Source organism: Dama dama, chromosome 23 (assembly GCF_033118175.1).
Source record: "Dama dama isolate Ldn47 chromosome 23, ASM3311817v1, whole genome shotgun sequence".
Lineage (NCBI taxonomy): Eukaryota > Metazoa > Chordata > Mammalia > Artiodactyla > Cervidae > Dama > Dama dama.
In genome coordinates, this window is record NC_083703.1 from 67,151,424 (window position 1) to 67,223,082 (window position 71,659).

Here is a 71,659-nt window from a genome sequence, read left to right on the forward strand (position 1 = left end):
TCAGCTCCAAGTGTTTCCCAACAGCACCCACACTTCACTGTGTTGCCTGAGCAGTTGGTTACAAATGCAAGTTCCAGCCACCCCGCCCCAAGGGTCTGGTTTTGATTATCTGGGATGGGATCCTCTAGGAAGCTGCCTTTGATCAGTTCTGCTTGTGGTTCTCAGGCAGAGAGGCCTCAGACCACTCTCGACGGAATCTTGAGTCCCAGAAGATGCCCGAAGACATTTTGGGCACTGAGGTTGGTGTGGCTCTCTCTACTGAGACGGCTCTTGAGAAACCCTGTTTGGTCTCCAGTCCTGCCTCTCCCCCTCCTTCTAGAGCCTCATCTTGTGGGAGGACGTGTGCCCCACCCTCATCCCAGGGCCAGGAAAATGCCAGGGCTAAGCTACCAGAGGCCACCGTGGTGAGGCATCCTAGGACAGACAGGCGCTCGCTCTTGGGATAATGACAATCAGGGGAGGTGCCAGCCAGGGTCACTCCGGGCGGGGTGAAAGGCTCGCTTTCTTCTGGAGGCTCTGAGATCAGAGCCTCTTGGGTCTCTTCCCACTGTCTCCTTGCACCACCTGCTGGCTGGGGAAGTGGCTCCCCACCACAGCAAAACCCGATGGCTCTGGACACCAGAGGCTGTGCCTGAAGAGAGGTGGGGCTTGGGGGTGGGGAGGGCAGATGGCAGGGTCTGAGGACCTGTGCTGGGGAGGGGAAGAAGACAGAGATACAGAAGGAAGGGGTCCTCTCTGGGGTTCCTTGAACTTGAGACTGATGCTCATGTGGGTTGGATGAGCCAAGTGACAGAGACGCGGCAGACAGTCCACCTCCCTATCCCTCTTTCGTGCATTAACTGGCCTCCAGCAGGTGATTCTCTTTGCTTGAGGCCAGGGGTGCCAGCGCATAAATTACACGCGATAATTCCCTTGACAGCACACCCTTTATTCCCTTCCCAGACTCACTGCCCCTGCTCCTTTGCCAGTAGTTCCTGGGATCAAAGCCAAAGAAATGTGCTCTTGAACCCTTACATAGGGTCTGTTTCCTTGTGGGCCCCTAAGACAAGAAACCACTCCCCAATCTCCCCAGCCTGGGTTCCATCATGAGGGCAGCTCTACCCATTGTGTTCCAAGAGGAAGCTGGCATACCCCAGAACTCCAGGTGGGCGTCTGGCCCGCCTAAGTCAGAGACCTCTGGAAAGGTCTGTACCATCAGCTCTTTGCACGATGAGGCTCTGGGGTTTGGAGCCAATGCCACGCTCCCCCATGTCCTGCCCTGCCCTGCCCTGCGTTCTCATTATTCTGAATGTGACAGTCGGGCTCCCTGGAGCTACCTGGGGCCAGGAGCAGGCACCGGCTTCTCGTCCTCCAAGCACGGGCCAAACTCAGTAGCCATGTTCTGAGGGATCGTCCTGGGCTCCCCATCTGTTGCTGGCTCCACCCCAACTACCCCCCACGCCTTCGGGAGCCCGGTGTGATTGACGGGAACTCCCAGCTAGAGGGATGCAGGGGGACTCGTGTGGGGCGAGTCCTCCAGAGACATCTGTGAGCCTGTCCCCTCTGAGGAGAAGCTGTCCCGGGCAGGCCGGGGGATCTGAGTCTGCCTGGGGAGTCGCTGCCAGGAGAAGAGGGTGGTGAGGAAACGCTCAGGAGCGGGGTCCAGGGGCCCATGGGGGCTTCTGCCTTCATCAGCCTCGACAGCCTGGCCAGCTTCCTGGGTGGGAGGGGCTGCTTGGAAATTTCTGTTCTGTCCGCGCCTGGGGCCCCAAGGAGGCCAACGGGATTTGGGCGAACGATCTGAACCCAGTGAGTCCTGGAGGGGCAGGTCCCATCTGCCCTTGGAAGTGACTTCCCCATTCAGGCCCTGGTCCTTGGCGGCCACCCCCCTGAGTTCCGGGCACGTGGGGCGGGCCGGGGAACCAGCCGGGCACGGACAGTGGGCCAGCGCCTTCTTCAGGAGCATCTGGATGTCCTCGTGTCTCGCCTGGGCCTCCTCCCACAGGTCGCGGCCCAGGCCCTCCCGGCTCAGCGAGGCCACCTGCAGTCCCATGGCTGTGAGCTTCTCAGCGGGAAACTCGGATGCCAGGCGCTGCAGGTAGCGGTGGAGACGGCGCTGGTCCCCAGGGCTGGTCCTCTGGGCCTTGCCCAGCCTCAGCTGGGCCATCAGGTCCTGACAGTCCATGTGGAACCAGGTCACCTGGGAGACAAGAAAAGAGGGAGGTGAGGGCTCCGTGAAGATAGGGATGTACCCCCTCTGAGCAGAGAGGAGGCTTCAAGAATGAATCTGTCTAGAGAGAATTAATAAAAATGCCCAATCCATGTTAGCCACCCCCACCCCGCACCCCTGCCGGCATGGCTGTGGTTCTCTCTGCTACTGATGATGACAATATTCCTCTTTCTTCCCCAGGGACCCACCAGAAACAATCCCCAGCACCCTTGAGATCTTCAGGCACAGTCTTCCAGACTATGGGACCAGCAAGGACTCACCCCTCTCTAGGGCTCAGATTCCCCCTCTGTAAAGTGGAGGCTATGGCAGATAATCATGAAAATTGGGGAGCTGAAAAATGTGGATTCTCAGACAGTATGAACCCCTTATAAGTGGTGCTGAGGGAGGAGACTGGCTCATACTGATTGAACCACCGACTGTCTGCCAGCCTCTGTGTGTCTCATGTAGGATCTCACTGAACCAGTGGCCCATTTTACAGAGGAGGAAACTGAGGCTCACAGATGTGAAGTCACTTGCCTCGGGTCAGGGAGAAGCTGGGATTTGAACTCAACTGTCCTTCCACAAGAGGGTATCTTGCAAGCACCTCCTTGCACAGGAGAAACCAGCCCAGGCGGGACCACACCCTTGCAGTTCCACAGGGGGGCTGTCAGCCAGACCTGGCCTGGAGGCCCCCTCACTCTGGTCAGGTCTCTGCCCGCTTTGGGGATCTTGCCTGTCCCCACGTCACCCACAAAATGTCTGCAGGCCTCAAAGGAGCCAACACATTTCCAGCAGCTCGTGAAAAACATAATCTTTCTCTCCATTAATTTAGAAGCCGACAGCAAGTCGTTAGGCAGTGGGGACTGGAGAACCATTTTCTCCGAGGAAACCATCCTTCCGCGGATTAAAGGAACTTGTCTGTAGATAAATGGCTTCATATTCGCGGAAGCACATTGAGCTCATGGCTGGGAAAGGGCTCCATAAATCTCCCTTAGCGGTACAATCGTGTTATTATTATTTAGTGCCAAAGCTGCTGCCCGCACGCTCTCCATCTGGGGCTGAGCCCAGCACTGAGCCGTCCGGCTGTCTGTCTGTCTGGGACCAGATATTCCAGGCCAAGCCAGACAGAGGTGGACAGCACCTCAGAAACCATCTTGCCCCATCTTGCTTATTGTGTGGATTAAAATTCAAAGCCAGAGAGGAGAAGGGCCTACCTAGGCTGAACACCGAGAGACAGGCCAGGTGGGAATGAAGGTTAAGGCCATCCCCTCCTGTCTTGTATGACCTCCGACAGACTCAGGCCTCCTGCACGCCCCCCAGCCTTTCTCCCTCCACCAGACTCCTCACTCTTCCTCCATTCACGCAACCAATTACTGAGGCTCCTCTGGGTGCTGACCCTGCCCTGGGCACCCTGATAGAACCAGGACCCACTCAGACCCGGTCCCTGCTGGAGGAGCCCAGCTCACAGTGACAGATAAGGGAGAGGCAAGCAGGTGATGGAGGATAAGCTCAGATTACAAACAGCACCATGAAGTCATCAGCGCAGGATGATGAGAGAGAACGGGGAAGGTGGGGCAGGGGCTGGGGGCTCAGGCAGGGCCTCTGTGAGGAAGGGACATCTGAGCTGAGAGTTACCAGAGGCAAGAAGCCAGCCCGTCAAGAGGAAAAGTTTTCCAGCCTGAGAGAACAGCCAGTGCAAAGGCCTCAGTGCTGGAGCTAGTTTGCTTTCTCCAGAGAAGGTTGATGGGGCTGAAACTGGCTAAATTTAATAAACAAGGGAGAGAAGCTTCCAGATACCCTTAGCCCACGAGGCATTACCCCTCTTCCTCCTGTTGCCCCAACTCTGCAACCGAGAGGTGGGACGAGATCAAGGTTCTCAGCCTGGTTCTCACCCCATGAAGTTGCCTGCAAAGGTCTACATATGGAGGGAAAGACTATGACTTTGATCAGATTTTCAGAAATCCCCAGGCTCCAAAAAGCAATCACAAGCCTAGACAGCATATTAAAGAGCAGAGACATCACTTTGCTGACAAAGGTCTATATAGTCAAAGCTATGGTTTTTCCAGTAGTCATGTATGGATGTGTGAGTTGGACCATAAAGAAGGCTGAATGCTGAAGAATTGATGTTTTTGAACTGTGGTGCTGGAGAAGACTCTTGAGAGTCCCTTGGATAGTAAGGAAATCAAACCAGTCAATCCGAAAGGAAATCAACCCTGAATATTCATTGGAAGGACTAATGCTGAAGCTGAAGCTGAAGCTCCAATACTTTGACCACCTGATGCAAAGAGCTGACTGACTAGAAAAGATCCTGATGCTGAGAAAGATTGAGGGCAGGAGGACAAGGGGGCGTAGAGGATGAGATGGTTGGATGGCATCACCAACTCAATGGACATGAGTTTGAGTAAGCTCTGGGAGATGGTGAAGGACAGGGAAGCCTGGCGTGCTGCAGTCCATGGGGTCGCAAAGAGTGGGACACGACTGAGTGACTGAACGAAAACAACCTGGCCCTAAACCCATCGCTTAAGAAGCAGATGTTTTCCGAGGGTCTTTTGAGAGTTCGTGTCCCTGGGAGGCTCCTGTGTAGTGGGACACACCGGGTTCAGAGGTCAGCTGCACCTGGTTTGGGAGGGTAACTTCATCTTGCAAACCTTGTTTCCCTTTCAGAAAATGCAGTTAATTCTCTTCCCTCCTCACAGGACTATGGAATGAAGAGAGACTAGGGCTGTGTCTGGCCGACTCCCTGCCCCCACCCTTCCTCCCAGGAGTTGGGGGGCAGTGATGGGAAATCTACGCTGGAAGGCTCACCTTCTTGCAGAAGTGGTGCAGATGGAGCAGCGTCTCCAGATCTGTGCGTTGCCGCTCAGCTGCCATGTAGAAGTGGGTCAGCTTCGCCTGGAAGGCCCGCTGGGTGAAGGCGAAGGCTGCCAGCTCCGGGAGCTCGGTCCCGCCTGCCTCCCCAGTCCTGGCAGCCGCTGCCAGCTGGGCCGCCTGCTTGCACAGCTCCAGGCCTCGGCGGTACTGGGCCTGAGCGGGGAGGGGAGGGTGTCCACTCAGCTTCAGCCTCTCTACCAAGATGCGAGACTTCCTGAGCCTCAGTCTCCTCATCTATAAAATGGGAACCCGGGGTTCACTTTGCCCACTGGGACTCTGCTAAGTGTCACCTTCTTCTGGAGAAATTCCCTGACCCCAGAGTCTGGGTTAGAGGCTTCTCATCTGTGTCACCACGGTGTTCCTTTTCTGACTATTTCTCTGTTGCCCCTCCAACCTACCCTCCAAAAAAAAAAAAAAAACTGGCCTGAAAGTTCCCTGAGGGCTAAAACAGAGGCTGAATTGCCCTGGACCCCAGGGCTTAGCACATCGAGGAGGCAGACTCCCCCCGCCTCCCAGGCTGATTCAGTAGGGCTAGAGTAGGACTCCAGAATCTGTATTTTAAGAAATCCATCAGGGATTCTGAGACTGGTCATTTTTGGACTTGGTAGTCAGGAAAGGCTTCCTGGAGGAGACAATTCTAAGCCGAACCCTTTGTGATGCAAGCTGCTTCCCTAACTGTCTCGAGCAACTTTCTAGCACTTTCCCACCTCCGCACGTTTTCCCAGCAATGCCACTCCCACCCTGCTCTGGTCCTCTCCATCTGCTCCCATCCTGTCCCTCAGTCTCAGGAACGCACCACAGCCTGAAGGAAGAAGTCCTCGAACTCTGCGTGGGCTTTCTCCACTGTCTCCAAGCTTCCGTCCCTGGGGGTCAGCACTTGCAGGCACCGGCTTCCTTCCTGCTCCATCCAGTGGCTGACCTGGAGCAGGGAGGGAGGTTTGGACGTGACGGACTGCTGAGGAGATATCCCTTGGCCAGCTTCCTGCTTTCCTGAGAGGCTGAGGTCTTGTCCTCCAGTCATTTGGGGGCCCACTGGCCTGGCCTGAAACCCCGCCCCCCCAATTCTGGAGACATGAGGATTCAATGAGGGACAGATGGGGTAAAATGACTCTCGATCCCACGAGTCCTCTTTGTATTCTGGGGTGTCTTAAAGGGCACATACTCACCCACTTTATCCTCACAAAGCCCCATGCGGCCACTAATTTTATCCCCCATTTAACAGATGAGGAAACCTAGGCACTGAATAGTTAAGTACTTGTCTAGATCACACCACTAGTAAGTGCTGGAGCTGGTACTGGATCCAGGCTGTCTGGCTCCGGGCACCCTGTGCTCCATGACCCCGAGCATGCAGGGATGTGGTGGTTCTAGGCCCCAGCAGTTGGACAGGGTGGTGCCCGGTGTGGGCCCCAGGATCAGACCCCCAGCTGTGCGACAAGGGCAGGTGACATAACGTCTCCCAGACCCCGTTTCCTCATCAGTGAGTAGGCGAAATCCTAATGTCTTCCCTGTGTCACTGGTAAGGGATGAGGTTGAAAAGGCTCCGGCCCAGGGCTTGGGACAAAGTTGGTGTTTAAGAAATGCAGCTTCTGGGGGGGCTTCCCTGGTGGCTCACCGGTAAAGAACCAGCCTGCTGATGCAGGAGACACAGGTTTGATCCCTGGTTGGGGAAGATCCCACGTGCTTCGGAGCAAGTAAGCCTGTGCACCACAACTAATGAGACTGTGCTTTAGAGCCCAGGAGCTGCAACTACTGAGCCCGCAAGCCTAGAACCAGCAACAAGGGAAGCCACCGTCATGAGACGCCTGTGCATCGTAACTAGAGAGTAGCTCCCGCTCGCCGAAACTAGAGAAAAACCCATGCAGCAATGAAGATCTAGCACAGCCAGAAATAAATAAATACACAAAATTCTATGTTATGTCCTCAGTCACCAAGCCCACTCACGGAGTGCATGTCGTGTGCTCCAAGAACCCCCACCTGGCTCTCCAAGAAGTGCCAACCTGGTACCTTTATACCAGAGCAAAGCACCTGGCTGGGGCGGGGCCTGGAGCAGCAGAAGCCCCACCTCCACCCTCAGGTCCCTGGGCCTGCCTCCTTCCCCTCTCTCACCTGGTGGATGGCAGCTTCCAGGCGGCCCAGACGGACACGGAGCTCCAGCCTTCTCAGGAGGTGGTTGGACACAGTGACCAGGATGTGCAGCTGCTCATCCACAAGGCTGTACAGGGCGGTGGCTTCGGCCAGATGGCTCCTGGGAGGCCACGGAGGGTGAGAGCAAACCCAAGAGGTCGATCCCCTGCACTCCTGCCCAGCATAGGCCTGCCTCCCTAGCTCCCTCCAGCTCTGTGGCCCTGGCCTGGGTGCTTCAGCTGCTGACTTGCTGGGTGACCTTGGGCGGGTCCCCACACCTCTCTGGGCCTCAGCCTCGGCCTTCCGTGGGACGGGGAGGACCAGAGCCACAGCAGGAAACCAAATGATCCTCTCTTTCCCTGGGAAGGTAGGAACTGAGCTGGACAGACCTGGGTTCACACCCCAGGCCTGCTACCTTCTAGTAAGAGGAGCTTATGCAAATTCCTCACTCCTTCTGTGTCTCGGTTTCTTCACCTATACCAAGAAGGGATAACAGAACCCACTTCAGGTTGTTGCACCCTCCTCTGCCCTAGTGATCCTTTAGAAGGAAAAGGTAAAAGGGAGGGAAGGAGAGTCCATTTTCCTGGAGGAAGCCTCATCTGACCGCAGCTTCCCACAGGTCACTGCCCTTCCAAGGAATGGGTGAGCGCCCAGGGTGAGTGAACAGGATGGAAAATGCCAGGCTGTCTGGCAAAGGGAGGGAGGAAGTCGGGGGCAGGCAGGAGCTGCGGAACAACCACGCAGAGTGGCTCACGTGGGACCACAGCGCCCCCTGGTGGAGCTGCTGCTGGCCAGCAGTCTGGAGGGGCCTATGGAGAGCCAAGGGGGCCCCGGAGACGGACTAGTGAGGCAGGGGCCTGCTGGGAAAGGCAGTGCCAGCCCCGCCAGGCCATGTGAGGGGCAGGGAGATGACTCCACCTCCAGGACTAGGGCCCGCTGCTGCCCAGCGCTCGCATCTGCATGAATCTGTCTTTGGGCACAGCTCAGGGTGGTGTGCTCAAGATTCTGGGCCAGGTTGCCTGGGTTCACGTCCTGGCTGTGTGACCTTGGGCAAGTCACTTTTCCCCTCTCTGAGCTTCAGGCTCTTCCACTGTAAAATGAGGACGGTACTAGGATCCACTTTGTGGGTGGGAATTAAACACGCTAAGATTCTTGAGGCCCTTAGAACAATGCTGTGTTCATCCTAAGTGCTACTTGGGGTTGGTTAAATAAACAAAACGTTCTTGGAAGCGCATGCAAACTTTGTAATTGTGCTTGTTCTAACAGAGATAAAATTTTTACAAATACTGGCTGATTTAATTACTGACTTGCCCCCACCCCCCATCCCTAAATTTAAGAAAATTGGTACTTTCTAGGAATGTGCACTGTTTGCTCTGTGGTTCTGAGACCTTAACACAACGTGAAGTTCTCTCAGGCCCCTGCCAGAGAAGGCAGGGCAGTTCGGGGATTAGTGCTCACGTGGCCTGGCTCTTATTTCCCTTTGCTCAGCCTCAGCATCCATCAGCCAAATAGGAGGATGCAGACCTCATGTAATCTTATGAGGAAGAGGAGACAAGCTCTTGAAGGCACTCATCCCAGGGTTTAGGTCAGGGATAGTGCTTGGTTGATGATGGTCACCGGAAGTGGGGGAGCCTGTCCTCCAATGCCTGGGCTTAGGAGGGCTGCAGAGAAGGAACTTGCCAAGGTACAAGCCTCAGCTCAGGATATGGGCACTGCAAACACCCCATCCTGGACCTCCTCGGAGCCCACCCTATGCGTCCCCTCAGCAAAGTGGCCCCAGCTCTGAGTCCCAGCCCAGGGAACAGGATGGGGGAGGGGAGGAAAAGCCTGGTGCCCGCACCTGACATCCGGGTTGAAGTTCAGCCTGCTGCCCTCCTGTCGCAGCCTGGCCAGGGTGGCTCCGCCTTCCCGCTGGAGGCCCATCAGGCCTGGGTCCCTCAGCACGGCCTCCATCAGCTCCTTGGACTTGCTCAAACACCTGGAGGCCTCCTGCCAGGGTAGTGAAGTGGCCTGAGGCTCAGTTCCCACTCTCCTTCTATAACCTTCCAGGGCTCCCCACACCCTGATCCTGCCTGACTTCCCCAGTTTGGCATTCAAGATCTTATAGAAAGTCCATCCTTTCTATCTCTAAAACATCTCCGCAAGCCAAGCTTCCTCTCATCACCATGGCAACCTCACTGGTCCAAGCACCATCATGTCTTACTGGGACATCCATCCCAGCGCTCTGCTGATTTCCCCACAGCACCCTGGCTCCCCTGGCAGTCTGTTCTCTGTATGGCAACCAGATAGATCTCAAAGGGCCCATTTGATCATCCCACTGCTACTTAGAATGCTCCAGCAGCTGCCCTTCCCCTTTAGAATCAAATCCCAACCCAGCTTCTCCCTGATACAGCTGTGGACCCAGAAGGTCTCCTCCTTTCCCCTTACTTTGTTTCACACTGGCCTCCTTGCTCAAATATACCAAGCACAGCCCCGCCTCAGGGCCTTTGAACGTGATTGCCTTCCACCCGGAGCACAGTCCCCTTCCTGTTCCCAGGGCTCCATCTCATCCTTCAAGGCTCAGCTTCAATACCCTCCTTCCCCATTATTCTCAATCTTACTTTCACAGCCTTTAGCATCACTTGTAGTGACATGTCTATTTCTGTTTACTTTTTTTTTTTTTTAATGATGACCTCTCACACTGCACCATGAGCCCCATGAAGGCAGGGACAGGATCTGTCCAGGCTGGGTCTCCAGGATGTGACACATAGTAACTATCCAATAAAGATCAGCTGAATGAATGAATGAAAACAAAGCTCCTGCACTGAGCCCTTTGTCCTTGGAATTGGGGGTGTGTTGTGGTTTTCCCACCTCCGACTCCTGGCTCACCTGCACCCCTCCAGGGGGCTCACCCTTCTCGAACTCCTTGATGGAAGCCTTTAGCAGGCAGGAGGCCTGGCGAAGGTCAGCAAGGAAAGGATCCAGCTTCTGCAGGACAGGAGGCCCAGAGTGGGGGTGTCAGCCTGCGAAGAGGGTGCCGCTCCCCTCCGCCCACCAGGAGGACATGCAGGCTGGTGGTTCTCAAACATTAGCTGCATCAGAATCGCCTGGAAAGCCAGTTAAAATCCAGGCTGCAGGACTTCCCTGGTGGGCCAGTGGTTAAGACTTTGCCTTCCAATGCAGGGGATGCAGATCTGTCTGATCCTTGGTTGGGGAGCTAAGATTACACATGCCTCTTGGCCAAAAAAACAAAATGTAAAATAGAAGAAATATTGTAACAAATTCAACAAAGGATTTTAAAATGGTCCACATCAAGAGAATCATTAAAAAAAAAAAACCAAAAACCCAGGCCGTTGAGCCCTCCTCCTGAGTTTCTGGCTTAGTTTCTCTGGGGTGGGTCATGAGAGCATGCATTTCTAACAGGTTCCCAGGTGATACTGATGCTGCTGGTCCAGGGACCACAGTTTGAGAACTACTCATGCTGGAAATGAGAGGGAAAAAGAGAGGACAGGTCTGACCTACTCCCAGGCCACTGGGGATATGGTGGGGGAGGGAACGGTAGGAGGGGTGAGATGGCAGGGTGGAGGACATCCTCTCTGGGTCCCACTTCAGCCTGGCTTTACCACTTACTAGCTGTGAGGCCTTGGGCAAGTTTCTTAACCTCTCTGTGCCTCCACTTCCTCTATAAAATGGGAGCACAGTAGTTCCTGCCTTAGAAGCTTGTGGGTTTATTTGTGCCAGGCACTTAGAATAGCATCCTTAATCATCTTCATTATCAGCTTTATGAAAGTGAAAATGTTAATCACTCAGTCGTGTACAACTCTTTGTGACCCCATGGACTGTAGCCCACCAGGCTCCTCTCTCTTTGGGATTCTCCAGATAAGAATACTGAAGTGGGCTGCCATTCCCTTCTCCAGGGGATCTGCCTGACCCAGGGATTGAACCCAGGTCTCCTGAATTGCAGGCAGATTCTTTCCCATCTGAGCGACCAGGGAAGCCTCTATAGGCTGGGTCTATAGCTAAGATTCTATTTAAAGGGAAGGCATTAAAGCAAAAATATAGTTTAAAAGCCCCTGGAGGAACTGGAGATCTCTGGAGAGGGGAATTGGGGGCCTGTGGGACAAGTAGGGTAAGAGATTTTTCAGTTTATACCCTTCTGTACTAATAGGATTTTGAACATATGGTCTGTTTGAAAATAGACCCAATTAAAAAGAAGAGCGCAAGCCAAAAGCAAATAAGCAAACGGCCACGTGAGACTAGAGACCGGTGGTTCTCAGTGGGGATGGTCTCCCTTGCCAGGGGACACCTGGCGATGTCTGGAGACATTTTTGGTTGTCATTATTTGGAGAATGATATTGTCAGAGTGGGTAGGGTCCAGGGATGGTACTAATCATGTGACAGTGCACAAACAGCTCACCCCCAAAATGAATCATCCAGCTCCAAAGAGGAATAGTGCTGAAGCCGCCCTGGTCTAGAGAAAGCCCAGGGCCGGCTTTCTGCACTGGTCCTCGAGTGGTTATAAGCACCTGTGTGCCACTGCAGAAGTCGTGCCATCCTGTGCGTCCTCCTGTGCTAAGCTGGGCATGAGATGCCCCCTCGCAGGGTTGGGGTGAGGAGGGACTGGGGTCACATCAGAAAGAAGCAGACCCCTGGCGGTTTCCTTACTTCCTGTCTCTTACAGGAGGGAGCACGCCTGCCTCCCCCACCAGACCCCCATCTCCCTGAGATTTGTGCGTCCACAAAGCAGATGCCTGTAAATGTGTTTGCAGGAAACACTCACATCACTCTTAGCATGTGTCAGGCACTCTTTCTTCTAAGCTCTTTATCCTCTTAACTCAAGTCTCACATTAGCCCCCAGAGGGGGCACTTTTCTTAACCCCCATTCTGTCATAGAGCAAAAGGGCTCAGAGAAGTATATAACTTCCCAAGTTCACACAGCAGAGCTGGGGTTGGGAGCCAGGCCGTCTGGCCCCAGAGCCTGAGCTCCTCTTCATCACTCCACTCTGCACCCTCATTATCAGTGTTCGTTGAATGACTGTTTTTGAACCAGATAAGCTCAGGTAGATCCATGGAACGGGATAGAGAATGGAGAAAGAGAAGGGATGAGGGTGTGGGGTGAGGGCTGTGATGATAGACACCTGGAAGAATTGCACCCACTCGCCATGACAGTAGGGGAAAGGGCCTTCCAGGGCTGTAGGGAGCTGGCTGGGGTCCACGTGGTGGCTCAGGGCCTTCAGTGAGGTCAGCACCTCTACCTGCAGACCAAAAAAAAAAAGTCATTCTGACCAGGGAACTCAATGTAGAGACCAATGTCTGAGAAGGTCCTGCCCAGATCCATGTCCCAGCATTTCTCCACCTCCCATGGATAAGGCTGTCCCTGGCTTTAAGAGTTGCTTTCTGGGCAAAGAATTTTCTATGGAAACTCTGATCAGTAAAAATTGAGAGCCAGACCCTGGGTAAGGAAGAGCAAATAATAGCTATTATTTGTTCATACTGCCACTCTCCTAGCCTGTGATCAAGGCAGACATCATTAATCAATCACGGCACTCCTTCCCTCTGAGCTGGGCTCTTTCCAGCACAGTTGTCCAGGCAATCACACAAACCGATTAAAGCTGACCCTTGTCATGCAACTTCTCTGCAATCCTTGTACTGTTTCCTGGAGACCCATGAAGATGTTCTTGGGGATGTTGAGAAAGGTCACCAAATCCTAACGGTACCCACTAAGACATGGAGCAGGGACTAGGTGACTGCTTCTCCCAGGTCGTGAAGCTTGAAGCTTATGGTACAAACAGCTCCAGATACCTAAGCTTGGGGTGGGGAGAATTCTGTGGGGTTCTGGAGCCCATTTTTCATCCCTGGTTTTTCAAGTGTGCTCCACGGACCAGCAGTCCCAGTAGCACTTTAGGAACATGCTAGAATGCAGAATCCCAGGCCCAACCCAGAACCACTTAATCAGTACTTTGGTGATTCTCCAAGAAATTTGTAGGCACCCCTGATGGCTGAGTGGTAAAGAATCTGCCTCCCAATGTAGGGCACACAGGTTCGATCCCTGGGTCGGAAAGATCCCCTGGAGGAGGAAATGGCAACCCACTCCAGTATTCTCGGCTGGAGAATTCCATGGATAGAGAAGCCTGACAGGCTACAGTCCATGGGGTCGCAAAGAATCAGACGCGACTGAGCACGCCTGCACGCCATGGGGGCTGGGCAGGAGACTCGTAGCATCCAGGCCTCGTATCTAATTGACCGGCACTCTGTTATTCCAGGGCCACCATTCTTCACCCCAGCTCAGCTGAAGCCCAACTCCTCAGCACCTCAACCGATGCTGCCTGCCCCTTACCTGGATGTCAGGTAATGCCTCCAGCTGGAGAGCTGCCTCCTTCTCCCCCAGGAAGAGCATGGCACGGATGGAGGCTGGGACCAGCGCCTGTCAGAAAGAACCATTTCAGAGCTGATCTGCCTAGGCCCTCACCGAGCCTCCCCTCTAAGATGTAGGCAAATGGGCCACGGAGACAGGGGTAAGGGTTCCCCATGGCTGGGATCCACATGGAAAGGAGGGCTGGGATCCTTATTTGGAGGATAAGTCAAATGATTCATTGGGAGTCATCGGAAGTCAAGGGAACAGCAGCTTCAAGCTGGGTTGCAAACTTTCTGGGTGCCCTGCCCTCTCTGGGTCTCAGTTTCCCCATCCATAAAGGGAGAAGTAGGAGGAGATGGGGTGGAGGTCAGACCACAAGGTGAGCTTATCCCAAACTTCCATTTATGCTGCTGCCTGTACCGGTGAGTCATGAATCTCTTCCCTGCCCCATTCTCAGTTGGTGAGATTTATGTGAGTTAAACCTAAGCCAATCAGCGTGTCACAGTCCCCTGACCACAGACATTGGCTGATGGATGGATACCTGAGCCAACGGGGGCAAAGAAGTCCCTCAAAAAAGCTTTTACTGGGACTTCTGAGAAAAGAATTGCTCTTTTCTATTGGACTTAAATGACAGACCATATGAAATTAGAGATGGTGGGGACCACACTGCCACAAAAAATGGGACCTGGCTGATAATGGCACTCTCCCAGAGGAATGGAGCCAGAAATGGGGAGAGAAACCAGATCCTGGTGACAATATTTGAGCCCCCAAATCAAGTCATACTTGAAGTTGGATTTAATTTCCAGACTGAGTCACATCAACCGATGAATGACCTTTGTCTTTAAGCATGTTTGGGTTGGGGTTTCTCTCGCTGCACGGCATGTGGGATCTTAGTTCCCCAAACAGGAAACAAACGCAAGCTCCCTACAGTGGAAGTACAGAGTCTTACCCACTGGACCGCCAGGGAAATCCCCTGGGCTGGGGTTTCTATTATCTGCAACTAAGGTTCCCTGCCTGGGGTTCCAGTCCTAGCTCTGAGAACCCCCAGGATCTGTGAATATCCAAAGGCCTCCAGTGCTTCTAAGACTTGGTAGGCTGAGGCTGTCCACTTCCACTCACCTGGGTAGCCTGCAGGGCTCTGACGAGACCAGGATGTGGGGGCTGTTTCCTAGCATCAATCACAACTGCCAGCCCCTTAGTTTTATCTTCAGGCCTGTGGGTGGTAAACAGAATTGGCAGTCTTATTGGATGAATCAGGGCCCTCGAAGGGGAACGACCCAGTGGAAGGTGAGGGAAGCTGGCTGCTAGAAGCCTGGATACTACTGAACTCTTCATCCTGCAAGACAAATTTCCAGTGCCTCCCCAAGCCCTCAACACACACCACTTCCAGGGAGCCCTCCATGATTCTTCTCCAGGCAGAGTTTATTGCTCCCTCTTGAGGGCTCCTACAGTACCTCACACAGCCTTCTCAGACACCCTAACAATCATAAACTATGTGCTACTATCCCAGTTGCAGTAGGTGAGTCACCCAACCTTCATTCACCCCTTTTGTTGGGGCAGAAGGCTCATTTTGTTCAAGAACCTAACTTTCTTCTTATAACCACATCCCTTCCTCCCCCAGGGGCTGGATTCTGATTGGTTGAGGCCAATAGCTGACCCAATTCCCCTGGCCAATGATCAATTTAGATAGGGACCATGTGACATTTTCTGGCCAATGAGATGTGAGGAGATGTTTGTTGGGGACTTCTGGGAAAGGCGTTTTCTCCATTATAATGTTCTTACAAAGAGATATAAGGCAGAGACAAAGACTGATACATTTACTTATCAGATAAGACATTTTGAATTAGAGTTTGTTACTTGCAGCCCAAACACCCTCACCAGTTCACAGTGCACTTTTCGGTGATTACCTTGGGATCTTCCAAACAGGCTCAATTGTCAGAACTTGTTAAAATAACGATGCTTCACCTCCATCCCTCCTCTGTCCCCCAAGAAATGTGTCCAGTGGGTAAGGAGTGGAGCCAGGCAGTCGGTGGTTCCAAGTACTCTGGCCATTTAATCAGACTGAGAAAGTAACCCCCAACTGCCTTCAAGTCTTATAACCACCCAAGTCACAGACCAAAGCCAGAGGTGGCCAGTGTGGGATGTGGAACTGTGGCAGTCACCTGGGCACGTTGTTTTACCTCTCTGGGAGTCAATTTCCCAGCTGTAAATGGGGCTAATGATAGTATAGGCTTCTGGAGGCTGTGGTGAGGACTGATGGATTCATTCTGGTAAAATACTAAGGGACCGTGCAGAAAAACACGGATGTCAATGTCTGCTGTTATCACTGTCCTGAGAGAGGAAACTGAGGTGCTGGGCAGTGACATAGCATACAGTGAGGGGAGGCTCTCGGAGGTGAGGCCAGGGCTCTGACTTCATGTCCTCACCTGCTTCTGGCTATGCCCATAGTGGGAAGGAAGTGCATTTCCACGCCTGCCTCCACTGCCAGCCTGAACACCCATAGAGGTCAAGGCCCAATATAGGAGGATTGGGGTCCCCAGCATGGCCCAGCATGAAACCTGGCTCAGGGCAGGTGCCCAGCATTGGAGGTTCACAACAGGAGTGGAGAGGCAAGCCCAGCATATGAGAACCCCATGCCCAGGTCTAAAGGAAATCCACAGGTGCAATCCTAAAGGAAATCAGTCCTGAATATTCACTAGAAGCACTGATGCTGAAGCTGAAGCTCCAGTGCTCTGGCCACCTGATGCGAAGAGCCATCTCGTCAGAAAAGACCTTGATACTGGGAAAGGTTGAAGGCAGGAGGAGAAGGGGATGACAGAGGATGAGATGGTTGGATGGCATCACCAACTCAATGGACATGAATTTGAGCAAATTCCGGGAGATGGTGAAGGACAGGGAAGCCCAGCGTGCTGCAGTCCATGGGGTCGAAAAGAGTCGGACACGACTGAGCGACTGAAAAACAACAAATGCGCAATTCACACTGCACCTCACTTCCCTTTTTGTGATCATGCTTGATCCTCACAGTCCACTTGGTCATCTCCCTTTTTCAGGGGGCGTTTCAGAGAGGGAAAGTTACCACTCCCAGGTCACACAGCAGGTTGGTTGGGGGTGGGAGTGGTGTCCATCTCCCCTTCAGACCGGGAAAACCACTCCTCTTTGGACAAAGGGTAGAAAAATCTCAGTGGCCAGCAGGTGGCAGTGTTGGCTCCCATGGGGTGGAGTTGGAGGTGGAGGTCCCAAAGGGTCCCATGAGTCCCTCCCCCACCCACCCCAGCCTGGGCGCTACAACTTGGAGGAAAGATGGTGTCTCTTCCCCAGGCAGTCCAACCTGAAGTCTCATGGGAGGTGGAGGGAAGGAGTGGTGGTAGAAATAAACCTGGTCACTCATCACTCACTCGTTCTCTTGCTCTCTCACTTATTCATTCCTTCACCCATTCACCCTTTCCTTCATTTGTTCAACAAATACTTATAATTCAGATCAGTTCAGTTCAGTCTCTCAGTCGTGTCTGACTTTGCGACCCCATGGACTGCAGCATGTCAGGCTTTCCTGTCCATCACCAATTCAATTATCACCTCCTCAGGGAAGCCTTCCCTGATTTCCCAATTGAAACTAACTGCCTCTCGCCCTTCATTTTACAACGGAGGCTCTCAAAGTGTGTTTGCAGCCCACCCATATCAGTATCACCAGGAAAGTTGTTAGAAATACACATTGTCAGGTCTTATGCAGAACGACTGAACCAGAAACTCTGGAGGTGGGGCCCAACCATCTGTTTTAACAGCCCTCCAGATGGTTCTGATGCCTTTTGAGTTTGAGAGCCACTGATCTACGATATCCCTGTTTTCTTCACCACACTAACACTCCTGAGAGCTGCTGGTCCATGGCTGGTTCCTTGCATACCATCCATCTCCCCCGCCAGCCTGGGAACACCCCATTGGCTGTTTTTTCGGTCTGTCCTGCTTTTTTCCCAGCATCTGACTCAGAACCAAGAGGGTGTGATGTCTCTTCACATGGTACCTGGTGCTGGGCTCCGGGCTGAGAGGCCGAGGGGGCATGGGGTGGTCAGGCAGGCCCAGCCCCTTACCTGGGGATGGTGCACAGGTAAGAAAACAGCTTGGTGACCTCCGAGGCAGTGCACCATGGCGCCTCCCAGGGGCCCTTGGTGGTCGACACCAGAAGCAGGGGCCGCCCCGCCCTGTCCCGACCGCCTGGAAGAGAAAGCACACACATGAGCAGTGAGCACTTTGGTGGAGCCCCTTCTATAGGAACCTGCTCTGTGGCCTCTAGGCTTTGCCTGTACTGGTCCCTCTGTCTGGAATGCCCTTCCTCTTCTCCATCTAAACTCCTATTCATCCCTCTAGACCCAGTACAAAAGCTACTTCTTCAGAAAAGTCATCCCCAAAACCATCCTCCATGTGGAGGCAGCCTCACCCTCCTCTGGGCAGCCCTTGCCCTGGGCACCTTGGGCAGAATAGAGCTCACGGAATGAGCTTTGGGGTTCACACGGACAGGAATTGAAGTCCCAGTTCTGCACTAACTTGCTCTGTGTCCTTAGACAAGTCAGTGTGTCTCTGAGCCTCAGTTTCCTCATCTGTTAAATGGGGAGAATACAATACTGAGCAGATGAGGTTATTTCAAAGACTAAATGAAACAGCTCCTGAGAAGGATTTAACATGGGGCAAGGGCCTCATAAACAGCAGTTGTGGTAACAGCCATTATCTCTGTCCTCATCTCAGCCCCCATGTGGTGAGTGTGCATTCCACAGCTGACAGCTCACTATTTATTCTTTTTTTTTTTTTTGACCATACCACACGGCATGCGGGTTCTTCCCTGACCAGGGATTGAACCCATGCCCCCTGCACTGCAGAGTTTGGACCACAAGGGAAGTCCCACTATTTATTCTTGCAGACTTCTAACCGTGAGTTCTTCACAGACTATTTCCTGTTCCAGGAATCCAGACAGTGTGCCCCACGCTCCCCACAAGGGTCAAGAGTCTGAGGTCCAGGGAGTCAGCACAGCCTGTTTACACCATGGGGAAGGAAGAGTATAGCAGGGGAAAGAGGCCCTGGTCACTGGAAACTGGGCCTGTCCTGCACCCTGGGCTCACAGCCCTGACCCCCAGTCACCTCACTCGAGGCCACCCTTCAATGAGCACTGTGGACTCCATGCAGGTATGACCCTCCACAGTGTGGAGTGTGGGAGACCCTTTGGAGCTCATGAAGGCTTCAACAGACTTAACCACCTTCACAAGTGTTGCCTTACACATGGGTGCAACCATCTAGAACACAGAAGGATTGTGAGACTTTGTGAACAATTAATATGGGGACAGGGCTTCCCAGATGGCGCTAGTGGTAAAGAACTCACCTGCCAATGCAGGAAACATAAAAGACGCAGGTTCAGTCCCTAGGTCGGGAAGATCCCTTGGAGGAGGGCATGGCAACCCACTCCAGTGTTCTTGCCTGGAGAATTCCATGGACAGAGGAGCCTGGCGGGCTGCAGTCCACGGGATCTCAAAGAGTCAGACACGACTGAAGCAACTTAGCATGAATATAGGAACAAACAGCCTGAGCTGCAACAAAGATGACCAGGAAGACAGACAAGGCCCCCCAGGAGTTTTAAAATGACAGAGCAGGGACTGCCCTGGTGGTCCAATGGTTACGGATCCGTCTTCCAATGCAGGGGATATGGGCTCGATCCCTGGTTGGGGAACTAAGATCCCACATGCCACGGGCAACTAAGCCCCAGCCTTGCAACTATTAAGCCCACGTGCTGCAACTGGAGAGTAGCCCACACGCCACAACAAAGAACCCACATGCCAGAACTAAGACTCGAGGCAGCCAAGTAAATAAATAAATCTTTTTAAAAAGGAAAACAAAACAAAATGATAGATCGGTGTCCCCCAGGACATGTCTGCAGAAATTTAGATGTCTGTGAAATAAAACAGACTTGCAGGACAGTCAGGTCCCAGAAAGCACTGTGGTTTCTCTTGCTTCGAGAACTCTGCACATGCTGTTCTCTCTGCCTGGAACACCATCCCCACCATTGTACACAAATAACACCTACTCATACTACAGAACTGAGTTTCACATCACTTCCTTCAGGAAGTCTTGCCTGACCTGTCCTCTACCCCAAGCACCCCAAGGGCCTCATCTCTCCTCCCAAAGCTCCCTGTAATGCCACATAGTCACATTTTACACTGAATTATAATAATCTACTGTAATAACCTGTCAAATTTACTCCCAGAATATGCTTCCTGAGAGCAGGCTTCGTTCTCTCCTGAAGCCTCAGTGCTAAGCCCAGGGTCTGACACACAGTAGGTGCTCAATAAATCTTTATTGCAAAGATGAATAAATGTTAAACAAGAGTGATAACACTCTCAGTACTGGATGACGCTGACACCCTAATCAGACCCCCCTTATCAGGTCAGAGCACTCATCCCCCAGAGGCTGTAGTTACGGGCTGTAAATTGGCCCAGAGATGTCCCCTTGTCTGAAGAATTGCCCTCCACTGAACTGGATCATGAGTTCACTTGCATCATCATCCCCGGATCAGCCTGCCGCTGATGACTCACAGATCCAGGTGTACAAAAGGTCAGCTCCTGAACCTTAAGATAGAACCATCTCTGTGATGTAATTCATGCTCCAGAGCTGCCCCGCCCCTGGAAAATCAGGTCACATCCTGGCTTAGCTTCTCCCCTGCCTTGCCCTGCCTCCCTTACTCCCCTTCCCCTGACAGCAACCTTCAGGAAAATAAATCACTACCCCAAGAATCCCTGTCTTAAGCTCTGCTTCTAGGGAACCTGACCTAAGACATCTGCCTTGATGGCCTCACTAGAAGTGAGACAGATGGATGGATGGAGGGAGGGAGGGAGGGAGGGAGGAATGGATAGATGGATGAATGAATATCTAGAAATTGCTTTAACCTCCTTCATTGGAAAGATGAAGAATCTGAGTTCCAGGGAGGCCTGGTCCAGAACACAGGCATCTAGGACCTTCCCTGTCTCCCCCACACCCACCAACATCTGAAGATTCTCAGCCACCCCTATCCCCGCCCGCACAGCTCCCTCCCCTTCACCTCCACTCGCCCTTATAGCCCCTGAGGACCTGGCAGACATGCTATCCTGGAATGGAAGATCTCCACGCTCAGGGCCCCAATCCTGGGCTCAAGTCCTGGGGGGTCCTTGTCCAGAGTGGGGCTTTTTTCTGAAAGGCCTGCAGAAGCTTCTGGGAAGTCAGCCTTTTCCTCGGTCACTGGGTCTGAGTCAGCGTCTAGGCCAGATGTTTTGGTCTGAGTTGTTCCAGCTGTGGATAAACAACAAAGAATATTGCAGAAGATGGATTTTCCCAGGGAAAATATTTTGTCACATTCTGCCTAACGATAAGCGCTTACAATATTGATCTCCTTCTATGTGGCAGGCATTGTGCTAAGCTCCTTACTACTGGTGTTGTCTTTGAACCTCAAAACAACTCGAGGAGGCAGATGAGATCCTCATTGCACAGAGGGGGAGACCTGGCCTTACAGAGGTTAAGTCATTGATCAAGATCACCCAGACAGTATATGGCCAAGCTGGGGTATAGACTCAGGCTGTCTCAGCACAACCACAGAATCTTGCTCAATTACAGGCCCAAAAGACCTTAAGCTTCTTGACACGCCACCCTGTGTTCTAAACCCCTGAGACGGACCCAGCCCAAGCGGATCTCAGCCCTGACATCCTACACCACCTTGTCACCGGATCACATCCAGAGAACAGTTGCCCTGTCCAGCTGAGTATGCGGGCACCTTACCTTTCCCTAAGCACTTGGCTCGGTTGGGTTTGGGTGAGTAGAGTGAACACAAGACTTTCCAGGGTCCGTCATGCTGGAGTGAGGCTTTCTCTGGGGCCCCAGGCGCTTGCCTCTGCCCCTTTAAGAATGAGAATTTGAGCCCAGGAGTGGGCGACCCGGAAGAGGAAGTGTTTCGACCGCGGTTGGTCACAGGCTTGGCAAGTCTTCCATTGCCCTGTTTGGTCATCTCTTCCATCTTGGTTTCGGAGGCTGGAGCAGCAAGAGGAGAAACTGGGCAGAGCCGGGGAGAGGATGCTTGTTTTGGTCCTGGCTTGAGCTGGTCCATGTTCTCTGAGTTTCCCAGAATGCCCTGTGTCGTGGAGGCCGGTGGCTCTTCTGAGGCACCTGTTCCGAGGCCAGACGCACAAAGCAGGGGGTTTACAAAGATGCTGAGGTATGGCTCTCGGGGCTGGTGTTCTGAGTCTTGGGTAGGGACTTTATCATTAGCCTTTCTCCTTGAGCCCCAAACACAGGGTTTCTCCCCCAAGCTTTCAGGCTTCTCACAAGCCCATTTTTCCAAGGAAGGCTCTCCATTGGCCCCTGACAGAGGCAGCATCCTTTGAGAGAAAGGGATTTCCTTGGTTCCAGATAGCTCCTTCGGTACCCCCAAAGGACACCCATTGGGCGTCACCACCTCCTTAGTGGGAGACCCTTCTCTACTCTCTTGGGAGAAGTCCAGAAGAGCCACATACTCTCCCCCCAGGTCCTGGCTGGCCACACTGTCCACCCTGAAGCCCACCTCCCCAGGTCCAGCTTGCTCCACCTTGATGAGGCCTGGGTACTTGTTCCTGTGTGTCCTGCCCTTGCCCAAACTCTGGACAAGCAGCACTTGGCTGTCTGGGCACCTGGCCTGGTGCAGCTCTTGAGAGCTGCTCAAATCCAGTGCCTCTAACTGAAGGGACTCCCAGGCTGGGGAGAGGAGATTCACTGCTGGGGCTCTGTCATCCACAAACTCTGGGCTGGTTATCTTGGTCCAGGGCACAGGGGCCATGCCATCTTCTGAAGCTACCAGGCAGTTATGTAGGGGACTGCCCTCAGAGTCACCGTTGATGGCCTCCAGCCAGGCTTGGCTGAAAAGTATAGGATAGGATGACTCAGGGACTGGCTTCGTGTCCACTGTGCGGAGGTCCACAGAGAGGCACTTGATTGTGAGGCAGACGGACTGCTCCTCCCGGGGCTCGACTTGGAGGTAGAAGTCACCTTGGCGCAGTAAGAGGGGACTGAGGGGTGCCAGGTGGACCACAACCTCATCCCGCAGGCACAGCGGCCAGCCCTCATGCAGGAAGAGGCGGTGTGAGTAGGGGGCCTGCAAAGAGGAGGGGGACAGCATCAGAGAATCAGGTTCTGAAAGCTCCACCCATGGGTTTCTTCCCTCCCTCTCCCAGAAGGAACGTTGAACAGGTCGAGGACTCAGGTGAGGCAAGAAAGGTGCCTAGGACACAGCATCCAAGGAGGCCCCACTCTCGGCATCCTGCAAGTCACGCAGCCCGAGAGGGAGCACCTCCTTAAACATTAGGACCTCCATGCCTCTTGCTCCCCCTAGTCCTGGCCTTGAGCTTGAAAATATCAATACCTCCTCACCTACTGGGCCAAGGGAGAAAAAAGTTCTGAGTGCCAGACACCAGTTAGCAAGAGCCTTTTCCATGAGGATTGTCCTGCTGGCTGCCTTCTCTCCAACCATCAAAACTCCTCTCAACCCAGTTCAAGTTGAACGCTCCACTTGAGGGTCAGGGAGACATGGGTTCCAAGGTCTGAATTGCTAACTTGTGCAAATGACATAATTTCTTTGAGCCTCAGCTTCTCTATTTGCAAATAGGAATAATGATACATATTGGTATAATTAGGACTTTCCCAGGTGGTAAAGAATCCACCTGCCAATGCAGAAGATGCAGGTTCAATTCCTGGGTCAGGAAGATCCCCTGGAGGAGGAAATGGCAACCCACTCAGGCACTCCTGCCTGGAAAAACCCCATGGATGGAGGAGCTTGGCTGGCTGCAATCAAGGGAGTCACAAAGAATCAGACACAACTGAGTGACTGAGCTCAGATACCAATACACACGTTGGTATTATTGGGTTGGTACGTGGATTAAGTGAGATCATAAATACATGTATGTTTTTTAAAAAACAACGCAATGCATAAAATATAGTAAGTAGATGTTCGTGCATGCTCAGTCACTTAGTTGGCCCTGTGCGGGCCCAGTGTTCAACAGTGACCCCAAATGGCATCAACAGAAACAACAGCTCCACCAAACTGAAAACAGGTCTTTCTCTTCCTGACTTTTGGAAAAGAGTCTGATTCCTGCAGATCAAATAAGCCCCAATAATCTCATGTAATTTGGATGAGTGTAGGGGAGAGCTGGAGAGAGTGACACTGAACGTCCTGCAAATCAAGCAGGTGTTTCCTGGAATTAAGAATTGGGGGAATGATGAGATATGACCACACCTGTACCTGCCTTGTTGATAAGCCAGTTCATTTCAGTTACACTGCAGATTTGGCTGTCTCCAAGAAACTTTCTATCCACAAACCACAAGTCTGTGCGTTATTTCACCCTCTTCATATAGTCCTCTGCTGTTTACAGCATCTTTCCCCCTTCCCTCCACTTCTCAGTGAATGAGATGAAACAGTCGAGTGGTGTTTTGCAAAAAGCAAATCACCATAGAAATGACTGGTATGATCATCTTATTTGACTCACAGTAATTCAGGAGTGCAGGCAGTTCGGGAACTATCATTCCCACTTTACAGATGAGAAAACCAAGGCTCAGAGAGATAGTTTAAAAAAAAAAAGCCTCATCATCACACAGCTGAAAAGCAGCCAAAGCAGGACTTGTGCTCACATTTAGAATCAGCCATATGTTTGTCTCCAGTCTCCCTAGACTTCATTGATTGTGGCTGTCTGTCTGGGTGCTGGTGGTTATAAAGGCAGACTTTGAGGCCGGAGCATTCTTATTTCATAGGGAGAAAGGAGACAGTGGTCAAGTAACAGCCAGCAGCTACTGAGCAATTTCTTCATGCCAGGTTCTGTGCTAAGCTGTGTGTATCATCTCAGCAAGGTACATACATCCTGTGTTATTAACATTCCTGCTTTCCTCATAAGGAAACTGAAGTTCAGAGAGGGGACATGGATCCCCCAACTTCACAGTGATGGAGACTGGATTTGAGCCAGGGGCACCTGACCCCTGGGGACATACATTAATTCCATGCCACCACTCCCTGCTCTGAAGTGTCACAAATTCACCTATAATTACAATTAAAGTTGTTTATAATTTAAAACATAAAAAATCTAAATGTTGTGATCCTTGCCCCCAGAAGAAATGGGGAAAAGAACAGTGCAAATGCAGTTTTAATGGCCAAATAAAAGAAGCAGGTAGATGTATAGCTTGTTAGGGAGAAGAAATAAAGATGGGGAGGCATTGTGTGCACGGTCAGTGGCTCAGTCGTGTCCAACTTTTTGCAACCCATGGATGGTAGCCCACAAAGCTCCTCTGCCCATGGGATTTTTCAGGCAAGAATACTGGAGTGGGTTGCCTTTTCCTCCTCCAAGAGAGCTTCCTGACCCAGGGATCGAACCTGCATCTCCTACATTGGCAGGCGGATTCTTTACTACTGAGCCACGAGGGAAGGATGGGGAGGATACAGCTTAAATAATCTCAACACAGATATGTGGAAATTGGCTGCAATGTTTCAGCAAGATTCTTTCTTCTCGTCCAAGAACAGTGAATGTGTGTGGAGCTATTTCTATGTGCTGGGCACTGTGCTAAGCACCTAGAATGAAATGACCTATTTCCTTCCAGTTCCAACCATCTCTTATTCTAGCCTCCTAAGTCTGAACTTTTAGCTGCTGCATTCAATTTTTTCTATCATTGAAATGATGCACATAATTCCTCCATTTATTTCTGCTCCTGATATGCCAGGTACCTGACAGATATGAGCAACTCAGGAAAGGCTAGTAGGACCTAAGATGCTCTTAGCAATTCTTGAGGCTGGAGCAGTTAGGGGTGGGCATTGAATAACAGAAGGGCAGGGCAGAATCAGCAATTCTGTGAAGGATGTGGGTAAGTTCCATGAGTAGGCATCTGAAGCTTTGGTCTCCAAAGGCCTCTCCCCATCCTTTTCTTAAAACCATCTCCACCCTCTGAGCACAGAGGTAGGCATAGGATTCAAGTCTGCAGAGTCCTCATATCCATTTCTCTGGCTGCAAAAATTGGTCCAAGGATAGACACAGGATCCAAGCCTGGCCAATCCTGGTACCGCATTCCCCTTGCCTCAATGATTGGTCCAAGCATGGATGCAAGACTCAAGCCCAGCCAATCAGGATCCTCCCTTGTGATTTTCTATCTGCAACTGATGGGGAAGAGTTAATTTCCCTCTTCAGGGTAGGATTTGATCCTGGTGCTGCCCTGGGCTCCACCCTCGAGGAAACACCTAGCTTGTAAGAATGATTCCTGACAAGCAGTAGCAGAGACAAGAGACAAGGTCCCAAAGGGGTCTGATCAGTGGATCACCTCAGACCCATGTCAGGATCACCTTGTCCTGATCTAAGCAAGGATCTGTCATTTGCAGCCGATGAGTTCTGCCTAAAACACTTTTCTTTCCACTTTGCCTCAGGAGAGGGCTCCCTGAGATCTGGGTTTGAAGGAGTCTCATTGGCTTCCCAGGTGGCTCAGTGGTAAAGAATCCACCTGCCAATGCAGGAGGCGTGAGTTCGATTCCTGGGTCAGGAGGATCCCGTGGAGGAGGAAATGACAACCCACTCCAGTATTCTTGACTGGAGAATCCCATGGATAGAGGAGCCTGACAGGCTACAGTCCATGGGGCCACAAAGCGTCAGACAAGCACTAGTATCTCTATCGTACCCTCAAACATGGCAGACATCATTAACCATTCAGAGAATTCCTTCTTACTGAGCCAACCAGGTGCTCTAGGCAGTCGCTACTAATAGATCAAAGTTGGTATTTGTTCATTCATCATCCAGGGAAGAAAGTGAGAGTTCTGATACCATAAGGGCTTCAAGGAAAGTCTGAGACATTCTCTACTATTTCCACTGAAGATTCCCCACTTCAGTCAAGACAGTTAGACAATGCCCACAGTATCAATTCCTGGGGGCCAGAGAATCCACACAGATGATTTACCCAGGCCTCCCTCCTAGTTATTCAAAGTGCAAATGTGATTGACTCCTAGATGTCAGAGGGTAAAGGCCCAAGTGACCTTCCTGTCCATCTATGGGGCTGAAGTTTTTTGGGGGGCAAGCAATTAATACCTGAAAACCATCCCATGTCCTCAGTTCATGCTCTTCAACAAGATACATACCAGCCCACTTCCTTCTCTGCTCACCTCCAGCCCTTCTGGGAGAGCTTGTACCCTGACCCCATGTCCCTTTCAACTTACACAGGCCGCTTCACGCACTTGTTCACACAGGCGCTTGGCAGGGATCAGGAAATCCAGGAGGAAGTTCAGTCCATCACCCTGGAAGTCAGAATCCAGGAGACGGAACACCTGACCCAGGATGGTAGATGCTGTTGCTTCAAAGGGGGGATAGAGGCCTGCCAGGGCGTGCTGGATGGCTGCGTCCAGGGATGGGGGGTCCTGTGGGGAGCAGGAGAAAAAGATGAAAACTGATAGCAGCAATAAAAATAAGAGTAGTGGCCACTTCCCAGGACCTTCCTGGCCCTGTATGACTAAGGTCCTTGCTAACTCTGACTTCCTCGGCTACCCCTTCCCACTCGCACACCCCCTCCAGCCACACTGCTTTCTTTCCTGTTCTTCAAACTCTAGGCACAATCTCACCTCAGGGCCTTTGCACTGGCTGTTGCCTCTGCCTAGAATGCTCCTCCTTAAGACATCCTCATTCCCTCACCTCCTGCAGCTCTTTGCTTGGTTGTCATCTGCTGGTCCAAGGTAGGGTAGAAGAACAAGGGAAAGCATTCAGGTCAGGGCCAGAAGGAAAGGGGTGGTCAGCAGTCCCAAATCTGGCCACTTAGCTGACCTGCAGGCCTGCAGTTTGAAGGTGAGTCATCAGCAAAGCCCAGCCTGGATCAGGCAAGCCCTAGCCATATGCAGACACACGAGTGATAATAAGTGGTTGCTGTTTTATACTACTTGTTTGGAGTGGTTTGCTACACAGCTATAACTAACTGATATAAGTTGGTATAATTGATACAAGCGCCCATGTTCATTTATCAAGGATGCCTTCCCTAGGTGTTTATTGGGAACAGACCATCAACACATACCCTCCTAAGCCTACTCCTTCCCCACATCCCTACCTTAGTGGTTGGCCCCCTCATCCAATCAGACTCTGAAACCAGAAATCTGCTCATCATCTTGCCCCTTCCTCCTGCCTCTCCTGCCCACAGGCAACTGTCAGCTGCATTCTATAGTCTTCTCATCTCCAACAGCTCACCAACCCACTCCCTCTGTTCTGTTCCCCTGCCTTGCCTTGATCCAGGTCCCCATCACATCTTTTACTGAATCACCTCATCACTGGTTTCCCATCTCTTGTTTCCCTCCCAGCCATTTCTCCAACAGGACCCCAGGGTGATCTTTCTCAAATGCAAACCTGGGGGATTTCCCTGGTGGTCCAGTGGCTAAGACTCTGCACTCCCAATGCAGGGGGCCTGGGTTTGATCCTTGATCAGAGAACTAGATCCTACATGCTGCAACTAACAATCTTGCTTCCCAGGTAGCTCAAACAGTAAAGAATCTGCCTATAATGTGGGAGTCCTGGGTTGGATCCTTGGGTCAGGAAGATCCCCTGGAGAAGGGCATGGCAACCCACTCCAGTATTCTTGCCTGGAGGATTCCATGGACAGAGGGGCCTGGGGGGCTACAGTCCAAGGGGTCGTAAAGAGCTGGACACGTCTGAGCGACCAGCACCACCACCAACGATCTCGCATGCCACAACGATGATCGAAGATCCTATGTGCCACGACTAAGTCCCAGCACAGCCAAATAAATAATTTTTTTTTAATGCAAATCTGGCCTTGCAAGTCTCCTGCTCAAAACCTGCTCACAGGTTTCTCACAGCCTTCAGAAAACAGGCAGCCTGGCCTCCAGCCTCACTATTCTCCGCAGGCTTCTGCCACAAGGACACACACACTCTTCCTCACCTCCAGGCTTCGCACATGCTGTTCCTTCCTCCAGGGATGCCGCCCACCTCCATGCCCACTAAACTAACTCCTTCTCATCTGCAACATCCCAGCCAGTCCATCATCTCTTCCAGACTTTCTCTGACCTCCTGCTCCCATCCCAGCTGGGTCAAGTGTCCCTTTTTCTTGGCTTCCATGGCGAATGCCACGCTCATTTTGTCTCCCTTGGTGGACCCCAGGCTTCCTGAGGACAGGAGTGGTATTCAGAATAATGCTCCCCCCAAATGCCCACATTCTAATTTGTGGAACCTGTCACTAAATCCCCTTACGTTGCAGATGGAATAAAAATTGTTAATCAGCTGGACTTAAAATAGGGAGATTATTCTGGATTATTCAAGTGGGCCCAATCCAGTAACAAGCGTCCTCAAAAGTAGAAGAGAATGCAGAAGAGGCAAAAGTCAGGAGGAAATGTGACTGTGGAAGAAGCATCCAAGAGAGGACATGCTGCTGGCTTTGAAAATGGAGGCAGAGCCAAGGAATGCGGGCGGCTCCTAGAAGCTGGGAAAGGCAAACAGATTCTCGCTGAGAGTCTCCAGAAAAGAATGCAGCCCATCAACACCTTGGTGTGAGCCCAATGAGTTGGACCTGCTGATCTATAGAGCTGCAAGATAACAAATTCATGTTGCTGTAAGCTACTAGACTTGTGGTCATTTATTCCAGCAGCACCAGAACTAACACAGCCAGCACTGGCTCCTATTCGTCTAGGGTCTTCATTCCTGCATAAAATAGGTGCTCAGTAAATGCGGAGGGATGAGTAAAGTGTCCCTCTCTGAATCACAGCTTTTCCACCCATAAAATGGGCAAGTGGGACAAGGCCAGAGGTTCCCAACCAGGTATAGTAATAGGGTCCGTGGGTTGTGATTTTCAGCTCTTAAAAAGACTGATGAAAGCCCTTCTGGTTGCCCCAGATTGGGTGCCCGCTATCACTGAGGGATGTAAAGGAAGATGAGAATAAATAAGACGGCAACATAAAGAGGGCCTATCTAGGGCAGAAAAATCATTTTTCTAAATGAGGTCCCTGGAGATAGGGAAATAAAATAGAGACTTTGAGGAGAAGGAAGAATGCATTTCTCCATCCCAGAAAGATTCCAATGCCAGGAGGCTATAAAACAAGGGATGCTAACCCAGGGCATTTAGACAAGTGTCAGGGTCACTGCTGGGTCCCCAGTACCCACAGAGCTGAAGGCAAGGGAGGCCCTCTACTGCTCTCTGTAGAATGAATGAGTGAATGTCTACAGCCCCCACTCTGAAGGAAAGAGGGTCCTGACATGACAGTAAGCTCAGAGGGGACACACACACCCACACACAGCAGTGCGCAAGCCCAGGAGGGGCTATTTTCACACTAACATGGGGATGGGGTTTGATTTCAAAGAACTAGGAAAAGCTCATCTGGCCTGGTGACCTCTCTCAATGCCTCCCCTGGCCAACACCCAGTAATCCCAATACCACCTCTCCTCCCCGGCCATCTAATACTGAGGCCAGCAGTGGGGACAGGAAGTTGGGGGACCCTGTCTGATATCCATGAACTCACAGATACTCTAAGTTAGGCCACCACCCATCCCTCCCCTCCCCTAGGTCCTAGTCCACTCTGCTGCCCGGAGTAGGCGCTTGCCTTGCTGGGCTCATGGAGTTGGGCTAGATATGTTTTGTTTTGTTTTTGGAAATTTAATCATTTATTGTCACCTTCATGAATGTTAGCATATCTGAATGTGTTTTCGTTTTAATACCTTTTGTACTATCATCATTTACTACTTTTCTTCAAATCCACTCACTTTTTTTTTTTTTTAAATCTCTTGATCACGCTTCAGGATTCTAGTTCCCAGACAAGAGAAGGAACGCACACTCCCTGCCGTGGAAGCGTAAAGGCTTAAACACTGCACCGCCGGAGAAGTCCCTCCGCTTATTACTTCTTAAAAACATACATACCTAATTGCATCTTTTTAAAAAATTCATTTATTTATTATTTTCAGCTGTGCTGGACCTCCGTTGGTTTGTGGCTTCAGTACTTGAGGTGCGCAGGATCAGTAGTGGTGAAGCACGGGCTCAGTGGCTCCGTGGCATGTGGGATCTTCCTGGATCAGGGATTGAACCTGGCCCCATAACTGCATCTTAAATGGAGACTATGTCACCATACTGGTTATGAGACTGTGGCCAGATTGCTTGAATTCAAATTCTAACTCTGTCATTTATTGGTCATTTGACCTGGCAAGTGACTTAATTCTCTTTGCTTCAGTTTCCTCATCTTTAAAGCTGGAGACTGTCATCCTACCTGCCTTAAAGAGTTGAGACAGGTTGAGTCAGAGAGTACACATAGATTCTCTGCCGAAGTCGAGCACTTAGTCAGTGCTTTAAACAACAGCCATCACTGCTTTTTTTGTAGTCAGGTTACAATTATTATTATATCACTACTTTAAATGGAAAAATAAATATAAATTGGCCTAACTAGAATGTAACTCCAAAAATAGACCAAAGATGCATTGGGTAGTTTTTATATTATTTTATTTATTTAAATATATATATATATACTTATTTTTAATGTATTTAAATATGTATTTCTTTATATTTATTCACAAGTATATTTACATGTATTATTATAATAGCTATATATATATATATATCTATCTATCTCATGTAACTGCATCCTCAGTTGCTTCGGTCATGTCCAGCTCTTTGTGACCTATGGACTGTAGCCCGCCAGGCTCCTCTGTCCATGTGATTATCCAGGCAAGACTACTGGAGTGGGTTGCCATGCCCTCCTCCAGGGAATCTTCTCAAACCAGATTGAGACCTCAAGCCCATGTCTCCTGCATTGCAGGTAGATTCTTCACCACTGAGAGAATGGAAAAACCCCTCTGTAAGTGTATATTTATGCAAATAATTTAATATATAACTATAAAATAATTACACATTTATTATATAAAATCTATTTTACTATTCAATTTCCATAAAAATAAACTATTTTTAAAAGAAAGAGTAATGGATTTGCAAAGCAACTCTACTTCAGTAAAATTTAATTTAAAAAAAAAAAGGTAATGGATAAACAGCAAGGTCCTGCTGTAAGCACAGAGACCTACATTCAATGGCCTATGGTAGGACTTCCCTGGTGGTCCAGTGGTTAAGAATCCACCTGCCAATGCAGAAGACATGGGTTCAGTCCCTGGTCCAGGAAGATCCTACATGCCATGAGGCAATTAAGCCCCTGTACCTTAACTACTGAGCCCGCATGCAGCAACTACTGAAGCCCATGTGCCCTAGAACCCATGCTCCACAACAAGAGGGGCCACTACAGTGAGAAAACACAGCCAAACAGTAGCCCCTCCCCTGCTTACACAACTAGAGAAAGGCTGTGCATAGCCACAAAGACCCAGCACAACCAAAAATAAAAACAGTAAATAAACTTCTAAGAAAGCAGTGTTTGCTTTAAAAAATATCCTCTAGTAAATCATAATGGAAAATAACATAAAAGTGTGTATATATGTATAACTGAATCATCCTGCCGTAGAGCAGAAATTAACATAACATTGTAAGTCAACTGTATTTCAAAAAAATATTGAAAACAAACAGTAAACAATGAAAAGAAATACTGCCGTTAAATTCTAGGGACATTTGGTGACCTCCTGAAGGTCAGGACATCTCTCTTTCTTCCCAAAGGAGATCACCACACCCTAGAAAGGTGTTAAAGACATCTTTTCACACAGAGGGAGGCTTACTCCCTGGGTGCTCAGATCAGAGGAGAGTTTGAAAGAGACAGACTCTAACCACACAATACCATGTTACAGTCTGGCACCACTTGTGTCTCAACTACAGCCTGCATCCCAATATCTGGGGGAAAGAAGAAATGATGAGCCTCAGTTCCCCATCTGTAAATAGGAATTCTAGTCCCCTGCCTGTCTTGCTCAGATGACTATTCTGGACATAGAAGGAGATAAAGAATGTAGGAAGTCATAAGAAAAGTAAAAGTTTTGCTGTGGTTGTTATTGTTATTAACTGTTATTTATTTTTACTCATCCTGTCGAACAAAGCTCAAGTCCTGGCCTCTGTGTGAAGACACCTGGTCCCTTCCCGAATCCACAAGGGTCACCCCCACACTAATAACAGTTTCCAGGCACCTGCTGTGAACGACACCCTCTACTCACATTGCTTGGCCACACACAATCATCCTAGGGGCAAAATAGGAACATCCCATTTTGCAGATAAAGAGACTGAGGCTGATCTGGCCCAAGGTCACAGAGAAGGGGAGAAAAAGCCAGGATCCAACCTAGGTCTGGGAGGGTCAAGTCTACCCTCTGCCTCATCCCTGGGGGTCTGCCTTGGGGTCCCCAACAGCCACCAGATTTGGGGGCGCCCTTCCCAGCTGTCTGTCTTGCCCTGTTTCGAGTGGGGCCTAAAGACGCTATTTACCTCTCACCGTTACAGGCTTGTAGCCTGGGACGCCTTGGCTTTCACACATTGGCTCAGCTGGCCGCAGACTCTAACCATATAAGGAGCAGCCAGTAAAAAGGAAGAATGTTCCAAGTTAATATGACTCTGAGCTCTTGGCCAGAGCATTACCTGCTACAGGCCTGAACCCCAGGGGCTCATAAGCTGTCCAAGTATGGGGGGAAGCACACGGTGACGGGGCCCAGGCGGCTGCAGAGAGGAAAGCTGGCCAGTCTCCACTCAAAATCAACCAAGCAGCCCAGCCTGGGACCACAGGAACCCAAACACCGTCGGCCAGACGTGGGCCCCTCAAAATGATTTCCGTGAAACTCAATCAACATGTTTCCATTCCTCCCCTGTGAGCACAGCCCGGCTGCGCCTTTAACTGCTCCTCGACAGAATCTGAGGCAGGAGACAGCCTGAAGCTGAGAAAGAAGAGGGTGTCGCAGCCCAGAGCCCGTCTGCAGCCCCCCAGCCCCCTCCCCTGTGACCCAGTGCCAGAGATGGAAACACCAGTGGGGCTGGCAGGATCGGCCTGCAAGGCTGCCACCTGTACCAGGCTCACAGACCTTCTGGAATGACCCACGGTACCTTGTAGGATGCCAAAGGACAGAGAAGAGTGCCTGTTCCTGGCAGTCCTGTCTGGGCACAAGAGGAACGGGGAGTATGGGTGTTTGTAAATTTCTGATCAATGTCTTTGCAAAGAGCCTCTATTATTATTGTAATCTTAAGTCTTGCCTTTATCAAGTAAAATAAGCAAATAGAAAGTGCGCGGGCTTCCCGGTGGCTCTGATGGTAAAGAATCTGCCCACAGTGAAGGAGATCTGGGTTTGATTCCTCGGTTGGGAAGATCCCCTGGAGAAGGGAATGGCAACCCACTCCAGTATGCTTGCCTGGAGAATTCCATCATGGACAAAGGAGCCCGCTGGGTTGCAAAAAGTTGGAAATGACTGAACGACTAACACAACATAAAGGGCACAGGTTGACGCATTTTTAGCTCTGTACATACCCCTGGAACCACTACCCGAATTGAAAAGTCAAGATTTCCACGCCCCTCCCCGCAAGAAAGAGGCCCCCACCCAGACCACTCTCCCATTCCAGCGGTAAGTATTCTTCTGATTATTGGAATTTTTTTAAAGAAAAATTCCCATGCAGTGTGATCTCCACTGTGTAAAAATGTGTGTAAGCTGAGAGGCCATGAAATAAAGTGTTAACTGTAGTTACCCCTGAGGGCTGTGAGGGGCAGGGGCTTGTAAGTCGCAGTTTTAATTTTCCTTCTCAGTCGCTGGATTTTCCGAACACTCTGTAACCAGCCTGTAGAGATTTTATAATTGGGGGACGGGGATATAAAAGTGTGATTGTGAGTGTGTTTTTAAGTCTGGTTCCCTTTTTAAATAGTCTCACCAGATGTGGCTAGCTGGGCCTTTTGAGAGGTGGGCTGAACTCTTAAAGGTCCAGCTTTATCCATTTGCTCCAACAGGCACAGATTTTAGCATCACCTAGTATCGACACCTCCAAGCTTGGGAAAAGACAGGATGGAGGAAAGCTGAGGTAAGCAGTATCCTCGGGCTACAAGCTTCAACCCCTCCTCTCCTCTGTGGCAGAGATGCCAAGGGAAGATGAGATTCCACCGTTGACTCACTGAGTCATCTTGGCCTCAGTTTCCCCATCTGTAAAATGGGGGCATTGGGCTTATCTATCTCCAAGACCATTCCAAGTGGGGCCTTTCTAGAATTCAAGGTATAATCAGGTCCAGGAAGGACTGGAGCTGGTATGTGGTTCCCCAGTGGGATCAGTTAACCCACAGGTAGTGAGAAAGTTTACAAAGGTCTGTCTCATCCATCTTCCTACTCAGGTCCAGGGAAGGTCTAAACTAGCAGCCACAGATGCAAATGCCTATGGAGGCCTGAGAGCTGACATGGAAGATGGAATCGGTCTATGTGTGAGAAAATAGCCCCTCTAGCCCTTTGGCGAGTGACCCCTTATGGTGGGACTCAGAATCAGGGAAGCAGTAGGGAGCTGTGGCTCCTGGGGCACATGCCCCATTTCATCAGCTCCAGCCCAGTGCTGCCTTTGCCCAGCATTGCCAGGTCCACTGACATTTTAGTAAAACCTCCGAATATTTTAAAGTTTGGCCAAACCAAATATATCTGTGAGCCTGATGCAGCCTCGTGGGTATCAAGCTGCGACCGCCAGACTCAACTACCTGGGACCTTCCCCTTGAACTTCTCCAGGCAGGAAAATCTAACCAGTGTTCTGTTGCTCTGGGTGCCAGGAAGTTATTGCTCACATCCATCTAAAGCTTCTCCTGCTTTGAATCCTTTTTAGTTTTGTGTGGGTGGAAGTATGAGTGAGAATTGGCTCCTTATTAAAAAAAAAAAAAAAACTTTCAGAAACTGGAAAAACAACTCAGATGCAGTGAACTAAAAAGCAAGTGGGAGCCAGCAGACCCACGTTCAAGTCTAGCTTTGTTGTGTATCATCTGTGTGATCTTGAGCAATTTGGTTCACCTCTCTGGGCCTTAGTTCTATGTTTGTTCCTTTCCCTCCTGGCCCTTTTGCCTCTGCCCTGGGGTTCATCTCCCAACCAAACCACACTAAGGTTAATAACAATTATAACTAGACCTTCTTCCTACTGAGCAGGCTTCTGTGGCATGTCTTATGCTAAAAAATTTCCATACATTCTTTTATCTCATCTTCTCAACAATTCTATGAGATGGGTATATTTATTCCCATTTTACAGATTAAGAAACGGAGCCCAAGTCAATGGTAGAGCCAGCATATGAACCTGCCCACATAACTACCAGTTCTTCTACCTCTTCCCCAGGCTCCCTGCCACCTGGCTAGGCTCCCCTTTGGCCACGATGGTCTTTCTAACACAGACCCAACTGTAACCTTCCACTGCTCAACTATCTTGAGAGGCTCCCCATTGCCTGAGCAGCTCAGCCTGGCATTAGTGGCCCATTAATCTCCCCAGAATCCCCTTCCTATGTCTAATACACAATACACCCTAGCTCTGGGCTTCCCAATGACCCATGTATCTCATTCATGAGTTTTTCTTACTGTTAACCTAACCTAGTTTATTATTTCTTTAATATCCATTATTTATAGGGTTGGCCAAAAAGTTTGTTTGGGTTTTCCCAAACATTTTGGCCAGCCCAATACTTCCTATTCATCTTTCTGTCAATTCATTCTCAACTTGAATTTATTTGTATTTATTATCATGTGTTCCTGCTGTTTAAATCACTTCCTAACACTCATTAAGATGAAAAGCTGCAAAATGAGAAATGTTCATCTAAGTGCCATCGAAGTCTCCCCTTCCAGGACCCTTTGTGGGCTCCCCACTTTGGGAAGCACATCCTGAATTCCCACGAGCTCCTCTCCAGACTGGATGAGCTCTTCCTCACCCTTCAAAGACCTGCCGCACCTGCATTTTTTTTTTTTTTGGCCGCTTGTGGAAATCTTAGTTCCTTGACCAACGATTGAACCCAGGGCACTGAAAGCCCTGAGTCCTAACCACTGGACCACCAAAGAACTCCCTCGACCCATAGCTTTAATTTTTTCATGCTACGGGTGCTTCCAGGCAAAGTGATGGACTCCCCTGCCCATCATTCAGCACAGAATTCCCAGGGAGTGCTCTGCCTTCCCCAGTGACCACAAGCCCCTCAGGCAGGGATCAGGGCTGACTCATCTCCAGGCCCTGATCCTTACACAGGGCCTGGCACACAGTAGGTGCTTTGGAGGACCACCTACCATTGCAAAGATAGGTACTTTGCAATGTTGGATGAATTGAATTGGACTCAGTCAGCGTTTTTCAAAGCATGGGATGGGATCACAGGTGGCCCATGAGATGATTTGGGGAGGACATGAACTTAATGTGAAAATCACAGTAAGAAAGTTATTCTAATTCTCTTCCAGTCCTCTTTATGAGACCAAAGAGAAAGCTCAGTGCCAATATACCTGGAACACCTCTCAGACACTTAGTTACTACTTCTTTTAAGAGAAAGAAAATAGTCCTGGGCTTAGAATCATCCACATCCAACTTGATCCAGCCACAATTTTCTAATATATATTCACTTTCATTGCATTTATTTTTACAGTTACTTTCTATTAATGACAATGAATACCGATTTTTCACGGGCATAAGATTTCCTATTTAAATATATTTTTAAACTCACAAAGTAGTTGATTTCAAGAAAATATTAAGTAAACAATAAGTAGTAAATTTTATAATTTCTTTATACCTTATCCAGTAAGTAGTTATGCAAAAATTATTATAATAATATGGAAATTTCAGAAATGTGGGACTAGGTAAACCCTAAGCCCTTGTCATAAGATGCTCTGACCTTGGGCTGCCCAGAACACTAAATAGCCATTAATCAAATCACCCCACAAACATTACAGCTGTGATGGGTGCCACGAAATAGAGATACATAGCATGCTAGAGTGAAAGGCAGAGGAATCAGGAAAGACTTTCTTGAGGAGGTGACATTGGGTGGAGATTCACAAGATGAATAGGAATTCATTTAGAGGAAGGTGTTCCACCTAGCAGGAACATGTGCAAAGGCCCTGTGGCAGAAGAGAGCATGAAACATGAAAACTCGGAACCAAAGTCAGAGAGGCTGGAGTACTCTGACTCCAGAAAAGATGGGCAAGTGGCAACCTTTAATATTTAAAGATAGAGATAAGAGGAAAATCCATCCCTCATTCCCATTCAGGAAAGAATTGTTCACCCTTTGAGAGGAGCCACTCAGTGTCTGAGCTTTGATCTGAGGGGTCTGCAGCTCAGCAGGGCATCTGGATTCTAAAACCAATAACTTGTTAAGTCTGAAGCCAGAAAACATGGCTCTGGGGTGGTCAAGACCACCCAGTGCAGGTTCAGAATTTGGGCTGTCCTACTTGCCACTTCCTGATAGGAGTGACCCTGGGCAGTCACTTAAGTTCCCAGAGCTTTGGGTCTCCATCTGTGGGGTAGAGATACAGCAGGTTTACTGTTAGAGGAGGTGTGAGTTATATGATCTCCCTTATGTAAATTGCCCAGCTCAGAGCCTTGCCCGTGGTGAGATGTGAATATCCATTAACCCATGATGACTATTGTCAAACAGCTCCAAGAGCGACATATGTGTATACCTGCCCTGGGGTGTGTGGATTTAGGAGTCTGGTTTTACAGTATGTCTGTGGTGTATATGCAGGTGATTAAGCTCATATTCTAGCAATCTGAGGGAGCAGGCATACAAGGCTTGGGTTCGAGAGGGCATGTGTGTTCAGCGGTGTGAGAATGTTTGGATGCTCTGTGTGTGTATGTGTGAACCTGTCTGTATAGAAGTCTGCAGGTGCACAAATTCAACTGACACAGATTCAACCTCATCCATCACAGTCAAGGATTAAAGTTGTGGCCTGTCCCCAGAGCCCTTTTCCAAATCCCCACCACTTCTGTGAACCGGCCCGGGGCTCCTGGCTGAAACTGGGCTGAGATTTCTTGAAAACAAGCTTTTCTTTCATTCTGTTTCCAGATATTGGCACAAACACACACACACACACAGCACCCCAACCTTCTCAAGGTGCCAGCTCAGAAAGACATGGCCTGGGGGTATAACCCTCCCTCCTCCCTCTCCCACTCCCCTAGGCCTACCGCCCCACCCAATTCCCATGGGAGCACTTCCTCTTGGACCAATAAGTAGACCTGACTTTGCTTCTCTGAGTTGAACGCAGCAACACCAAAGCAAGTCTGGGTGAACAAGTCCCTCCCCTCCCCTCAGTACCCTAACCCACCTTGCCCGGACTGGGCTGAGAGGGGAATTGAACCCTGTCCCCATCCAAACACTGACAACAATGCACATATGTGACCCTCAGCCTCAGGTCTGAAATGTAACACCACCCCAAGTTTGTCCAAGGTTCAGAGCTAGGTTTCAGCTCTGATCTGTGCAATGGGATGGTGCAGTATCAGAGTTTACCAAACATCCAATCTTAATGCATCCACTTCACACAAGGACAGAAGCAGGCCCAGAGAGGAGGGGGGAAGCCATCGCCAGAGATGGGTTCCTGCACCCTCCACCCCACCCCTGCTGGTGGGGGCAGTTAAGCACAGACCCCTGGCCAGGAACTGAAGGTGGTCTCCACGTTAAAGGAGTCTGCCTTGGACACCCCCTCTAGGGCTGTGCCCATCAACAGGGGACAGAGCAAGGTGGTCCAGGCCTTGGCAGGCGTTACCATGGTGACGGGGTACAAGCGGCGGCGACGGCTGCTCCTCTCCCCGGTGACTCTCAGAGGGTCCGGTCCGCGCGTTGATGCCTCCGTCTGTCGGATGCAGCCTCAGACCCTCCACCTAGCCCTGGAGCGGGCGGAGCGGGCTGGCCCCGGGGCGCCGACCCCGCCTCATCTGCGAGGGGAGCCGGGGATTCGGGCAGAGAGACAGAGGGGGTGCAGGAGAGACGCACGGTAATTGAGACTGGAGACAGACAGAAGGGGAGAGCCGCGGGCGGGCGGAGAGGGCCGGGCCACCACCGAGGGCGGCCGCCGGGGCGGGGCGGGCGGGGCGGGGGCTGCTCCCCGCGTGGGACCCCGCGGCCGACGGCGGCCCCTCGGAGCCGGCGCCTTGCCCCCGCCCCGCCCGCCGCCGCCTGTGATGAGAACCAGACGCCCCCCTCCCGGCCCAGGGCCGCGGGCTGCCAAGGGGAATTTGATCTGGCCCTGTTCCTCACTCCTCCCGCCGAGCTCCTGCCTCCGTCCTCTTGCATCCCGCCCACCCCAGGAAGCGCCCATTGTACAGACTGACAGAACGAGGCTCTGGCACAGTCCTGATGCTGGGTGAAGTGAACTCTTCCTCGTCCACTTGCCAGTTGGGGGGAATTCCAGCAAGTCAGGAAATCTCGTAAATCAGTTTCCTCATCTGTAAGATGGGGATGGTGATGGTGGTAGCGATGATAATGGTGACAATGGTGAGGATAGTACCTGCCTCTTAGATTTGGTGGCAAGAAGTAAGCATATGTCCCAACGCCTTTCCCCTGTGAAGCCCACCCATGCTTCACCAGGACCTCCCAACCCAAGGCTTGGAGGAGATGGCGGTTGTGTGTGAGTACTAGTCTTGTTTCTCTCAAATAGTGACCGGTCGTGTGACTGTGGCCAAACCACTGTTCCCAGCTAAGCTTCAGTTTTGGAGGGAGACTGGGAAACTAGATGATAGCTAGTTATTCTTGTCGGGTGACTCTGGGATCCATCCGCTCCTTTATCAAACATTGTACCATGCTCTGAGCCATAACAGGACAGAGCCCCTGTCCTTGGGTAATGTACAGTCTGGTGCGAAAGATGGGGAAAAACACAAACAAGTAATACCTGAGTGTGTGAACTGCTAAGAAAGAAACAGACAAATGTTAATACTGGGCACAGTAGGGGGATCAGCCTAGAGCTGGTGGTTTAGGAAGGAGAGAAGCCTAGATCTGAAAGAGGGGAAGAAATTAGGTGAAGAGTGGGGATGGAGTGGGAGAATCAGAGTTCCAGGCAAAAGGAACAGCACGTACAAAGGCCCTGAGGTAATATTAAGCTTAAAGAAGTTGGGACTAAGCAAAGAATGGACAAGTATAGTAGTAAGGGTTTAAGTTCAAAGTGCAAGCATCATTCACAGCCCATCTCCCAACCCACATAGGTCAACCAGTCTTTTTGCAGAAAGTACCCAAGCTAGGAGCCATCTCATCTTGCTTGTATAACTTTTACAAGTCCCTTTTCATCCCTGGACCTCTGTTTATTCATTGTTCATTCAGGACTAAGAATCCCCTATTTCTAATAGCTCCAGCCTGGGGGATCTCTTAATGGTATGTATTCAGCAATCAAACCCTCTCCCACCTGCAGGAGCTGGTCTGGATGGTTTTGGTATCATTACTCCAGACTCGAGCTTTGGAGACTTGTTGATATCAGGTGGCAGGATTCTGCTGGAAGTTGAGGGGATCATAGGTTGGAGGTTCTAGAGTTCCAGCTTTGCTGGGAAACAGAATTGACATAACATCTAGTGTTTGGGATTTGCAGGTAACGGAGACTGACTGTGAGTTAGGCAAAAAAAAAAAAAAAAGAAGGATTAGTGGAGTATGGGGTGCTCACAGAATCAGTGAGAAGGCTAGGGGCCATCCTCTGAAACATACAAGGTAAGTGGGATGGTCCTGGCAGGAATGAGTTGTAAACTCTTGATGACCGATGGAATTACATCAAGACAGACAACACACCAAAGTAGAGCTTTCCATGTGTCAGGTGGAAAGTGTTTAAGAATTACGATGTAAATTCTATTATTGTCCTCATTTTACAGGTGAAAAAAACATGAGGTAATGAGAGGTTATGCAGTTTGCTCAAAGTTGGATAGGAGTTAACTGTGGAAACCAAAATTGGACTCAGTTGTGCTCAATTGTGTCCAATTCTTTGTGACCCCATGGACTGTAGACCACCAGGCTCCTCTGTCCATGGGATTTTCCAGGTAATAATACTGGAATAAGTTGCCATTTCCTACTGCAGGGGATCTTCCCGACCCAGGGATCAAACCTGTGTCTCTTGCATCTCCTGCATTGGTAGGTGGATTCTTTACCACTGCCCTACATGGGAAGCCAAAATTGGACAAGGCTGTCCATTTCTAGAAATAATGGTATAAACTACCTCCCTTTTGCTACCACAATGAATCCCAAGCTGTGTATCTCTCCTTGACAGTTTCAAAGACTTAAAAGAGAGATTCTCATTGGGCCACATGCCCAAGGTCCCTCCAACCCCGAACATCTCAGATCAATTGGTCACCCAAAAGAAAATTAAGTTGCATACAAAGGGTGGGAAAGGATCTGAAATGGCATATAAACCACAAGTGTGCTCTTTATAAAGTCCATTGCTTGGCTCCATTGACATCCTTGGCTACTTTATTCCCATCCCATATTCTTCCAAAAATACTTTGTACTTTATGGTTCAATTCCGCATGCAACCAAAAATGTACACACACATACCCATACGGCCTTGGCCTCATGTTCTGTGTGACCTCAAGCAAGTTCACCTTCCTGTGCCTCAGCTTTATCCTCTGTAAGCCAGAGAGGATAATATTTACTTCCTCATAGAGCTATGGTGGGGATTAAATAAGTTAATGAGTGTAAGGTGCTTTGCACTGTGTCTGGTACATGGCAGAATTAATATACAACACTAAAATGGTGTTGTTTATGTTAGGGACCAACGGTTGTGAAATCAGCCTCTAAATACACGGGCTTAAATGCTGCATTGGATTTGGTTCATCTCCCAGGAACTTTCCAGAGGATTTTCCAAGAATTATTCAAGTATTCATTTCCTCTCTTTTTGGTAAATGAATAACTGAATCTTGCTCCAATTGCTCCACTAAATTTGGAGAAATAACAAAATCCATCACCGTTCTTACATACAGTGGAGTAGAGTAAACCAGGAAGGGATATGCAAGTGGGATCTGCTCCGATGTGCTGTGCGGCCTTGCACAGATGGAGACCACAGTATCCACAGCATAAAGCACAGGTTATAATCTCCTCCTCCTGAGACTTTTGTGAGAATCCAATGAGATAATGCATCGAAAGGACTTCACACAGTGCCTGGCATGTAATAGGTCTCCAGCAAATGGCAGCTCTATCTACGGTTCTGAGATTCCCAGGGCCAGGTGCCAGGATAGCTCATCAGGGAACAGTCTTACTTGGAGAAAGAGAAAGTTGCCTAATTTTTTTTAAAGTCATGGGATTCAGAATTTATTTATTCAGTAAATATTTATTTGTTCCTACTATCAGCAGAAGTACTTGGCACACGTGCATACATTCACCCCCTTCCTACCCACCGGAGACATCCTGAATCAATCATGGAACATCCTGCTGAACCTAGAAGCCGCCTCAGAATCCTCTTCAACACAGATCCCAGGTAACTGCTTCCAATCAACATGAGCTGGCATTGGAGATGAAGCTTTTTTACCACCTGTGGTCCCTCATGTATAAGGAAGATTGACATTGGAGAAGACACAGATTCTGGATGCAGAAGGCCTGGGTTTGAATCTTGCCCTCTACATATCTTTATTAAAACGAGCAGGGGACTTACCTGTACAGTGGCTAAGAATCCACCCGACAATGCAGAGGACACGGGTTCGATCCCTGGTCAGAAAGATTCTACATGCCACAGAGCAACTAAGCTCGTGCGCTACAACTACTGAGCCCGTGCTCTAGAGCCTGCAAGCCGCAACTCCTGCATCCCATGCACCCTAGAGCCCCTGCTCCACAACAAGAGAAGCCACCACAATGAGAAGCCCGCACACCGCCACCAAGAGGAGCCCCCACTCGCCACAACTAGAGAAAGCCTAAGGGCAGCAATGAAGACCCAGCACAGCCAGAAAAGTTTTTAATAATCAATTAATTAGAAATTAAGTTTAAAAATTATTTAAAAAATAAAATGAGTATGTATTGAGGCATTGTATCAGCCATGGAGTGTGCCCCTTACATCTCCCTTCAAGCGAGAGCCTGTTGCAGGAAGTTCCATGAGCCCTGGATGACTCAGGACACCGCTTGTGGCCAAGGCCACATGCTTCCTGGACAGCCCCTGGCTAAGCACACTCTGCACAAGGGTTCACCCCTTCTGCCTGATGTGGGACTCTTCTCTAAACAATTTCCATGCCAGAGCTCCCCACTGGGCTGGTTGAGACTCCCTCAGTACTGTGCCACAGACTGAAATTCTTTCTACCCAGTCCTCCTTTCCTCCCCCTTTCCTTTTGCAGTTGTCAGACCTGCGGCACAGTCCTTGTCTCTCCCGGCTCCCTCTTCCCTTTATCCTCACAGGCATCACCCCCAGTGAATCTCTTGCACTTCTAACTCTGTCAGTGGTTTCTGTTTCTCAGAGGCTGCAACTAACACAGCACTGAACTGTAAAAGTCTGGGTTGAAAAGGAGTGGTTTGCTCCCCTTCTCTGGTGGTGCCTGTAGGGGGTGGCACAGAAATGCTTGTGAGGGCTGCGGGCCAAGAGTGACTCAGAACACGGAGGCCGAAGGGCACACAGAACATCACCCCTGGCCTCTCCTGGATGAAATTGACCTGACCCATCAAAGACTCTTGATTGTAAAAGACAGAAGTTCAACTCAACCTGGCTTAAGTGAAAAAAGGGACTTTAGAGTCTTAAAAGTGAGACAGGTGCCAGAGCTCTGTCATCATTCTTCAGGTGGTTTCTCTCCCGTGGCCAGGGAAGGTCTCTGGGAACTTCAGGGTTACATGGTCTCAGCTCAGCAGTCCTAATACAATAACAACATTGTTCCTCCTGCCTCTATATACTAACTCTAAGGAAGACCCTGATTGGCCTTGCTTATGTCACATGTCTATTCCTGAACCAATCACTATGGCCAGAGGAATAAGGCTATTCTGATTGGCCAGAACAGATTCCATGCCCACCCCTCAGTGGGAACACATGAGGACAGGTCTACCAGGGCTGTATGGAACCGGGAGAACTTCTCAAAGAAGCCAGAAGGAGAGAGATGGAAACACAGGTTAAGTCAACAAAAGCTATGATGATCATTGCCCACTTTATAAACACAGGAAGAAAAAAGACATTGTTTTCTCCATCAATGACCTTCTCTAATTCTTACAGGGGAGAAATATGATGTTTAACTTAACTCTCTGATACCAGGTCTTGGGATCAGAGTGGAGGACTCCTGTGGACACACAGGTACCTCAGACACTGTTCCACCTTCTCCTAGGATGCCCACAATCTGGTGGCAGGGACAGGGAAGGAAATCTATGAGAACAAAATGACTCAGTGGCCCGGAGACTTAAAACTTCTCTTGTTTAATTGTCCTAATTTACAGCAGGGAGATCCACCCAGAGAGGGGTTGACTCACGCAGTGTCACACTGCCCAGCCAGAATAGCTACCAGGTCTGCTCTTAAAACTGCTTCATGGGGACTTCCCTGGTGGTCCAGTGGTTAAGAATCCGCCTGCAATGCTGGGGATGTGGGTTCGATGCCTGTTCAGGGAGCTAAGATCCACATGCCACAGAGCAACTAAGTCTACAAGCCACAACTAGAGAACCCATGCACCACAACAAAAGACCCTGCATGCCACAACTAAGACCTGAAGCAGCCAAATCAATCAATCAGCCAATCTATATATATATATATATATATTTTAAATCCGCTTCATGGAAGGAGAGCCCTGACATATAAGTAAGGGCCCTGGGTTCAAGTTCCTGCCTTTCCACTACCTCCCTGCAGGGTCATGAGGGTTTGTCTAAATTCTCTGAACCTCAGTTTTCTCAACTGTACAATGGAACCAATAGCTTCTGCTTTGGCTCCCTCCTCTGACTGCTGTGAGGCAACAGCCATGTGCATTTATGTCCTGTAGGGGATAGCGGTTCTGAGATGCACTCATTGATCACCCACTCTATTCCAGGGACAATGTGTGTGCTGGGGTGGCATGGTGAACACAACAGACAGTCCCTGCCCTTGTGTAGCTCATAGTATGGTAAGAGATCACATCTTAGTAATGAATGCACCATACGTGTGTGGGTACTGTTGTTCAAGGGAAAAACAGAGTCCATGTCAAAGGAACCCAGTGGCTTCTAGGTCTGGGAGAGCTGCCCTGAAGGCTTAAGCTGAGATCTGACAAGAGAGGAAGGACGAACTAGTGAAAGAAGTCAGGGAAGAGCGTTACAGTCAGCGGGAACAGCACATGCAAAAGTCCTGTGGCAGGAGAGTGGATTGGAGGCACATTAGAGACGGAGTGAAGGGGGCAGGGACACGACTAGAAGTGGGAGAGGTGGGCAAGGTTCTGCAGGTCACAGAGAATGAGAATTGTCTCCTTAGAGCCATGAAAAACCATGGAGGGAATTACAGAGGGAGTAATGAGATCAGATTTTTTTTTTTTCAAGATTCTGCTAGCTGCAGGATGGAAGATACAGCAGAAAGAAGGCAGGGGTTGCAGGGAGACCCACCAGCAAGGAGGCTGCAGAAGGGTCTAGCTCCAAGGGCAGTGGAAACCAGAAGCCAAGGCCCCAGGGGAATCTGCGGCTGGAGACCCTAAGGTGGGGACACTGAGGACCTTTCTGCTTCCCTCAGTCCATCCCTTAGCCTCCTTCCTCCCTCTCTTTCCCTCCTAGTCCAGCCCTCCCTGTCTTGTTATTGTAGGACTGACTCCACAGATGACTCATCTAGGAGTTGGGTTTCTTGTTCCAGCTGTCTCCCCTTCCCCAGCTACTTGGAGCTTCTCGGGCCCTGCAGACCTCACCCATCACTATCCGGGGAGGCAGCCAAGAGCCCGCCAGCTTCAGGGAGGTCCAAGGAGGAAGGAGCTGGGCCTCAGCCAGCCTCAGGCACGACCCACGCCTTCCTGCCTCTGTGGTTTTGCTCATCCTCTTGCCCTCACCAGGGGATCCCCTTCCTGCAAGTCCTGTTCATCCTCCTAGGACCACCTCCTCTGGGGAGCCCTGCCCAGTGGCCCCAGGTGGTCTTCCCCCTTCTGCTCAGCAGCACCTGTCTTTTCACTCAACCCTCAGGAGCTCACTTTCTGGCGAAAGAAGCAGAAAAATACTATAATGGAGCTGTGGATGAAAATATGCTAGGAGCCTACAGGAGAGAACCAGTAACACCCACTAGAGGTGGGGTCCAAGGAGGTTTCCCAGAGGAGGGACACTGGCATCTGGGTTGTGAAGGAGGAATAGGAGTTCAATGTAGGGAGAAAGATGAGAAGGTTCTCCAGGCCAAGAAAAGGGGGTATACAGAGGCTGATTGCAGGTCATTTCTTTAATGTGTGAGAGGGGCCCTGTGCATACAGATGTTTGTGAAATGAATAAATGAATGTTTGAGAAGAACACTGAGAAATTCAGTGTGGCTGAAAACTAGTGGCATATGAACCAAACCAGGCAGACAGAGGAATTAAAAAAAAAAAAAAAAACTGAATTTGTTGTCAATGTCTTAAAAGAAGGAAGCTTTACATAAGCTTCTGAAGCTGGCCAGCAACCTCTCCCTTCATCAAGGCATGGGGTAGCCAGCTCAGCAGAGTCCCTATCTGGTTCATTTGTTCATGCTATTTCCTGGACCCTGCAGACAACTGCGTTTGCAATCATGATCCAGATGACACTCTTTTCAAGGTTCTACACTGTGAGTTGCTCACAAGGCCAGGTGTGAGCAACAGGTGCTCAATTAATGTTCATTGGCTAGGTGGATGGATAGCATGGTGATTCTAAAACATGCCTGCAAATTTCTTAACAATCCTGCCTTTCCAAAGGGGAGGCCCCTTCAGTGTGGGCTGGATCTAGACTCACCTGGAAAGAATCAGATGTAGAGAAAGTTATATATGTGACTTCTGAGACTAGGTCACAAAAGACATTGTAGCTTCCACCTTGACATCCATAGGTAGAGAGGGAGATTTCATTCAGAAAGTGAGCAGAGATCAGATCTGAACTAGAAAACCAAAAAAAGCTTGCAATACAGGAGTACCATGGTCACCTCTGGGCTTCCCAGGTGACACTATGGTAAAGAACCAGAACCCACCTGCCAACACAGGAGACCTGGGTTTGATCCCTGGGTCAGGAAGATCCCCTGGAGGAGGGCATGGCAACCCACTCCTGTACTGTTGCCTGGAGAATTCCATGGACAGAGGAGCCTGGCGGGCTACAGTCCATAGAGTTGCAAAGAGTCGGACACAACTGAGGCGACTTAGCGTGCACATGGTCACCTCTGAGTTTTAGGCATGTCACACAGGCAGTCAGGTAGGAGAGGACGGAATGAAAGAGCCTTAGGTCTAAGAGGTAAGTGAGACGCTATGTCAAGCATTCTAGGGAGATTGGGTGCCCTGTGTCTCCAATCCAGCATCCTCAAAGAGTAGTCCCAGCCCAGTCCTTCGCACCCTGAGGTCCTGGCTTCATCATTCCTCAGCCCCAGCTGGCCCTCTGAGCTGTGGAGGAGGTCAAGACTTCAGCATTTCTCAGAGGCCAAGTCATCCTCCTCACTCAGAGTCTTCTTTGTGTGGAGGAAGCAGTTGCTGCCTTGCCCAGTGTGGGGCTGAGGGGAGGAGGGTCAGTGGCCTTGGGGAACCAGAGATGGGGGATGAGGAGCTGTGAGTCTCTGTGGAGATCCCACTGGCCCCTGGGCGTGATGGGAGTCACAGCCACCAACCAAACATGCGGTTGGGACAGCCCTGAAGTCCAGTCTACCGAGGTTGTTTGAAATGTATGTACAGATGGAACTAAGTTTTAATGCAGATCGGACTGCCCTGAAGTGCCATTTCTCATCCATCAGTTAGGTAAAAGTTCAATAGCTTGACGACACATGCTGATAGCCCTGGCGCCCACAGGCACTCTTACACATCATTGGTGGGGAATTCAGAAATATCTAGAAGAATGACATAGGCTGTACCCTCTGACTCAGGATTCTTCTAGGGTTTATTGTAAAGACATAATTACGCAAATATTTAAAAACCTCCATACAAGAGTATTCATTGTTATTTGTAATAACAAAATGAACTTTGTTTCTATATAACAAATGTTTGGGGCCTCTCAGGTGGCACAGTGGTGATGAATCCACCTGCCAATGCATAAGAACCCAGGGTTCAATCTGGGTTCAGGAAGATGCCCTGAACCCAGAGCAGGAAAAGGCAACCTGCTTCAGTATTCTTGCCAAGAAAATTCCATGGACAGAGGATCCTGACGGGCTACATTCCACAGGGTCGCAAAGAGTCAGACACAATTGGGCACACACGCACAGACATGCAATGATTGTTATGCTGCCATAAAAGCTGGGAGGACGAGCTCAATGAACCTGTGTGCAGTGATTTAAAACACACGTTGTTAAACAAAATGTAAAGGATTGTGCATAGCATGCTGCCTTTCATGTAAGAAAAAGTTTAAATTATTTATTTCTACATATACTTATTTATTTGATTATGCAAAAGAAACCAAGGAAGGATAAATCAGAAACTTATTAAAAACAGTTTCTCATAAGGAACTGGCGGTAATGCAGCAGAGAAAAAAAAGATGGGAGTAAGATTTCTCTGAGTATATTTTTATACAGGTTTGACTTTTTAACCATGTAAATATTTTACATTTTCAAAAATAAAATAAATTAAAACATGAAAACCTAAATCCTAAACTTGAAAACAAAGGGGGGAAAAAATGAGCTTAATTGCATGTCAAGTTTATAATATAACCACACAAAGAAAACAATTAATTTAAGTAAGTTTGGCCACGGGACTCTGACTCCTAGCCTCTTAATAGGATATATTCTAAGAATAAAGAGAGCCACAAAGAAGTCTTGAACTTTAATTTATCGTACTTGGCAAAGGTATTGGTGCTGTAATTCTGAAACTCCTATTTCTGTTGTCTGATTGAAGAAATGAATAAATATATTGATGACTTGGGAACCTGGGTTCTCACTAGGGGAGATGAAAATGAAAAACAGCACAGAAGAAGGATCTGTGGTTATGAGTTTAGTTGGAGACATCAGTGTGAGCTCACGCTTCACACGCATACACACACATATATTCTCTAGCTCTACCCATTAAGTAGACTACGGAACCATAACAACCTCATAGCAATTAGCATATCTAGTGCCCGGATCTTGGTCCCTCAATACCATTCCCCAGTAAAAGAGACTCACATCCTTAGAGGAATGGCTGATTCCAGGATTGTTCAGAGAAAGTGTGAGGTGAGTCTCGTGTCAGGAAGCAAGAAAGCCTTCAAAGAATGGTGAAGTCAAGTGAAAGGAGCCAACTTAAAGGGAATTCAACTAGCCAGAGTTCAGACAATTTGATCATCAAAAGAAGAATGGGGCAGGTTTCTCACTACTGGAATGAGAAGTTACAGACCAGCAAGGGACTAGAATGATCCAGGTGGTAATAATGGTTTAGAGCTGGAGACAGTATGAACTCATACTTAGCTTAATATAGATACAGATATACAGAGTTGGTAGATTGATAGATACAGATAGAAATCTTTATGGATATGTATATACATAGAAGTTAGCCTAGACACATGTATTTCCTTGCTCCATCAGCGGAGAGGGCTTGAGGCAAAAACACCCCAGTAGCAATGAGCACACCTCGCATCCACATCCTTGGTTTCTAATGCCGTTCTCCAATAAAAGAACCAGGGCTCTTTGGAGAAATGGATTCTTCCGGGACTAGGATAGGAATACACAAGATAAGCCTGGATCAGTGCCAGCAAATAAGTGAAAGTGAAACTTATTTGCACACTCATGTGCAACTCTTTGCGAGTTCATGGACTGCAGTCTGTCCCACTCCTCTGTCCATGGAATTCTCCAGGCAAGAGTACTGGAGTGGGTTGCCATTTCCTTCCCCATCGGATCTTCCTGACCCAGGAATTGAACCTGGGTCTTCTGTATTTCAGGCAGATTCTTTACCAACTGAGCCACTAGGGAAGCCCCAGCAAGTAAGGAAGCACTAAACAAAAAAAAATTCTTTTTTTTTTTAGTGCAGCAAGTAAGGAAGCACTAAAATAAAAATCCACAATGATGGCAAGCATGTCAAAGGGACACAAGATCCAACTGAAAGAGCTTTTAAAGACCAAATCTGGAATAATTTGAGCAAGAAAATAAAGCATTATATTTATATAAATAAATAAGTGGGAGACAATAGATAAAGATTCTTGCAGAATAATTCCAAATAATTTATGTAGATACGTCACCTTCAAGGGGATAGAGCATAGTTTCTCACTAAAGGGTCCCTGGAGAAAGAAATGGCAACCCACTCCAGTATTCTTGCCTGGAAAATTCCTTGTGCAGAGGAGCCTTGTGGGCTACAGTCTATGGGGTCGCAAAGGGTCGGACACAACTATAAGACTGACTTTCACTTTCTCACCAAAGTGTGGGCTACACATAGTGATTTTGTTTCAAAGAGCTCAGTATGGAAAGAGAAAAAAAGAGTAACTTTAAGTGGAGAAACCTGGAAAACACTATCTCGGCTGGGTGATCAAGGTCAACATCAACTGTGATAAACCCTCTTGGTAGTAAATGCTCTTGATATGTACAAGGATAAGGTAATTAAGTTAAGTTACAAACTGTCTTAGGCACACTCCACTCTACTCCCACTTACTTTGCAAAGATGCCCAGAGAGGGCAGTAGCCTTCCCCAAGGCCACACAGCGTGTCCATGGCAGAATCAGGATTCAAACCCACTATCCTGACCGTTAGCCCAGGGATCTACCTCTAAATTCCAGAGTGCTGGAAATGGGAGGCACCTAAAGGTCTGTTTACAATATTATCAGAGCTGTTACCATAGAACACTCATTTCATAGAGAAGGTAAGTGGGGCTCAAAGGGTCAGTAGAATTTCTTCCACATCACCTTGGAGTGGCAGAATTGCAAGAAAATAGGAAGTGGGCTTCCCCAAGTCATGTATGCCCTCAACAGCCACAGTTTAGCCTGATTGATCTTCCTCCCTGGAATTCTCAGCACTAAAATGTTTCTGTCCCCCAAATTCTAGCTCCTTCCTCTTTTCACATGAGAATGGCCCCTTCCCCTCTGTGGCCCCACTTCAAGGCCCTTGGACCACCCAAGGACACCCAGGGACTTCTTCCTGGGGTGAAAAGTCCTGAGCAGAGAGAAAAAGCTGGGCAGATGGTGGTGTGGCAGTGGGGCTGGGGTCACACTGCGGCCTTTCCCCACCAGCCAGCCAAGAACTAAGCTCCTAATGAAAGGGCTAAATTGTCCTGTGCAGCTGTGCTTGTCCCCACTGGCCCCCCTTTCAATCTGCAGCCCTGATGGGGGATGGGGGAAGTCAGTGGAGGGGCGGGGGGAAGTCACTTTCTTCCTGCGTGCGCTCCACCCCCCAGCCCTGGGGGATTCCCCAGGACTGTCCTCCAGGGGCCATCAAGTGCCACTTTTCCCTTCTGGTTTCTTTTTAAGGCAGAATCTCAGGTCTGCACAGTGAACAGGGGTCTAGCCATGGTGTCCAACTGTTGGCACATCAGAATGACCCAGAGGGGTGCATTACATGCAGACACTCTCTTCTCCGGAATCAGAACCTCCAAGGCTGGGCCTGGAAATTGTATATTTTCATAAAGACAGCTGGTTGTGAGACACCTGGTTACACAGACTGAGAAAAACTGGGGTCCACGGAGAGCTGTGGACTTGCTCAGAGTCACAGAGCAATTTTTATGTTTAGACCCAAGCCAACTCATTCATTCATTCAGTCATAAAAGCATTCACTCAGCACTGACTCTATCAGGCTATATGTTAAGGATTTACCAGAAAGAAGGTTTGCTAACAAGATGCTCACAATAAGCAAATGAGCAGTAAACAGGTCCTTCAAAAGCACAGTGATAAATCTGACCACTGAGACATCCAAGATACTGCAGGAGCCCTGCAAAGGCTACGTAACCAGGCAATGGGGCAGTAATCAGGAAAGGCTGCCTGAAGGAGGTGATAACGCAAGCAGACTCTTCAAGGAAGAGTCTGTGGAATATCAGCGTAGCGGAGGAAAGTCTCTCCAGGTAGGTAGGTCAGCTCAAGCAAAGGCTTGGAGGTGATAAACAGCATGATGTGTAGTAGCGTTAGTCACTCAGTCGTGTCCGACTCTTCGCGACCCCATGGCCTGTAGCCCACCAGGTTCTTCTGTCCATGGAATTCTCCAGGCAAGAATACTGGAGTGAGTTGCCATTTCTTTCTCCAATGATGTGTATGGGCAGCCAAAACCAGCTCAGTGTTGCTGAAGCCCAAAATCTGAGGTAGGAGGAATTAGAAATTTCACTCACTGGTTTTATCTGTTGAGTGTTTACTGTATGCTGGACCTTTTTCAGGTGCTGGGTTTGGGCATACATAACAAAGCAGACAAAATCCCTGCCTTCCTTGGCCTCACATTCTAGTAGGAAGGAGAGAAAAACACAAACTGGTAAGCAAACAAGCACATAACTTGCATGAGGGATAAATGCTGAGAAGGAATAGAAAGCAAGGTGAGAGGCTGGGGGTTCCTAGTTCCTGAGGTGCAGATAAGAAGTCCTCCTAAAGAAAAACAGTCATTAGTGGAGATTTAAAAGAAGCAAGGCAGTGAGTCATAAAGAATCTGAGTGGAACGTGTTCTGGGAAGAGGGAATAGCAAGTGCAAAGGTCCTGAGGCTTAAGTGAGATGGAGAAAGGCTGGCAGGGACCAAGTCAAGGAGGAACTTATGCAGCATGTTAAGAATTTTGTTTTTCTTCTATTTGTAAAACTGTAAATCAGCAAAAGATTTAAGCAGAGGAAGGAGCTTAAATGTAGATTTTTTAAAAAAATTTTATTTTTGGCTGTGTTGGGTCTTCACTGCTGCATGCTGGCTTTCTCCAGTTTCCAAGAGCGAGGGCTACCCTCCAGTTGTGGTGTGCAGGCTTCTCACTGAGTTGATTTCTCGTTGCAGAGCACGGGTTCTAGGCATAAAGAGTCAGTGTGTGGGAGCAGCATGTGGGCTTTAGGCTGCAGGCTCAGCAGCTGTGGGGCACGGGCTAAGTTACCCCACAGCCTGTGGTATCTTGTCCAAACAGGGATCGAACCTGTGTCTCCTGCATTGGCAGGCAGCTTCTCCACCACTGCACCACCAGGGACACCCTAATGTAGATTTTAAAGGTCCTCCTGACTGCCATTTAGACAACAGAGCAGACAGCAAGGAAAACCAGTGAGGAGGCTGCTATGGTGGTCCAGGTGGGAGGAGATGGCAGCCTGGAGTCCAGGGTGGGGCGAGGGTGGTAGTGGTGAGGAGGAGGAGGAAAAAAAATGCTAAACTTACTCTCCAGAAGCAAGATCCACAAGGCTGGATTGGTTACTATTGTTGGGAGAGAAATGAGCCATCTAGGAGGGCATCAGGTTACAGGTGGGAGACAGGACCATCTCAGAGTTTTACTTGGACCTGGATGCGCAGGACTGGGGGAAAGTACACTTGGTTTTTGAAAGGTCGGGGCACGCCCCGGAAAAGTGCCGCAAGGCAAATTCCGGAGGCTGGCTAAACTTCCGGGGACCGACCCCCTGCAGCCTGGTCCAATCAGGTACTGACCTGGAGCCCTCGGACACTGACCGCTGCTGTAGCCCGCACTTTCTTCCTTATATGAAAAGACCTGGCTTGGACGACGGCCCTGGCTATAAAACCCCTCCCCACCCCCTCATACCTCGCAGACTCCCTTTGTCTCCTCACTCACCCGCCCCCGGGAGTTCTGCCCGAGAGCGACCGCTCAATAAAGGCCTTTACCACCGGTCCTTAGAGGCGGCTTTTTTCCTCCCGTGGCGTTTTTCTAACAGTTTTAAACTCCTGAGCCTGGGGTTCCTGTGGGATGCCCCTGTCCAAGGGGATGACGATCTGGGGCTCCAGAGAGATCTGAGATGGGGTCTGAGATGAGGTGGGGGGGGGGGTGAGTTGCTAGCATAATGAGGGGCTGCAGAGAGGCTGGACCCATTGGTCATTTGAGCTGGTTCATGATCATTGAGAGGGAAGGACTCTACATAAAAACACAGGAGTCTCAAGTTCGATCCCTGGGTCAGGAAGATGCCCTGGAGAAGGAAATGGCAACCCACTCCAGTATTCTTGTCTGGAAAATCCCATGGACAGAGGAGCCTGGTGGGCTACAGTCCATGGGATCACAAAGAGTCGGACACAACAGAGTGACTAATACTTTTAACACTGTTCAGCTCATAACATCACCTTATGAAACCTGGTGAGAGAGACAGATGATAAACAAATCAGCATATGCTGCCTTAGGAGGTGAGGGGTGTGAGGGAGAGAGAGAGGTCAAAGCTGTGGGTCTCATACAGAGGAGGAAAGGTTCCTGGGGCTGAGTGGGGAGGGGTGGCCTGGGGACAGGAAATGGGAGTCTGGGCCAAGGAGACAATCCGGCCTTTGAGAAGGTTTGGCTGAAGAAGGGGTGGAGGATGATAGCTGGAGGGAGGCCTGGGATCAAAGGGAAGTTTTATCTAATCTTTATGAGGAAGAATTCTGTGAGCTGAGAAGACTCAAAAAAAATTCAAGGAAGAGGAGAAGACCCCAGGTGGAAAGCTGGGCCTTTTCTGGGAGCTTCAAGGAAGGAGGGAGAGGTCCACGAGGTGGTGTATAGGCCTAAGTGTGGGGGGACGGGAGGACAGGAGGGGAAGGAGGAGGCCTATTGATGGAGCTGAAGGGTGGTGTGAGGAGGAGGCTGAGCGCTTGGCTGAGGGACACGGGAAGCTTGAAGGTGGGGTCTCCGCAGCTGTCTCTGTTCACAGGCCTCCCTCCCAATCCCCCACCAAGCCCTGCAGCCTCTGTCTTTCTCGTTTCCTCCCCGTCTCCCCCAGGACCCTCCTATGACACTCCCTCCCACCGCTGTTCATCAATGGATGCTGTGTTCTCTCCAGCGCACCCCCCACCCCCCACGTGTCCACTGTCACAAGGTCCTCATGGCCCAGGGTCAGTCAAGGCCATCTGCATCTGGCCGCAGGGAAGATGGCCTCCACATCTATGACAATTTTGAAATTCTTAAGAAGCTGTATTTTTGGGGTTTTTTAAATCTTTTTATGAGAAGCTGTGCATTGTCTTTTCACGTGACTGGACTCCGCCCCACCTTTTGAAAACCCTCCAGTGACGCCCCGTTGCTCAGAGGACAGAATCCAAACATACCAGAGTGGCCTCCAAGGAGGATCCTGCATGGTTTGGCTTCTGCAGTACTTTTTAAAACCTTTTTCTTGTTTTGAAATAATTTCAGGTTTGCAGAAGAGTGGCAAAGACAATATAGGAAATTTTAACATATCCTTCACCAAGGTTCCCCTAATGTTACCATCTTACATCATCATAGTACTTTTATCAAAACTAGGAGATGAAGGGACTTCCCTGGCCATCCAGTGGTTAAGACTGTGCTTCCACTGCAGGGGGTGCAGGTTTGAACCCCAGTCGGGAAACTAAGATCCCACATGCCATGTGTGCAACCAAAAAATTTAAAAAGAAAACAGTGAAACTAAGAAATTAATGTTGGGAACTCCCCTGGTGGCCCAGTGGCTAAGACTGTGCTCCTAATGCAGGGGGCCCAGGTTCAATCCCTGGTCAGGGAACTGGATCCTGCATGCTGCAACTAAGACCTGGTATAGCCAAATACATAAATAGTTTAAAAAAATGTTTTTAAAAAGAGAAATTAATGTTGGTACAATGATGTGTTACTTTTGTAATAGATAAAATGCTTATGGATTTTTTTCATTTTTATAGTGGACTATACCATAATTACAAAGGCATGTGTGTGCAGTTTGAAGAATAATGATGATGTCGTTGAGCCCACCAGTCCATTTAAGAAATAGAACTTTACCATTACCTTGAAGATCTCTGGGTGCCCCTCCCTGACCAATCTCCCTATCTTAATGATTATACTCAGATTTTTAATGTTTGGATGTGACCGAGGGATGATTCAAAGAGTCTAAAGTCACTGAAAAAGAGAACTGATGACTTAACACTTTTCAAGGGAAGGAGGCATCCCACATCACTCAGGGGCACATGAGAAAGACATCTGGGTGGTTAGAAGGCAGAAGCAAGGATGTGGGGAGTTTAAGAGCCTTTACTAGAGTTTCCAGTAGTCACGCATGGATGTGAGAGTTGGACTATAAGGAAAGCTGAGTGCCAAAAAATTGATGCTTTTGAACTGTGGTGTTGGAGAAGACTCTTGAGAGTCTTTTGGCCTGCAAGGAGATCCAACCAGTCCATCCTAAAGGAAATCAGTCCCGAATATTCATTGAAAGGACTGATGCTGAAGCTGAAACTCCAATTCTTTGGCCACCTGATGTGGAAAACTGACTCATTTGAAAAGACCCTGATGCTGGGAAAGATTGAAGGCAGGAGGAGAAGGGGATGACAGAGGATGAGATGGTTGGATGGCATCACCGACTCAATGGTCGAATTTGAGCAAGCTCCAAGAGATGGTGAAGGACAGAGGAGCCTGGCGTGCTGCAGTCCATGGGGTTGTAAAGGGTCAGACTTGGCAACTGAACAACAAACGACAGCCATGACTGTAGGGATGGTCTTTAGTTGCCTGGTTAGCTGACCCTGGGGTGATTTAAGGCAGGGAAGTATTGGTTTGGTGTGTGAAAATTAGATAAAATATTGGATCGGCAAAAAAGTTTGTCCAGGTTTCTCTGTAGCATCTTTTTTAAAAGTTAATTTATGCTTGGCTGCACCACGTAGCATGTGGGATCCTAGTTCTCTGAACAGGGATTGAACCTGCACCACTTGCAGTGGAAGCCCATAATCTTAACCACTGGACCACCAGGGATGTCCCTTTCTATAGCAATTTATAGAAAAACCCCAATGAACTTTTTCGCCAACCCCAATAGGTAGAAGTGGGTATGGACTCTGGATTCGCTGGTTTGCACATAAAAGGCATACTCCTGACAGAATCCTTGGCAATCTCTAAGAATTGGCTACCCTGCAGTGCCATCTCTCTTGGGCCAGCAAGATTTTCAAGATGTCAAAACACCACAAGATACAGAAAATAAAAAATATGATTAATACACACATCCCATGCTTGTGCTCTTCACCCCAGAAAACCCAACCCCTTGTTTTTCTCTATAGTTTTACACCTTATATACAGTTTGCTAAACAAAATATTCTTTTACTTTGTCTGCTTTCAAACTTTGTAAAAATGGAGTCATACTGAATACATTCCTCTGTGATTTTCTCCTCCACCCCATCCCAAACCTTCTGCTTTTGAGACTCATTTGTGTGAACACAAGCAGCAGAAGTTCATTTGCCTTCACTGTTGTATGGTACTGCATTGTCTGCATATTACTGTGTACATTGTACAACGCATGTTACACAGTGTACAGTACGTGTTACACAATGTATCTGTGTTCTACTGTGGGTGGATCCCAATGGTAAAGAATCCGCCTGCCAATGCAAGAGACACAGGTTCGATCCCTGGGTCGGGAAGATCCCCTGGAGGAGGGCATGGCAACCCACTCCAGTATGCTTGCCTGGAGAACCCCATGGGCATAGGAGCCTGGCGGGCTTCAGTCCACGGGGTCCCAGAGTCTGACCAAACTGAGCAACGACAACAAGCAGTGGGAAGGCATGTACAAATATGTCCACATCAAAGCCCAGAATCTTCAGCATTACTGTGAATAATAGAAAACTGTTTTACAAAGTTTACATGCCTGCTAGCTCCCTTCAGGCCCTCATCATCTCTTGGTGCCATCTGACTTTCAAAATTTGCCAATCCAGTGGGTATGTAAGGATATCTCTGAATCCTTTTAAAAATATGTATATTTGCTTATTTATTGGCTGTGTTGGGTCTTCATTGCTGCTTGCAGGCTTTCCTCTAGTTGTGGCAAGCAGGGGCTACTCTCTAGTTACAGCGTACGGGCTTCTCCTTGCGGTGGCTTCTCTTGTTGCAGAGCACAGGCTCCAGAGCATGGACTCAGTAGCTGTGGCGCGCAGGCTGAGTTGTCCTGCATATGTGGAACCTTCCCAGACGGGAGATCAGACCTGTGTCCCCAGCATCTTAACCACTGGACCACCAGGGAAGTCTTCTCATTGGGTCTTAATCTCTACTTCTTTGACTGATAATGAGGTATCGATCCTGACTGTTGGCTTTTCGTTTTGTAAAGGAATTGCCTGACTTAAGCTTTAATCGCCCAGACACCCACTTCAAAAAGGGCTGTCTCAAATAAACACATTGGTGGCCACAGGACTAGGTAAAAACCAGGTCCCCCTGCCCCAGCTGAGACTCTTCTGTTTTAGAGATCCTGATTGATTTCAATAACTGACCTTTTGCTACTTGGTTTTCATTGTTTTCTCTTCCTGTGCTTTAAAATTCCCGCTTTTATATTTCAAATTTGCCAATAAAGAAAGAGCCTGAGAAACCCTAGATCCCATCCTTGACCCCAATTAAAGCAGAACCTCAGTTCCTCACCCTCTTTCTCTACTCAAAATCTTGCTACATGGCCCCTGGGGTGTTGTATAATTTCTGGGTCCTGTAGGTAATAAATTTTTATCTTTTTCATGTTGAAGGGCATCTTGCAATCACAGGAACAACAAGGGTGGGTCCAGCTCAAACATTTATTAATGGGCTGAGACCAGCACACAACAGTTGGTAAAGTTGGCAGGATTCCATGATTGCCCTTGCAACTAACCAAAGGGAATGCCCCTTTTGGGCTTCCTAGGTGGCTCAGGGAATAAAGAATCCATCTGCAATGCAGGCAACACAGGAGATACGGGTTCGATCCCTGGGTTGGGAAGATCCCCTGGAGGAGGGCATGGCAACACACTCCAGTATTCTTGCCTAGAGAATCCCATGGACAGAGGGGCCTGGCAGGCTATAGTCCAAAGGGTCTGAAAGACTCAGCACGGCTGAAGTGATGGTTTCTTCAGTTCAGTTTAGTTCAGTTCAGTCACTCAGTCGCATCCGACTCTTTGCTACCCCTTGGACTGCAGCACACCAGGCTTCCCTGTCCTTCACTAACTCTCGGAGTTTACTCAAACTCATGTCCATTGAGTCGGTGATGCCATCCAACCATCTCATCCTCTGTCGTCCCCTTCTCCTCCCACCCGCAATCTTTTCCAGCATCAGGGTCTTTTCCAATGAGTCAGTTCATAGCATCAGTTGGCCAAGGTATTGCAGTTTCAACTTCAGTATCAGTTCTTTCAATGAATATTCAGGACTGATTTCCTTTAGGATGGACTCTCAAGAATCTTCTCCAACACCACAGTAAGCATCAATTCTTTGGTGCTCCCCTTTCTTTATAGTCCAACTCTCACATCCATACATGGCTACTGGAAAAACCATAGCTTTGACTAGATGGACCTTTGTTGGCAAAGTAATGTCTCTGCTTTTTAATATGCAGTCTAGGTTGGTCATAACTTTCCTTTCAAGAAGCAAGCATCTTTTAATTTCATGGCTGCAGGCACCATCTGCAGTGATTTTGCAGCCCCCCCAAATGAAGTCTCTCACTGTTTCCACTGTTTCCCCATCTATTTGCCATGAAGTGATGGGACTGGAAACCATGATCTTAGTTTTCTGAATGTTGAGTTTGAAGCCAACTTTTTCACTCTCCACTTTCACTTTCATCAAGAGGCTCTTTAGTTCTTCTTCACTGTCTGCCATAAGGGTGGTGTCATCTGCATATCTGAGGTTATTGATGTTTTTCCCAGCAATCTTGATTCCAGTTTGTGCTTCCTCCACCTCATGATGTACTCTGCATATGAGTTAAATAAGCACGGTGACAATATACAGCCTTGACATACTCCTTTCCCGATTTGGAACCAGTCTGTTGTGTTCCATGTCCAGTTCTAACTGTTGCTTCTTGACCTGCATACAGTTTTCTCAGGAGGCAGGTCAGGTGGTCTGGTATTCCCATCTCTTGAAGAATTTTCCACAGTTTGTTGTGGTCCACACAGTCAAAGGCTTTGGCATAGTCAATAAAGCAAAAGTAGATGTTTTTCTGGAACTCTCTTGCTTTTTTGATGATCCAGTGGAGGTTGGCAATTTGATCTCTGGTTCCTCTTCCTTTTCTAAATCCTGCTTGAACATCTGGAAGTTCACAGTGCACATACTGTTGAAGCCTGGCTTGGAGAATTTTAAGCACTACTTTGCTAGCATGTGAGATGAGTGCAATTGTGAGTAGTTTTAGCATTCTCTGGCATTGCCCTTCTTTGGGATTGGAATGAAAACTGACCTTTTCCAGTCCTGTGGCCACTGCTGAGTTTTCCAAATTTGCTGGCATATTGAGTGCAGCACTTTCACAGCATCATCTTCTAAGATTTGAAATAGCTCAACTGGAATTCCATCGCCTCCACTAACTTTGTTCGTAGAGATGCTTCCTAAGGCCCACTTGAGTTCGCATTCCAGGATGTCTGGCTCTAGGTGAGTGATCACACCATTGTGATTATCTGGGTCATGAAGATCTTTTTTGTATAGTTCTTCTGTGTATTCTTGGAGAAGGAAATGGCAACCCACTCCAGTATTCTTGCCTGGAGAATCTCATGGATGGAGAAGCCTGGTAGGCTACAGTCCACTGGGTCGAAAAGAGTTGGACACGACTGAGCTACTTCACTGCCACTTTCACTTTCTGTGTATTCTTGCCACCTTTTCTTACTAGTCACCTAACTCAAGTGGGGAGTCCATCTGAGAAAGGAGCACCACTTGCTGGGCTTGTCATGTTGCTAAGTGCTTTTGCATATTGCCCTCTCTGAGGTGTGTTGCCTGCCATAGCTAACCCAAAAGGCCAAGGCTAATCATCCAAAGGTCTCCCCAGAGCAGCATGATCAAGGCCATACGGTTTAAAGAGACAATTAGACCACTAATTACAAAGGCTTTAATTGACCATAAATGTGCATAAGGGCCTTCTACATCTCAAGGCTAAGGGGAGTTAAGGAGGGTGGATTGGATCCCAGGGCTGTTATCACTGCCCAGGGAGAGGCTCTGGGCTAAATATACCAAGAAAAAGATCCCCATAAGTAAGGGGAGCAGGGAAGGTGGGAGAACTCAGCCTACACGGAGTCGGTAAGCGTGTCCTAACCCGGAAGTAAAATAGTCTTGGAACCGGAAACAAATGGCAACACCATAAGGAAAATGTAACAGGTCTGTGGGCTCTGGGCCACCACTTCATTCAGAACTGTTGTTCTTCATTGCTCTTCTGTTTACTGTGGATTCAATCTCTGACGTGATGTGGCTGGCAAAAGCCAATCTCTGAAAGTTCTCTTGGGATATCCCGGGGGAAAAAATTGTTGCCACCTACAAAGAGGACTCACAGTGACATCATCCAAAATCTGCTGGGAGCAACACAGAAGATTAAAGTAATAGGAAAAATCACATAAAACTGGGGATTCCCTGGCAGTTCAATGGTTAAGACTCTGCACTTCCACTGCAGGGAGCGTGGTTTGATCCTTGGTTAGGGAACTAATAGTGGAAACTAAGATTACTGTGTTATGAGACACAGTTGAAAAAAAAAAAAAAAAAGAAGTAAAAACTGAAATCAGAAGCTATATCGTTAAAATTCAAATCTTTCTTAAAGGTTTTATGCAACAGGAAGGAGAAAGAGGAACTAGGCACCAATTGACTATTGTGGGGTTTTATTAGTTTGAAGAGTCTTCCCAGGTGGCTCAGTGGCAAAGAATCAGCCTGCCAATGCAGGAGATATAAGAGACATGGGCTTCGATCCCTTGGTGGAGAAGATCCACTGGAGGAGGAAATGGCAACCAGCTCAGTATTCTTGCCTCGGGAATCCCATGAACAGAGGAGCCTAGATGGGCTACAGTCCATGGGGTCAGAAAGGGTCAGACATGACTGAGCACATATATTATAGATACTGAATTATTATTCTTGGCTGCCAAAACACATTGATCAACTGGTATTTCTGAGGACCCTAAGTTCCATAAAGATCCATCCAGGTTACATGCTCATTGCCTTCAAGACACCAGAGATCCTAAGTCTCCTCATCTTTCCCTTGAATGGGACAAGATTAAAAAACACCTCATGAGGAGTCCCTGCCACCAAGGGAAAAGTTGACGGGGTTATTGAAGCCTCCAATGAGGATTACTGCTAAATATCTCAGTGAATGAAAAATGTTAAGATGAGACCCATCTCCCATTGCACTGAGTTGACCTGGTCCAATGGGTTTATCTTTTGACCACAGTGACCCAAAACACCCCCTCCTCACTTCCAATCCTGAAGAGGTCCCATTTGACCTTGAACCCAAGGAATTATTTTAACAGAAAGTGAAAATGTTAGTTGCTCAGTCATGTTGGGCTCTTTGCAACCCTATGGACCCTGGCTAGCCCTCCAGCCCTCCACGGAATTCTCCAGGCAAAAATACTGGAGTGGATAACCATTTGCTTCTCCAGGGGATCTTCCCAACCCAGGGATCAAACCTGGGTCTCCTGCATTGCAGACTGATTCTTTACCTTCTGAGCCACCAGGAAAGCCCTATTTTAACAGAGACCTCCCCTAATTTCAGGGCAGTGCTATTACATTTTATTGGGACTGCTGAAACCATCCAAAGGGCATGGAAACTCCTAGGAGAAGTTCTTTCCCTGTCCCTTGAAGCTGTAATTCTTACCATGTCTTTGAACAAACAAATGGAGATGAAATTAAACACCCTAGGAAGTAATATAAGATTATAAATGGATCCACAGAGTTCAAAGTCATGTTGGTCAACTGAACTTTTTTTCTCACGACTGATCTCTCCAGAATTTAGAAACTCTCACTGAATATTCTTATGTTCACAGCAATATAATTATTTGCCTAAATTCAATAAGAATCATTGGGCATATTACCAGGGCTCTGGCTGGGACATCATATTTGAGAATGTGCATAAACATATATATGACCAGATTTAAAGAACTAAGACTGAGTCTGTGGAGCCAATAAAGCCAGAAACCAAGTTCCCTTAAAACCAAGTGCCCTTACTGAGTGTATGATTAATTTCTCTATCCAAAACTTTATTCCCTTGCTTGTCTCCTCTGACCTCAATCCCTTTCTGATCTCCTCTGACCTCAATCCTGTGCTAACTGAACACTAATCAACCAGAATCAGATGACTAAGATTGCTGTGGTCGATAACATCATTAATGTACTAAAATTGCCATTGTTAGATATAATCATTCATATACAAATTCAAGTTGTTTCTCCAAGGCAAGATGACCTAAGAGACCTCCATTTTATGGACCACCTGGCCTGAGAATTGTAAACAGAATTCCTACTCCTGAAACTATGAGTAAGAAATGTCACAGAATTGCTTAGATGCAAGTGATTTTCTACATTCCAAAGAAGAAAAGATCCCATTAAATCCAAGTTAACCCCTTATGTACTGATGCAAACATTAATTTCATTCCTGGAAGACTGGTGGTTATTCACTCACATTCCTCTGTTAGAATCCCAAAGAGGATCGGGAGGGCAGGCAGTGGTGATCTAATAGATCACCAGCTCACCCTGTCAGGTATATTATCTTCCTATAACCAAATTTTTGGTATTGTATGATTTTGCTACAACCAAGTTTATTGTAACTCTATAGTTATACAAATTTTTTTCTTATCTCGGTTTAAAAAAAGAAATGTCACAGAAATGTCTCAAGATAATGATCACTCCCAATTCCTTTTTCTCTTCCGTTTCAATACATCCCTAACTCAAAGCCCAAGTTGGAGTGGATTCTGAGACTTGTCTCTCACTCAGTTACTCAGTGTCCTGCAAATAAACCATTACTTTGTTGCAAACATTGCCTGTTAGCATTTGGCTTTCTGCACTAGAGGGTACATGAGCCCTTGCTCAGTAACAGCCCCTTGGGAAAATCAGCCTGGCACCTTTCATATAGATTTCCCAGTAGCCTTAGCAGGTGAGTAAGAAAGGTCAGGCCCAGGAACCTCAGGGTATTTGGAAGACCTTGAGAAAAGAGGAAATCATCAAAATCTATAGGTACTGCAGGCAAAGTAAGTGTTTGGCATTGCTTCCTAGATTCTGTTTTTTTGGCTGCACTTGAGGGCACGTGGGATCTTAGTTCCGTTGGGTCACCAGAGAAGTCCATCCTAGCCTTTAAAAGTTCAGTCCGAGATTCCTTATGAAAAGTTTCAGCAAATCAGACATAAAAGAGTATATGGTCAATCACTATTCTTACTGCACTTATATGAATAACAAGACCAAGCTTAATGAGACTAGATTTATTTTGCAAACAAATTAGTCTTACTTTGATTATCTCTGATAGAAAAGGGGTGACTTTAGAGGAAAAAAAAAAACTGTTTCAGTAGATACTATAATACACACTTGTGGATATTAGAGTCTAGCTCTGTTAGTGGTCTTTGTGGTTTTCGTCTTCTACCTGTAAACTGGACTGGATATGAACTGTTTACATTTTCTCTGATATCTGGCTCCAACTCTCCAAACTAACGTTTCCAATTTTTCTCCTTCTTTCTGACTTGGAATCACTGAGAACTAAAACTGCCCTTTCCCAAAGTCATGAAAGCTAAAGCAAAACAACTTGAAATAAACTTTAGAGAAATTACCACACCAGCTCATAAATGGAGGATCTTCATAGTTATTGCTGTGTGGGACACTCAGAAAGATCACCAGAGGCATTTAAACTGCAAACGAGGAAAATCTATTAGATCACCACTGCCTGCCCTCACTCCATCTGAAGATACCTCAAGCTCGGCATCCAGAAATCTTCTCAACTGATTGCCTTCAAAATTCAGAATCTTTTGCTTCCATAGAAATGCCTCTTACTAAATAACCTGATGCAAATACATGCACTGTGTAGGCCTAAGCTGGAGAGCTCACCTGCATTGTTCAGTTCAGTTCAGTCGCTCAGTTGTGTCTGATTCTTTGCGACCCCATGGACTGCAGCATGCCAGGCTTCCGTTTCCATCACCAACTCCCGGAGCTTGCTCTAACTCATATCCATCGAGTTGGTGATGCCATCCAATCAACTCATCTTCTGTTGTCCCCTTCTCCTCCTGCCTTCAATCTTTCCCAGCATCAGGGTCTTTTCCAATGAGTTAGTTCTTCGCATCAGATGGCCAAAGTATTGGAGTTTCAGCTTCAGCATCAGTCCTTCCAATGAATACTCAGGACTGATTTCCTCAACTGAAAGAAGACACCACCCTTTAACTAAAGCAACTTGTTGTCAGGATTAAGAAACCAATTAAATGAGATATGGAACAATCTACCAAATCAGGATAGTTTCAAACATATTTATACCAAATGGCTGAAGATGTTAAAATATTTCATGCGTGTGTGTGTGCTAAGTCTCTTCAGTCTTGTCCGACTCTTTGTGACCCTATGGACTATAGCCTGCCCAGGTCCTCCGTCCATGGGATTCTCCAGGCAAGAATACTGAAGCAAGTTACCACGCCCTCCTCCATGGCATCTTCCTGGCCCAGGGAATGAACCCCACATCTCTTATGTCTCTTGCACTGACAGGCGGGTTCTTTACCACTAGCATCACCTGGAAAGCTCAAAAGTATTTCATAATATGACTCTAACCTTTGAAGGTATTGCTAGGGCTCCCAAATCACTGACTTGGTTTCATCATGAGGCTCTTCAAGTGTGAGACAATGGCTACAAAGTGTGTTTCAGACTATTGCCTATACAATTATTGTAGGCTCTGCTACTATGATCCTACTTAGGTGTGCGGTTTCCGGATTACAACATGACTTACCCCTAACTTCTAGCAACTGTCTACCCAGGCAATTAGTTGATTCACCTTTAATTCTGTTGCCTCCACATTACAGGGTAGATTGTAGTGTAAACCTTGACAGATTGACTTTTCCTTTTGGAATTGAAGTGTTTGCCTTAAGCTTTGATTACCCAAGCACCCACTTCAAACAGATCTATCTTGAAGAAGCAATTAGGTGAAGAGTCAGGCCAGCTTTCCCTATTGAGGGGCCTTTGTTTTAGAGATCTTGGTTGATTTCAATAAATGACCGTTTGGGCCACCTGTTTTTTCTCTTCCTGCACTTTAAATTCCAGCTGTTATATTTTAAATTTGCCAATAGAAAGAGAGCCCAGGACACCTAAAGCCCTCACACTCTACTCCAATAAAAGCAGAACCCCCAGTTCTCACATGCATTCTCTCTTCTTTCTACTTGCAACCTTGCTGTGTGGACTCAAGTGTGCTGTGTACTTTCCAGGACTTGTAGGTAATAAACCTTCATTTTTTTTTCAAAGTTTCCTAATGGTTATTGCTGAAGGGCATCTTGTAATCATAATAAGAACCACAAAGGCCGTTCCAACCACATTGCTTATTGATAGACTGAGATGAGCACAAAATGGGCGGAGTGTCTTTTCCTATGTTTATGGATCATTTCTGCTTTCTTTTTGAAATTTCTGTTTGTATTTTTGCTCATTTTCTATTGTGTTATTGTCTGTTTTATTGATTCAGAGGTGTTTGTTTACATATCTTAGTTGCTGCTCTTTGGGTAGTTTTCACTCTCTTCATGGGGCCTTTTGATGAATGGAAGTTCTCAGTTTTCATGTAGTCAAACTTATGTATTTCCTTTATGGTTTAAACCTTTTGTATCTTGTTCTTTTTCTTTTTTTTTTTGTATCTTGTTCTTAAAAGATTTGGTTAAAGGACCTTTCCATAAAGATGCTCTTCTACATTTTATTCTAAACTTGTTAAGATTTACCACTTACATTTAAATTCTTAATTCACCTGGAATGGGTTTTTAATATATGACATGAGATAGAGAATGATTTTCATTTTCTTCCTTATGAATAGACAGCTATTTTGGCAGTTTATTGGAAAGACCAATATTTCCTTCTGCATTTGCAATATAGGTTGTGTTATATACCAACTTTTCATATATGCATGAGGGAAAAAATATTAAGGAAAAAGTAGAATGAAATAAAGTGGCATGGAGGTCTCTGTCCAAGCAAGTCCATGTCTATGTATTTATCCTAAAGGAATAACTATAAATGCAAAAACAAAAGCTTTTGGCTCAAGGATGTTGTTTATAAGATGTAAAAACAAAACAAAAAGTCTACTTATATATCCAACAAGAGGGGATTATTTAAATAAATTATTGTACATCCATACAAAGAAACACTGTAATCTAAGAAGATGTAGTAGGTTTTAATGTGGTGACATATGGTGGCTGAAAAAGAAATGTACAACCTAAAAGTTGAGAATTATGTTTTATTCAGCAGATTTGCTGAGGACTTAAGCCTGGGAAGCAGTCTGTCAGATAGTTCTGAGGAACTGCTCCAAAGAGGTAATGGAGAAACCAGGATATACAGGAATTTTTGCAACAAAAACCAGGTAGTCTGAACATCAAAAAATTACTGTTAATTAAAGAAAATGAAACATTTCAAGTTAATGAATTGAGCAGTTTTGTGTTTTGTTCAAGTTTTTCATAGTGCTATCAGACAAACATAAATAAAACACAATTAGCTTTTCCCATGTTAAAAATAAATAATATTGCATACATTAGCAGGACCCAGAAATCCTACTCCCAGGTTCTTATCCAAGAGAAACAAAAACTTAATTTCACACAAAAGCCTGTATGTGAATGTTTATAGCAGATCTGCTCATAGTGACCAAAAACTACAAAGAATGCAGATTACTTCATGTGGTGAATGACAAACTGTGGTATTTCCATACAGTAGAATATTACTTAGCAATTAAAAAGCACTACAGATGGATGGATATGCCTCAGTACTCTGTGCTATAAAAGAAGTGAGACTCAAAAGGCTATATACTGCATTTATATGACATTCGGGAAAAGGCAAATGTATAGAAAAATAAAATATCATGAGTTGCCAGTGGTGGGGGTGGTAGCAGGGGCTGATTACAAAAGAGAACAAAGAAACTTTGGGGTTGAAGGAGATGTGTATGTTGATTACCGCAGTGATTAGACTATGGGTTTATCAAAACTCAGAGATAAACACTAGAAAGTGTGACTGTATGCAAAGTGTTCCTATATGCAAACTACACCTCAATAAAAAAATACAAAGTATAAAAGGTGTATAATACCTTTATAAATTAAAACAAGCCAACCATGTGAAAGCTAGAGAAAAATATGCTAAGAATATTTAATGACACGGATAAACATTCCCAATATTGCGAAATGAATATCCATGGCACACAACCGTGTAACAGACTTCATCTGCTTGTGTGTGTGTGTGTGTACATGTGTGCACACATGTACACACACACACACACTGGTAGGAAGACCCACTGCTAGCTAAACACCAGAAATGGTGTCCCTATCTCTTTGAGTGGAGGGATCGCAGCTGATCTTTATTTTCTTTTGTTCTTCTTTTGGTTGATTTTCCCACGATGACCACACTTTGTCCTGGCTCCTTGGAACCGCTGGAGTCCAGGGCTGGCTCTGGGAGCCTGGGAGGAGGCGTCCACTCCACAGCTGGGAAAACAGCAGCCCCCAGATGAACCCTGAGCCCTGTCCTGTCAATGTTTATTTTTCCTCCCTGAGTAGACAAAGCAGGAGCCTGCGCAACAGTGGGCAGGGGTGGGGGGGTGCAGTAATTCAGACCCAGAAGCCCCCTTCAGTTGCCACAAGGCAGCCTGACCATCTCAGAGGCAGTGGCTAACACCTGTCGCCCCTTCCCCTTGACCTAGGCTCTAGTACATGAGGGGTATGGTCAAGAGGGTGTGCTCTGGTGCCCCCCACCCCAACTGATGTCCAATTAATCACTTATCAACTGTGTGTCCCTGCATCAGGGACTCAGCCTGTGTGTCTCCATGTCCTCCTCTGGTAACATGAGGATAAAGATGGAGGCTAGCTCATCAGGATGTTGTCTGTGTATATAAACGTGCACACATGTGCAAACGGCTTTGAACAATGCCTGGCACCTAAGTCCTGGGGCAGATGATTAGCAGCATTGCTGTGAAAATCCCACTGACAGATGTATGAGCCTACTGGTTCCATCTCAGGGTCACTGTCCTGACACCCCCCAAATAATTTTTAAACAACTCAAGTTCTTCACTTGTGATTTAGAGCATTCTGAAAGGAATAAGCACCACCTCCTGAGATATTTCTTTATATATATGTGTGTGTGTGTGTGTGTGTGTGTGTATATAATTTCATTTATTTATTTTTTTGGCTGTGCCGGGTCTCCACTGCTGCTAGGGCTTTTCTCTAGTTGCAGTGAGCAGAGGCGACTCTCTAGTTGTAGTGCATGGGCTTCTCTTGCTTGGAGCACAGGCTCTAGGGTGTGGGGGCTTCAGTATTTGCAGCTCCCAGGCTCTAGAGCACAGGTTCAATAGCTAAGGCGCACAGGCTGAGTTGCTCCTCGGCATGTGGGATGTTCCTGGATCAGGGATGGAAGCCACGTCTCCTGCATTGGCAGGCGGATTCTTTACCACTGAGCCACCAGGGAAGCCTGAGATATTAATACTTCTCAATATTTTCCTCTCCTCAATTGTTCACATCCCTCACCACCATCACTATCAGCTTTTTGGAGGTCTCCCTTCTCCAAACTCCCTTAATTCAGCCAACAAGCACCTACTGTGTGCCAGAAGCCAACAGAGGTACCTGGGAGCAAAACAGATAAGAAACCTCTTTAACCATATGTAGATTAAGAGCCACCCCCCAGAGCTAGCCCTGCCCTAGAACCTCTATCATTTCCCTCTTTCTCCCCTCACCCTCCCTTTTTCATCATTTTGCCATTCAGAACTCCCAAACCCCTGCTGCCCCCTCCTCAGAGAGTGGGGGACGGGAAGAAGCTGAGCCAGACTCTCCTTAGCGGGCAGGACTGGGCACCTCCAGTCATCAACAGCCATGTCCATTACAAATGGAGAGTTCCAGCTCCAGCCAGCACAGGAGGGGCTTAGCCACGGTGGTCCCATTTTGCAAAGGTCATCTCAATCCCAGTTGGATTGGCAGCAACTTCCGGGCAGAGCCCCACTGTTGTTCACTCCTCAGGGAAGGTACACCATTGGGCAAAATGTACAGTAGGCTCTTGGTGGCTAGTAGAGCCCCTGAAGACGCCCTCTGGACAGATCTCTCTTCAGGGGCCATGGATGGTCGGAATCCACTGATGTGCTGGGGCAGCGTGTGGAGCAGGGGTTTGCTGTGTGCTTCTAGAGATCAGCACCCCATGCTGGCAGAGCACTTTACCCCTTTGGAAGACCCCCAACTGGCCAATCTCCCACCCATTTTGAGCTCCAGGGGAAAGGCAATGGGTTCAGTGGGAGGGGGCCAGGGTTTGAACTTGTCCTCAGCTCCACCCCTTAGTAGCTCTGAAACCTTGGCAACCTTCCAGACTCTTACCCTCGGTGTCTCCTTCTGTAAAAATACAAATGTTAACCCCTTCCTGAGTGGACAGGATTCAGTGAAATGTAATACCTGGAAGCATTTTGTTAATGCTTGTTTGCTCTTTTCTCTGAGAAAAGAAACCTCCACTTTCAGACTATCAGACACCTGGGAACAGAACCTGGGACACTGACCCATGTGGTTCTTATCACTGGGGTCACTGCAGATCCACACATGCACACTTGTGTACAACATGCATACACACGTATGGGTATTGTTCTAACCGGTGTTCCTAAAGGATTAAAGGAACAGCAACAGAAAGCAGCCGGGCTGATTGGAGCAGGAAAAGTAATGTACAGAAAAGATAAAAGTTTGTCTTATGCAATCACAGGAATCTCTATGCCTTAACTCTGAAGGCAGAGTGAATTAATCAATTAAAATTAATTGAGAGGCACACATAGTATTGGACTTCCCAGGTGGCACTGAAAGAATGAAAGTGAAAGTCGCTCAGTCATGTCTGACTCTTTGCGACCCCATGGACTCTACAGTCCATGGAATTCTCCAGGCCAGAATACTGGAGTGGGTAGCCTTTCCCTTCTCCAGGGGATCTTCCCTACACAGGAATCGAACCCAGGTCTCCTGCATTGCAGGTGGCTTCTTTACCAGCTGAGCCACAGGGGAAGCCCGGTAAAGAACCCGCTTGCCAATGCAAGAGACATAAGAGATGAGGGTTTGATCCCTGGGTCAGGAAGATCTCCTGGAGGAGGACATGGCAGCCCACTCCAGTATTCTTGCCTGGAGAAGCCCATGGACAGAGGAGCCTGGCGGGCTACAGTCCATGGGGTCACAAAGAGTCAGACACGGCTGAAGCGACATAGCACGCACACATAGTATTATGCTCTCACAGCGCTCCACAACTGCTAAGAGAAGAATAACCTTTTCATGTGACACCTCTGTTCAAAATCCTTTAATAGCGCCTGTCACTGAGGTTGTCCTGGCCTCAGGCTATAGTGGGGGCGGGGTGGAGGATCTGAATTCTTTCAAAGGATCTAGGAATCCAAATAGTTCAGGAAGGCTTGTCTGGAAGCCAGCACACATTCCCCAGGAGGGTAAGAGATGCTCTCAACCCCACCTGCTT

At 48.3% G+C, this 71,659-nt stretch overlaps 1 protein-coding gene across 1 annotated transcript; it reads right to left on the reverse strand.

Moving 5' to 3' along the window:
- Positions 1-907: 907 nt before the first annotated feature.
- KIAA1755 (KIAA1755 ortholog) lies at positions 908-39,412 on the reverse strand. Its single transcript, XM_061127264.1, has 14 exons — positions 39,110-39,412; positions 26,725-26,922; positions 21,300-22,644; positions 20,619-20,816; positions 17,600-17,723; positions 14,637-14,730; positions 13,500-13,586; positions 12,301-12,417; positions 10,052-10,150; positions 9,024-9,172; positions 7,166-7,304; positions 5,856-5,978; positions 4,994-5,212; positions 908-2,179 (listed from the first exon to the last, which is right to left on the reverse strand). Exons 1-14 carry the CDS (start codon positions 39,110-39,112, stop codon positions 1,478-1,480), a joined length of 3,597 nt encoding a protein of 1,198 aa, XP_060983247.1. The 5' UTR covers positions 39,113-39,412; the 3' UTR covers positions 908-1,477.
- Positions 39,413-71,659: the final 32,247 nt, after the last annotated feature.

Bases quoted from the DNA above. Each gene is read 5' to 3' on its own strand.
- KIAA1755 (XM_061127264.1), bottom strand. The intron at 14,731-17,599 runs GTAAGGGGCTGG...TACCACCCACAG, and splicing joins TACCTGTGCACCATCCCCAG to GCCTGAAGATAAAACTAAGG. The intron at 5,213-5,855 runs GTGCGTTCCTGA...CTCCCCGCTCAG, and splicing joins ACTTCTTCCTTCAGGCTGTG to GCCCAGTACCGCCGAGGCCT.